The sequence below is a fragment of the Peromyscus leucopus genome, chromosome 3 (assembly GCF_004664715.2).
Source record: "Peromyscus leucopus breed LL Stock chromosome 3, UCI_PerLeu_2.1, whole genome shotgun sequence".
Taxonomy (NCBI): Eukaryota; Metazoa; Chordata; class Mammalia; order Rodentia; family Cricetidae; genus Peromyscus; species Peromyscus leucopus.
In genome coordinates this window covers 97,341,035-97,413,123 of record NC_051065.1, presented here as the reverse complement: position 1 = coordinate 97,413,123, position 72,089 = coordinate 97,341,035, and the positions used below count along the sequence as shown (strand labels likewise).

Genomic DNA, 72,089 nt, shown 5'->3' with positions numbered 1-72,089 from the left:
ATTGGATAACCAGTTAGGGGGCTTCAACCCTGGGAAAGGCTAGGTCTTCCCTTCTTAGAAGTCACCATTTACCTATAGCTCACTGATTAGGCATGGAGCTCCTTGAAATTTCCTCCTTCTCCATCATCATATCTATTGCTAATGCCAGTATTCTAGTCTTGTTTGCCCAGCCGTTTCTAGAAGAGACTGTTCCACAGCTGACTTCCTGGTATTATGGCTCTTACAGTCTCTCTGGATCTTCTTCTGAGATGTTCCATGAGCCATAAGCGAGAGCTGTGATGTAGATTTGTCCATTGGAGCTGGGCTCCCCATAATCTGCTGATCTCTGCATTGTGTCCAGTTATGGTTTTCTGTGATGGTCTCCACTTGCTGTAAAGAGAGGTTTCTTTGATGAAGGATAGTAGTTTCACTTACCTGTGGGTATAAGGATAAGATTCAGAGTGTAGTTAGGAACTATATTGTCTAAGCAAGGTGACTGTAATAGATTCTCTTCTCAGATCCATGACCTTACTAACCTTGGGGAGTTGGTGAGGTTTCCAGTATAAGGCCTGGTTTCCTTGCTATTGAGTGGACCTTTAAGTCTAATTAAACAGATGTTGGTTACCAAATGTGAGTATCATTCATTGTCACTTTATGGGTATATCAATATGCTGGACATTGTTGTGGTTTATATGTATTAAAGCTGGGCTGGACTATTTAATTGTTTTCCTCCCTTGGAAATTTGCATAGTATCTTTTGGTACGATGGAAGCTAGACCACAAGAAGGAGGCACTTAGTCAGGTTAGATTCAGCTCAAATAATCAATGTACTGAGTGTGCAGCATCTTCAGCAATAGGAGCTTACCTTCAACCTCTGAGGCAACCACAGGCAGCAGTAGCAGTCTAGTGCTTTGCACTACCCTGACCAAACATTGGACAAGTGGGTTCTTGAGCCTGGTCCTGGAATTTTTGCTAGTCTATGGTTCTTGTGTGGAGCACTGTCAGCCCAAATGGCATACCTTATTTAAACTATGTGTGTGTGTACATATATGTATGTATATGTATATACAGTTATATGTACTGTGTATAATTTTAGGTAAATATAAAGCAATATGATTCCTTGAGAATTTATCAAATAATCTTGGTGTTATTTGTCACTCCTCACCCCCTTTTCCTTCTGTACTGACCTCCCTTCCCCCTCCCCAATTGAAGCTTCCTTCCTAAAAATAATAAAAAAAGAGGGGAGGGGATACAACTCAGTGATAGAGTGTTTACCTATCATGTATGAGGTCCAGGGTTCAACACCTGGCACCATCTCTACCTTCTAAGAAATAGAGCTGCTGAGTTGGGGCAGATTTGAAGACATATATACATGACAAACCAGATATTTATATTATATTTGATTGGCTGGAGACTGGTTCTTCAAAATAAAGAAACAGTATAATGGAAACACAGTCTGAAGAATACTGATCCACAAATGGGTGTTTATAGATGGAGTAATGGGAGGGTGGAACTTCTTTTGAGGTAGGCTAGTGAGATGCCTGGTGACCCCATTGTGTAGAGTCAGGGACAGTACAGAGATATGGCCTTGGATCAGTGCCTGGCAACCACCTCTTTGTCAAGATGGTTTTCCTGGGCACAGCCATGTGCATTCATTTGTATACTGTCTGGTAACTGTCATGCTACAGTACAGAGCAGAGCATTGCAGCAGAGACCAAATAGCCTTCCAGGTAAAACAAAACAACAAACAAATGAACAAACAAAATCCTCCACAAAGCCCCCTCACTTCTGGATCTTTGTTTTAGATTTAGCATGAAGAGGAGCCATTGTGGGCAGGGAAGGGAGGGAGCAATCAACATAGAAGTAATTGTGAATAAATATCTTACAGAAATCCTTAGGAGAAAATCTGTTTTTTGATTTATAGAATATGTGATTTGGACACTTGTACTTTGTCTCTTTCAGAGGTGACTTGAAATGTTCAAGCCTGGATGACTCAGAAGATTGTGGTGTCATTGGCAGACCTGGCATGATGTAGAGCAAAGCTAGTCTAGGGGACTCAGCCTTTTACATATTGATTTCATGGTGACAGGTTAATCCCCCAGCCCCCACATAGAAAGAAAGCTAATGAGATGCTGGAACTATTGCCTTGTAACTTGATTGTAAGATGATAGTGGAAGATTTAGATTCCAGAATCATCAAGAGGAAATACAGCTAGAGTCATTCCATCTGACAGAACAGTCAATATACTTCATGACCAAAAGGGGGTCGGGACACAATGCCACAGGGCAGATGACAAGATTCATCACCGAACATGATAACAGGAGGAATAAATGCCTGCATGTATTGAGATAGCCTGTAGCGTGCCATTAGTTTCTTCTAGTTGTCCCCTGAGTCTCTGTTAATTAAATATAAACATAAAATGCTCATCTCTTGAAAACTGTTTTGGGAAAAGGTAGAATAATGGAGTTAAGACATTTTCAAAGCTCTGGAAGGAGAAGAAGAGTTATATGGGCAGATTTTAGAGACTATGATTATTATGTATGAGAACACACAAAGGCCAGAAACTGCCCCTCTTGTGACCTCAGTCAGCTGTCTCATACACAGCTATAAAACTATAGATGAATCCAGTGCCAGAGGTGATATTCTAGATTTCCTTGGAGAACATGGAGGGAGTGACTATTAGGAAGGCTGATAACTTGTTATATTTCCTCAGACTTTATTTTAGTTCAGTAGTTAAGGCATCTATCATAACATGTGATAAATATATTAAATATTTCCCCTCTAGTACTATAGGGATATATAAATGAATACTTATATATTTTAAAATGTAGAATTGGTGAAGTCACAATGGACTAAATTAATATCAATTTATTATGGAAAACCTCATATCTATGCTGGGCTATGATATAAGCAACACTCACACCAGGTTCCGCACTCACTGGCTAGTAACTGGACTCTTCACACAACAGCGACTTTATATTCAGTTGCCCAGAACAAGACAGAAGGGTAGATAGAGCGAAGACCTCTGTTCTGACTTCCATTTACTTCCTCCCTCCCTCCTTCTTCTTCTCCCCCATCTCTTTCTCTCTGTAGACAGGGTCTCTTTATGCAGCCCCAACCAGCCTGGAACTTAACTATATGGACCAGGCTAGCTAACTGCCTCTGCCTCTCAAGCATGACTTTCTTATTAATTATTATGATTAAGACTCATTGAGGTAAAAATATTTTCTATATTTTTTTTCCTCTGAGGAAACAAATAAGCAAACAAATCCATCCACTCTGCCTGGCTGGCTGTCATTCCTGAACTTGCACAGTTCTGAAGTTCTGCTACAGAACTTCATTATGTTCTTTAGAGTAAGCCTTTGGTCACTTGTACTTTCCTTGTCATGTGATTAAAACAGAGGTAAAGGTATAGAAATAGGAGGGAAAAAAGGAGAAAAGAAACAGGTGCAGCTTAGGAAGAGCTTTAGGAAAGAAAGTCTTGTTATTTACCTGCAAAGACGACTTTGAAGAGAAACAGCTCCAAAAGCGCAGCTGTGGGTGATTAATATTTACTCTGATTTTCTTCCCTAGCCATTCAGAACAAAAATAGATTAACAGAATAAAAAAAAAATCAACCTCAAGTATAATTACACACTGTGACCATGCTCCTGAGTTGTTACCGAAGATCTCCATTCCCAGCAAAGGAGCTTCAATGATGAGAGAGAGAGAGAGAGAGAGAGAGAGAGAGAGAGAGAGAGAGAGAGAGAGAGAGAGAGAGAGAGAAAGACAGAGAGAGAGAGACAGAGAGACAGAGAGACAGACACACACACATACACAGAGAGAGACAGACAGAGAGACAGAGAGACAAACAGACAGAAAGAGAGAGATAGAGAAAGACAGAGACAGAGACAGACAGACAGAAAAACAGAGAGAGACAGAGAGATGGAGACAGAGAGAGAGATGGAGACAGAGAGAGAGAGAGAGAGAGAGAGAGAGAGAGAGAGCGAGAGAGAGAGAGAGAGAGAGAGAGAGAGAGAGAGAGAGAGAGAGAGAGAGAGAGAGAGAGAGCGCGCAAACATGGGACATTCTCAGATATCAAGCTTAAAATCTTTCTATCTAGTCATGGGGAAAGAAAGGATATTGCTCCATTGGGACCTGTTTTAGCAGTGTGCATAGAAACAGTAACTTGCTCAGAATCTTGTCTGCTTCTGTAACTAGAAATTCAAGATTGTTTTTCCAAACTGATGTCTGGCCTCGTCATATTAGAGGATGCAGGTCATGCTGTCTCTTTAGCCACTGTGTCTACAGCTGCTCTCTCAGAGACTCAGAGCTCCTCTGATAGTTCTAGTCTCCTTCCCCACTCTGCCTGGCCTCAGCAGCATGTTCTAGGCAGAAAAAGAAAAAAACCAGTGTTGAAGATGTGGCTAGGGCTGGCTCAGTGAGACTATTCCTTACGGTGATTGTTGTGAGACAATCGTGAGCTGCCTTGGGGACTTGAGGGTGGTTTTGGACCAGGTTTGGGGCCACCCAGGATAAAATAACAAGTCTAGAGAAAGGAAGAGAGAGGGAACAGACCTTGAATGGCAGCTGAAAGTCTTTCAAAGTTGCAAGTTTAACGTCTCCAACACTCTTTGAAGACGACACTGGCTTGTGCTGAGCTGCTCAGGGCTGACTTTCATTCTTCTAGGTAGAGTCTGAAGGGAAAGAACTTGGTAGATTGTGAGTTCATTTAAAGGATTTCTTTTACTCTCTTTTAAAATCCATATAAAAAGGAAGTATAATGAGTTCTGACGTGGAGAAGGAAAATTGAAAGAGAAATGATGCAGTCAGGCATTGGTACACTCTTCCCCCTGATTCATTCCTTCAGGTTTTCCTCATTAGAAGAATTTGGGGATAAAAAATGGAATAAAGTAGAAGTCAGTAAGACACCTGCTTACATCTCAAATATGGGATATTCTAGGAAGCCTTAAGCCCTTCTATTATTGAAAAGCAATCCTATATACTGTAATATACTTCTGCTTCAAGGCACTGTCAAAGTGTCTGGTATTAAATGAGGTTGCTACTTCTGTTGGGATAGGGCGATTATGTTTCATATTTTTAAAATGAATTTTAATATTTATGCTCTGCCTCCTTGAGGGTGCAGGAGCATCTACACAGTGGAGCTTGGAATTTTTCTGCATTGAAAATGTGTCAGGTCTCCCTCCCTACTTCTCTCTATCAGTACAACCTCAGAAAGACTTACTTTATACTTTTAATTCTCATCCAATCATGTTGCTCAAATTGTATTTCCACCAGGTGCTCTCAGTTTGAAGTTTGTTCTCCCTCTCTTTACAAATGCCCCCATTTTCTTCCTCTTTCAGGATATTTTATTTTATATTTCTTTGTATTGCCTCACCTTTCTTGTAGGCTCATCTTGTACATTTCCAATCCATGTCTTAGAATCAGCTATTTCTCCAGTGGATCTTGTTTTCTTACTGTTGGATAATGATATCAGAAATTTATATATATATATATATATATATATATATATATATGTATATATATATATATATGTTATTAATTAGTGTTATACACACTCATTGCTGCTGGAAGGTAATTGTTCTTCCTCTAGAGATCAAGGACCTGTGTGAATATATAATAACTCATCTGCATACAGAAATCTTAAAAAACAAAAACAAAAATTCTTTCTGTGTTTATGATGTGCCTGAGGTATGTGTGCATGTATGTTCATGAATGTGGATGTGAATGAGCATGGATGAAGAGACAGAGGGCAGTCTCCAGCATCATCCCCCACCTTCCATTTTATTTAAGGCAAGGTCTTTTGTTGTTAGCTGTTGTATATGTTGGGTTAGTGGGCCTGCAAGCTTCAGAATTCTTTTGCCACATATTGTATCTTACTGCAGAAGGCTGAAGGCTGAAGTTACAGATACACACTACCATTTCCAGGTTCATGCAATTCCCCTAGAAACTGAACTTAAGTCCTTACACTTACAAGTCGAGGGCTTTTATACATTGAACCATCACCCCAGCCCGCATATATAATGTTCCTTTTGTAACCATCTTTATCTTCAAAAAGGTAAACATGAGTTCACCCTGACCTTCCAACTATAATCCACTGACACATGAATCACGTTAGTCTCTTCCCCTCTTTTATCCATAAACATTCACTGCATAGTGTGAAAATCTCTCTCCCTGTGTCTTTCATCCATTTGTTTGATTGTTCATTTCTTCTAGAAGTAGCTGAACTTCTGTGAACCTGCATCCTACTGGAGACCACCTTACTTACAGGAGCACAGTTCTTGGGTACAGTATCTTTTCCTTTAGATTGACAGTCTGAACTATTTTCTCCTTAAAAAGGTTTCATCAGCACCCACAGGAGAGATCACCCCAGCACATGATTACTCAAAGAGAGATACCATGGAACACATTTGGGAGTCTACCCATCATTAACACTGTTTTTGGTAATCAATTGCCTCATTTATTCATTTGTTTATCTATTTATAAACTATTTATTGTACACATTCCATGTGACATGACTTTTAACAGATGCTGGGACTGTCACATGGATTCTGCTACTGTTGACCTTACAAACCTTTGGGTTCATAGATTGTTTTTTTCCCCATGCATTTCTTGCAGTCACTTTCTATATTCTGTTTGAGACACACAGTGAGGAGAAGTTAGCTAAAGGAAGCCTCACAGAGACGAGAGATATCTCCTTCACTCAGTTTGACATTTGAAATACTTTTCAAGTCTGGACTATTCGTAAATCGTGTTAGTAATTACAAAATTCTTCTTTATTGATCTCAAAAATATATAAGAAGAAAAAGTGTATAAATTCAGTATTGTTTAAAATATATTTAATTTCTTAAGTTATTTAAAATAATGTGTGTATATTTTTGGAAAACAACAGTACCTTTTGGTAAGAGGAATGGATGCTCATTTTATAAGGAATGTTTGCAATACTTATGGCTTTGTGGAGACTTCTTGTCATAATTCTGTTGACGTACATCTGAAACATTATTTAACACAGAAACAATTTCCTTAGTGGGGCATACATACTCTTTGAGCAAAATTAACTCTGAAAAGTAAACATTTCGAATTTGAACTATGTCCTAGCTTCATTTCTGTTACTGTGATCAAATATCCAGAGAAAAAAGCAGCCTAGGAGAGAACGAGTTTATTTCAGCTCACCATTCCAGGTGACAGCCTATTACAGCAGAGACAGCAAGACAGGAACTGGAAGTGGCTGATCATAGCCACAGTCAAGTGCAGACAGAGAATCGATACATCCATGTCTACTTGTACTTAATGCCCTCTTTACATTTAAACAGTCTGGGACTCAGAGCAGGGAATTGGTGAAACTCATAATGGGCAGGCTTTCCTACTTCACTTAGTGTAATAAATACAATCCCCAGAGACTTGGCAGTGGGCCAAGCTGATGTAGACAATCCCTCACAGATGCTCTCTTCCAGGTGGGTCTACATTCTGTCAAGCTGACAATTAAAAGCAACCATGCCAGGCTATAACAAACACAATATAACACAAACAGCAGGAAGATAAAATTTCCTTGGATGACTGCAGACAACGAAAAAAGTGAGTGCAAAAATTATAACACAGTGCGCAGTTGTTCCCCAATTGTAATGTCTCATGCCATAGGCAGTATGCAACCTGGGGGCTGAATGGTGCAGAAAGCAATCACCAAAATGATGTTGTGTGTGGATATTCCTAGCCAGAATTACTCTTGTGATTAGCTGGTACTTATACCTGATCATTACTTGCTGCTACTTAAGTACCTAAGGATTCGAAGCAATAAACAAAGCAGCAGCGAACCAGGAAAACTAAAGAAATCCACTTCAAATGGATTAGCATAATTACTCTAGCCGGAAAGTGACATCAAAGTGACAAAACACACTTGAAACATAGATGTTGTTGTAACCCACCTTCTGCTTGTACACACCTGTGCACTTTGTTAATGGCTCCATATGCTTAATCAAAAGAAATCTAATTGCCTTAATTTACTTCATCCAAAAGTAGAAGAGTAAATTATATGTTTAATTATAAACTTTCCACTTTGGGCAGCTATAATTAATGACTCAAGGAATTGTGCAATAAGCCAAGAGCAACCTTTTATTACTCTTGAGGTACCCGAACAACACGAGTGTTTCAGAGCCAGTCAGATTCTATTAGGACAAGAATCAAAATGCCTACCTGAGACATTAATCATGGAGCACCTCCAAGCAGAGAGGCTTTTAATTACATGTGAGGTATACTCTCCACACAGACTGTCTGCACCCTGGGCTGGTAAGAAATGTTCTATTCTAAGTAATGATGACAAGACGATTTTTCTTTTTATTTCGTATGTGTATGTGTGAGTGACACCTCAAATTTCTTTTATTTTTTTAAAGGGAAATTTAAATTATTTTTTAGTATGGGTGAGAGTGTCTGGGTGTGGATATATGGAGTGAATCCAAGTGGCCAGAGGTGCCAAATTCTCCCCTAGATCTGGAGATCTGAGTAATACAAACAGCTTAGTGGAGATGCTGGGAACTAGACTCAGATCCTCTGCAAGAGCACTATCCACTCTACCATGTTTAATTTTTGTCAATTTGACTCAAACCTAGACATACCCAGGAAGAGAAAATCTCAAGTGAGGAGTTATCTCTACTGTATTGGCCTATGAGTTTATCTGTCAGTCATTGTCTTGATTTGATTGATGTGGGAGAGTCCAGACCTCTGTGGGTGGGTGGGTATGGGCTGTATAAGACAGGTAGCTGAGTAAGCTAGAGGAAGCAAGCTGGTAAGCACTGTCCCTCTGTGATCTCTGCTTCAGTTTCTGACCTGGTTTTCCCCAATGATGGATTGTAACCTATAAGTATGAATAAACCATTTTCTCCCCATGTTGCTTTTGGTCATGGTGTTTATAACAGTAATAGAAAATTACTAGAACACACTCTTAACCACTGAGCTATCTCTCCAGTCCCAACACCTCAAATTTCTACAGCCTCATTAGCATATGGTTTTAAGCCTGGAGCATGGGAGATCCCCTCTAAAATACTTCTTGGGAAGTCAGTTTCTTTTTACCCTGCAATCTAATATGTGTTTTCTAGAACTGACAAATGCATTGAGGATATTCTCCTCCTGGAGACCAAGCTGCTGCTACTCTATATGTCCAGGATTATATTCCCAGGAAGAACACCTGTGCCTCCTATGTTGAGAATGACCACAGAGTTTCTTTTAAAATCCTGGACCCTCTTAACTCTTCTGGGACAGTGTGCATAAATTTGGACCCTGCTATAAAAATTGGGGTATTTTATGAAGGGTTGAGAGATTTCAGTCTAACCCCTGAACACATAGTATGGATTGATTATGTATAGCATGGCTTATTTATTTTGGTGTAACTACTATGATTGTGTCATGGACATAATATTGGCTGCTGAGTAAACATGGTCTAGATTTGTATCCCAACTCTATCACTGATGTAGGCTGGGGGACTGTGAGCAAATTTCTTCAACATCCTGAATATTAATTTCTTCCTTTACCTGCAAGATGAGAGTCTTAAAAGGCCTTCTGTAATTATTAACACCAATGTAGTAATGAAAAATGAAACTTCAGATGCATATCATGTATGGGGTTCTCAACAATTGCTATGTATGTAAACATGTGCATGCCATGGCTTCCATGTAGAGTACAAAGGACTATTCTCTGAAATACATTCTCTTCAGCCTTCCTGTGGGATCTGGGTTTGAATTCAGGTCATTAGGCTTGTGAGCAAGTGTCTCTGCTGACTGAGTCATGCCATCAGACTAAGAATACTAACCTTGGCTCAGAGAATGATAATATTTAAAAGTCCAGCTTCCATTGAATGACAAGTCTGTAGTTGTATCTCCAATCTCATCTCTCATCCCTCCATACTGTCCCCCTCACTGCTCTGGGAAGCTGTCATTTACATCTCAAAACCTGGGATCTTTTCCAGTTCATGGTTCTCATTTCCTTTGGCTAGTGAAAAACACCCAGAAGGTGACATGATATTTGTAAGAGAAAGATGTCAGGGCTTTTATTATTTATCTCTGTCTCTCCTGCCTCACTGTAGGCCTGGATGTGACTGCGTTCTTAAACTATGGTTCTTGTGATGGGTTAAATAAGAAGGACCCACATACGCTCATATATTTGAATGCATAGTCACCAGGGAGTGGCAGTATTTAAAAGGATTAGAAGGATTATCAGGTGTGGCTTGTGAGAGGAAGTGTGTTAGTGGGGGTGGGCTTTGAGTTTTCAAAAGCCCATGACCAGCCCAGTGTTTCTCTCTCTGCAGATGAGGATGTAGCTCTCAGCTACTCTTCCAGCACCATCATTGCCACCATGATCTCTGCCACGATGATAATGGACCAACTCTCTGAAACTTTAAGAAGGCTCCAGTTAAATGCTTTCTTTTATAAGAGTTGCCATGGTCATAGTGTCTCTTCACAGCAATAGAACACTATACTTTTCAGACTTGAACATACCTGAGAATTACCCAAACATTTTCTTCTTTCTTTTAAACAAATTTCTGAATTCTATTCTCCAATTTTCTGTTTCCCTGTGTGTGGAGTGAAGACCAAGACATTGCATTTCAAGTAAGTTCTATCAGGTGATGGTGACTCTGGTCTGGAAGCATCTCCCAGAAGTATGCTGTACAGCCCTTCTTGCTTAGATACTGCTTTGCTTCCAGTAATGGTTCACCCTGGGCCTAGTTTCAGTTCTGTTGCTGTGCTAAAATATCCTGACAAAAGCATCTCGGGGCGGGGGGGGGGGGGAAGAGATTTATTTCAGCTCACAGTTTCAGGTTGCAGTCCATCATGGTGGGGAAGCCAAGATAGAGACTTCAAAGAGTTGGTCACGTGAGATCCACAGTCAACAGCAGAGAGAAGTGAATGCATGCATGTCTCCTTGCATGCTTGCTTGTGTTCAGTTCACTTTGCCCATTCTTCTTGTATAGTTCAGAATCCCCAGCCTAGGGAATGGTGCTACCCACAGCTGGCTGGACCTTCCTATGTCAGTTAACAAAAGACAGTCACCCACAGGTATGCCCATAAGCCTACCCAATGGGGATAGCCCCTTATTGAGACTGTCTTCACAGGTTACAAATTCTAGATTGTGTTGAGTTGACAATAAAAGCTATCACAGTTCTCTTCAGCTCTTGAATGAATATAAGCACTCCTGTGTGGATCCACATATTGTGCTATAATACTCTTTAGTTTCCTCATGAGGGACTTGTCTATTCTTCCAGACATAAATCTTCCATTAAATTGTTTACCACCAAGCTCTTGCAGTGTGCCATTTTTCTCCTTTTCGAACCCAAACTGACACAGTAGCTTAAAAATAATTCAGAAAAGATACTTTAAAATATATTATTAAAAAGCTTTGCATTTTAACTGTTTTTAAAATTTTACAATTTAATGTCTGTCAGTCACTCAACTTTACATATTCAGATTGAGAATATTGGATTAGAAGCCCTAGCATATACCCAGCTTTGCTGTAAATAGCATTTTAATTTCTTTTCACAAATAAGACAAAACAACAGCAAATTTTGTATTGCTCCAGATGTCTTTCATATCACATTTAGTGTCTGACTATGACTGGAAATCTGAATTGGACTGTGACTTTGCACAATGGGTTTCTGAAATAGAAGTGTCTCTGTTGTTACTGTATGTTAACGTATCATGTTTCCAATATGCTTTTATACCACTTTGGTAATTTCAAAATTACTCAGCATAAATACTTCTATTACTGTCAAAAGGCTTACTGTGTTTTCTGGAATATTGCCTGGATTTACTAAACAATTAGGATTAAAAGCCTTTGAGGGCCTGAAGGAATGCTCAGGGCTTAAGAATACTTGCTCTTCTTCAAAAGGACCAGAGTTATGTTCCCAGCATCCACATCAGGCAGCTCACACCTGTCTGTGGTGATATATTGTGTTCCCCAATACATTTTGTCCCCCAGTGTATTGTGTACCCTAATAAAACTTATCTAGGGTCAGAGAACAGAACAGCCACTATATTAAAAATAGAAATCAGGCAATGGTAGCACATGCCTTTAATCCTATCACTCTGGAGGCAGAGATCTGTCTGGATCTCTGTGAGTTCAAGACCACACTGGAAACAGAGCCAGGCAGTGGTGGCTCTGTTTAATCCCAGGACTTAAGAACTCATTTCGTGCTTGGGAAAGACACACTCCTTTAATCCCAGGAGGTAATGGCAGGAAGCAGAAAGGTATATAAGGTTTGAGGACCAGGAACTAGGGCTTTTAAGCTTTTAGGCTTTTTAGCATCAGTTCAACTAAGATCCATTCAGGTGAGGACTCAGAGGCATTCAGTCTGAAGAAAAAGGATCAGCTGAGGAGTTGGCAAGGTGAGGTTGGCTGTGGCTTGTTCTATTTCTCTGATCTTTCAGTGTTCACCCCTGAACTGGCTCCAGATTTTTTTTTTTATTAATAAGACCATTTAAGATTCATCTTACACCTGCCTGTAACTCCAGCACCAGGGGATCTAGCACCCACTTCTGACCTCCATGGACATTGCACTCATATGCCCATAACTGCCCTCCCACGATGCCACACACATGTAAGTATAACTACAAATAAAATAAATCATTAAAAAAAGTTTTGGAAACTTCAAGACTGGTTTCTAAGTCTCTTTAAAAACGAAAAGTCTTTAAATTCCCCTGCTGTTACTCTTGTTTCTGCATTACGAGGGTATTTTACCTCTGATAAACATGTCCTTTTTTCTTCCTAGGAAGCAAGCCTGCTTACCGTTAAAGGTTATTCTTAACTAGTCTCCTGTGGACTGTTCTAGGCAAAAATTGAGTAGCACACAAAGGGAGAAAAAACTTCAGATAGAGCTGGTGATGAGAACAGCAGAGGTCAGCTGTTATGCCTGTGGGGCATGAGGAGTCAGGATGCTCCACAGATACCAGGTCAACTATCACCACAGCAGGAGCCTAACATCTCCGACACCTAAGACTCTTCTGTCTTGTGGGGTCACTTTGTGGAACTTTGAAGGATGAAATCCCTACCATCAATACAAAATTTGAAGAAAGGCAAGTCACATTGTTTTTCAAAGTAAGTGAAAAAAACTGCAACAACAATGGAAAAAAAAAAAAAACTTTCATCTCCCAAGTCCTAGATGCAAAGAGTTCACTCTTTCCAGGTTCTGGTATCAGTGTCAGCTCAGCCGATTGGTGGTATTGTACAAGCAAAAGAGGGGGGGGGGATGTGTAGAAATTTTTGAGGTAACAGGGCTGCCTACTATGACAAGGTAGAAGCTTGGAACTTGTGATGAAAGACAATGAAGGATGAACAAGAATGAGAAGGAGAACCACGTGCATAGACTTTGGATTTCAGAATACCAGTTTGCTTCACTTAGAGAGTGAAATTTAAGATTTTTGTTTTATAGTTGGTACTACAACTAAAATTTTATGAGTCTTGGAAAAATAGCAACAAACGCATGCCATAGTCAGGTTTCTAATGCTGTATTTTAAAAACCATGACAGGAGAAGCTTGAGGAAGAAAGGGTCCTTCTCACAGCTTATAGTCTGTCATGAAGGGAAGTGGAGGCAAGAACTGGAAGCAAGAAGCTAGATGTAGAAGATGAATCAGAGACCATAGAGGAACGTTGATTACTGGCTTGCTCTCCATGGTTTTTTCAGCCTTCTTTCTTATACACCCCAGGACCACCTGTCCAGTGGTGGTACTACCCACAGTGGGATGGGCCCTCTCATATCAATCATCAGTAAGAAAATACCCATAGATATGCCCAGGGACAAATCCGATGGAGGCACTTTCTCAACTGACATTCCCTCTTCCTAGATGACTCTAGCTTGTGTCAAGTTGACAACTAACCAGCACAGTGTGCCATAAAAATCTGATCCCTAGGGTTCTGAGAGATGGGTTGGTGTTTAAGAGTGCATACTGCAGTTGGAGAGAACCTCTGCAACTAAACTGCAGTTTACTGCCCAGTTTCCATATTCTGCAACTCAAAACCACCTGTCACCAGATCCAGGAGATCCGATGCTTTTGATCTCCATAGGTATACATGTGTACATTCCATACCCACATATTTGTTACTGTAATTAAAAAAATAACTAAAAATATGGCTTCTAAAACACACATCAGATCTCCATGATTAAATTTTTTAAATTGTAAGAATCTGAAAGTGAAATTCCTGTGTGAGCACACTACCATTTTAACTATTTTTTTTGTTATGAGTCATGCCAGTGCATGTCTTGTAGAAATGAAAATTGAAGAAATACTGCATGCAGTTTTCTAGAAATTTATTTTTTCCTTAAACTTTTTAACATTTCTCATGTTGTGTGAGTATGTGTGTACAGGTGTGGACATGTGCATGCCATAGCATGTAAATGCGTATCTGAGGACAACTTAAAGGAATTGATGATTTTTATTTCAATATATGGGTCCTGGAGATGGGACTCAGGTCAGCAGGCTTAGTGACAAGTGACTTTAACCACTGCGACATCTTGCTGGCCCATCTAGAAATTTTAATAAAAATGTTTCTCAGTACATGTGTCTCTGGGACATTCTGGATACTTTATTTTAAACTTTAAGTCAACATCTTTCTAATTTATTTGGCTATAGCAGGTTGTGTTATGTGCTATATGAGGTAAATATCTTTTAGCCAAGTGAATGATCAGGATTCCTGGGAATACACATCAGGAAATTCTTCCCTATATGTATAATGTATTTTCATTTTTTTCAGTTCAATACTGATATATGAACTGTTATGAGAAAAACTACTTTTGCAGAATGGTTTATAAATTACTACGATTTAAAAAGTAATTATTAGCTGGTCAAGTTGGCATTTTGATTTGTTCGAGACAGTCCCAATTTCTATTTCCTTCTTTTGCTAGAAAAAAAATCATACTGTGTATAATAAATAAGTTGATTCTTGCATTACCATCTCTAATATGATACTAGTAAACATGCCAGTTACTTACACTGTAAACTGGGTACTGGAACCAGCAAGATTGTTCAGCAATAAGGGAATTTGCTACCAGGTCTGGGTGCCGAGTTTGATTCCACATGGTAGAAGAAGAGAATCAACTTTAGTAAGTTCTCCTGTGATCTTCACATGTGCATCATGGCATATGACATCCTGTATTGGGCTCCATGCACCAGCATGCATATATACACACATAGTACACATGTGTACATCATAATTCATATACAGAATACTCTCTCACACACTCACACACAGACATAAATACACACAACACAAGAATTATAGGAATGGATCTTCTCCCTATAATGTGTAGGTGATGCATGTGTTTCATAACTCAAGGGAAAAATAAAAATTTGAAAATGTAATATCACTGAAAGAGTGTGCCTTTTCGTTGGGTGGTGGTGGCACACACCTTTAATCCCAGCACTTGGGAGGCAGAGGCAGGCAGATTTCTGTGAGTTCGAGGCCAGCCTGGGCTACCAAGTGAGTTCCAGGAGAGGCACAAAGCTACACAGAGAAACCCTGTCTCGAAAAACCAAAAAAAAAAAAAAAAAAAAAAAAAAAAAAAAAGAGTGTGCCTTTTCTCTATTAATGAGCAGCAGGACACAATTATTTTTTGTGCTATGTAACAGCCAAGTCCAAAGCTAAACTATGCAGAGTCAACGTTCTGTATCTGTAGGGAAAATGCCTGTGTGTGGGCCACACACCAGCTTTGCTCTTGCCATTCATTATTCGATCAACAACACACAACACAGTTTAACAGATATTTACATAGATTTGCATAACACTGGGAATTATAAGTGATCTAGAAGTAATTAAAAGCACATGGGAGGGCATGTGTAGGTTGCCTGCAAATACAGCATCAACTCAGAGAAGAATCTGAGTATCTTCACACTGCTACCTGCAGGATTCATGAACCTAGTCTCCTTTGCACACATGGGGATTCTCATCTTCAACTATTTTACTCTATTTCTGGATGGTAGGCTTTAATAATATAATATAATTATAATATTTATAATATAAAATAATAAATATATACTTTTCATTAATCCTTTAAGAATTTCATATACATATAGAATATATTTTGAACATATTCAGTCCCCATCCCAACACCTAACTTGCTGTAGATCCAATCCCTAATCTTCAACCCTCCCAACTTAACTTCACATATTATTTCTTTAAAAGATCTTTTTAAAATTATATGAATATGAGTACAGATGATCATGGAGTTGAGAAGAGGGTGTTTAATCACATTGGATCTTGAATTACAGGCTGTTGTGAGGCACCCAACCTAGGTACTTGGAATTGAACTGGGATCCTCTATACCCCAAGAGAAATACTTGCCTTTAACTGCTAAGCTATCTCTTCAGCAACTCCCCTCCCCCATATGCTGCTACTGTATCCAATTTATGCTGCCCAAATATGCAGGGATGTGGGACCACTGACTGGAGCATGGTTGACCTATCAAAGACTATGCTCCTGCAAACACTGGCTGCTCTTCCCCTAGCACATATTTGAATGTAATTGGATGATAATTTTAAGGATGAAAGTTTGTGATAATTTTGAAATGAGACATATGGGTTAATGTAACTAGAGTTTTTCTGGTACTCCCTGGCCCACAGTCAGGACAAATCTCTCTCACCCGCCAGTCCTGCAGCTGCTCAAACCCAACAGAGTAAACACACAGAGACTTATATTACTTATAAACTGTATGGCTGTGGCAGGCTTCTTGCTAACTGTTCTTATATCTTAAATTAACCCATTTCTATTAATCTATAAGTTGCCGCGTGGCTCATGGCTTACCAGAACCTTACATCTCTCTTTTCAAGGTGGCGGCTGGCAGCATCTCTCAGCCTCAGCCTTCCACTTCCCAGAATTCTCTTCTGTCCTTGTCCCACCTATACTTCCTGCTTGGCTACTGGCCAATCAGTGTTTTATTTATTAACCAATCAGAGCAACACATTTAACATACAGAACATCCCACAGCAGGTTAACAATGAAAAGAGATGTAAGGTAGGTGCCTTAGACCCTATTTTTTCTGTTTATAGGATGCTCTTGTCTTTTCTAGAGTTTGGGTTTAAGAAGAGAATGATGGTAAAGAGAATAAAAGAACTGCAAGAAAAGAAAATAAAAAAATTCAATTTAAATAGAAGGCAACTAAAATGAGGAAATATAAAAAGAATGCAAGCCTGCATTAAGACAGAAACTGTTGGTTCCCTTCACAACTTAACCAGTAGAGGATAGAGAATAAAGCATCAAAAGGAGCATGGAGAGTGTCCCTTACACTGAATAGGAGAGCCTGTTATTGTCATGAGTTAATTCCTACTGTTTCAGGGAGAAAGGCTCCTCGACTCTGAATGCTACTTATTTTTAAAAATATAATTTTTCTTTATTCACACATGTACACAAGGAAATATGATTATATCTAGCCCCATTTTCCTTGTAAAGCTCCTCTCTACCATATCCCTTCCAACATGCCCTACTTCCAACTTCACATTTTTTTTTAATTCTTCCAGTTGGTGTTGTCCATATGTGCATTAGTGTGCAGTTGTTCAGTAGTACTCAGCAACCCTACCAGTCGGAGCATTCTTGAAGAATGAGTCTCCCTCCTACAGCAAATATCACCTGCCAATAGCTCCTCAGTAAGGTGTGGAAGTAGAGAGTACATGCTCAATCTATGCCAGAATTCTGGCTGGATTGATCTCATGCATGTTTTGAGCAGGGAACCATATCAGTCATGACTTCATGAACACAATGACCTTATCATGTTCAGAAGACAATATTGCACAGTCTTCCTGCCCCATCCCCTGTCTCTAACATTGTTTGGACTTCTTCAATGATGTTCTCTGAGCTTTGGGGGCAGTCAAGGTAGGTTTGATAAAGACATCCTATTCAGGATTCAACACTCAATCACTTATGCTCAAAACTTTGACCAAGTATGCATCTCCACATTGATTTCTGCTTGGCTGCTACTTACATCTTGGTAGAGCTCCTATATTGTCAAAAGAGAAGGGAACCACTGTACAAGATTAGGGTTTTTAGCCCAGTTGCCTCTTCCATTGCTTGTCATTATCCTGTGCTCTTCTGTCATCATCAAATTTCTACTGAGCTCTTCAAAAGCTGCAAGGACTTCAGCACAAAAGCATGACCTTGCCTTACTTGCAATGAACTCACAAGGCTTTGGAACATCTATCTATCTATCTATCTATCTATCTATCTATCTATCTATCTATCTATCTATCTGTCTGTCTGTCTGTCTGTCTATCTATCTATCTATCTATCTATCTATCTATCTATCTATCTGTCTGTCTGTCATCTGTAATCTATCTGTTGATATAACATGTATATTCCAACATATAACAGTACAGACAGACAAAGGAATCCATAAAGAATAAAAAACAATTTGAAATGGCAAAGATAGCTATGATGACAGAGATTTACTTCTTCTGTAGCTTAATGAATGTATGTGTTCTAGGTGAGGATTGGGGTGGAATAGAGGAGGAGGTGGGAAAGAGATCAGCAGGAGGTAAGTTCAGCATATCTTCCTAGTGTGATAAATGTCAAAGCTCAAGTAAAAGGAATTCCCTCTCAACAAAGAGAAGTTTCATAGACTAAATCAACCAAGGCAAGGTTAATTTATGTTATTAAGAGTTCTTTGGAACTATCCATTTTCACACCTTAATCATATAAAGAGACATTAGCAAGAGTAAAAAAAAAATCAAAGAAAGGAAAGGAAACTGTATCTAGGGGGAGGCTGTTTTGTATCCAGTTACTTTCTTGGTTAGCCCAGAAAAGAAATGATAATTGTGGTATGATAGTATTTTCCCCTTCTTGTTTACTTAGCACATGGATAGTTGAGTGCTTATGAATTTCATCATCCAGATAGCTTGTTTGTGGTTTACAGAGAACAGAACCACAGGAATATAGGCTCACATACCTGATGCTGCTTTTGTGCTCATAGAAATGAGGCTTGCAAGGCTGCTTCATCTTAACTACATGCTCTGCTAGACTAGCAAAGACACTATGGAAATCTTGCCAGAATCACTCTTCTCCTTAGGAGATGTATCATAGCTGTATATTGCTCATTTTGGAGCCAACAGGAAATGAGAGGTTTCCAGAAGCATTATTCCATCTGATGTAATCTCTTTCAATCAGGTTGTTTAAGAGTATGGTTTACAAAGTTAGTTTTTGAGGACAAAGCATGGCTGAACTTTAACCCCTCAGACTGGTACTCATTTTTCTGCAAGTGCACATGATTGTCACTAATACACATTTCCACATTGATTTCTTACACACACACACACACACACACACACACACACACATTCTTTGAGAATTTTGTGCATGTATACAATGCAATGCATGAGAATCACACCCATTCTATCCCCCTCTCAACTACCACAGATTCCTCCCAACATATTCCTTCCCAATTTCACTTTCATGTCTGTCGTCTGTCTGTCTATCTATCTATCTAAAATCTATATATCCTTGGTTCTAATTGGTGCTGCCCATACGCACATGGTCATCGGGCTACCCAGTGAAGTATAGGCAACCCACCAGTGACCACAACCTCTGAGAGAAGTGACTTTTCCTCCACCACATGCTGTTGACTGAAAATAACCTCTTAGCTAGTGGTGGGACCTTATGAGCTACTCACCCATCCATGTTGGAAGTTCGATTGGCTTGATTTTGCGCAGGTAACCATAGCTGCTATGAGTTCATGACAGTGGTGTCCAGGTTGCATGACAGCATTCTGCTGCATTCCTCCCATCTTCTGGCTTGTATGTTCTTCCATTCCCTTATCCCATATTGTACTCTGAGCTTTAGAGAGATGGTATTCATTTTTTTTGTGTGTGTAGTGTATGTGTGTAGAACTAAAACACAAACAAATTCTAAGTGTTGCCTAGAGTGTGACAGGCACAAGAGCCAACACTTCAGCACTGAAAAATATCCTTTCAATTCCAGAAGTATCTAAAAATAAGGACAATTAATGTTCCATATTTATACAAAACAGATCATAAGCATGACACTGGGAAGGTGGAAAGCTAGGCTTGCTGCTCAGACAAGTTGTGTACTAGTCAAGGTTCAAGCCAGTGAGAAAATCTGCCTTAAAAAATCAAGGTGGCAGGTACCTGAGGAAGGAAACCTGAGGAAGACCTCTGACCTCTACAGTTGAATTAACACACATTTACACTCACTGTCCTAGGTTGCTCTTTGTTGCTGTGATACAACATTGACCAAAATGATCTTGAAAAAGAGAAGGTTTATTTGGCCTACAGTTCCACACTGTACTTCACCATTGAGGTCAGCTAAGGCAGGAACTCCAGCAGGAGCCTGGAACCCGGAACTGAAATGGAGACTGTGAGAGAATGCTTTTTACTGGGTTGTTTCCAAAGGCTTGGTCAGCCTGCCTCTTTTTATACAAGACCACCTATGGTGGGCTGGACCCTCCCCACATGAATCATTAATCAAGAAAGTGCTCCATAGACTTGTCAACAGGTCATTCTGATGGAGACAATTCTTCAATTGGGGTTTTCTTTCCAGGCAAGTTGACAAAAAGTAACAGGTACACATGTGTACACACACAAACACACACACAAAAACATACAAATAAAATCATACTCTCAAGGTTATTTTGTTATTTTCTCATATGATTTAGTAATAATTTCCATTAATTTAAATGTAAACTCAAAACGTCACTTGTCAGTCTTGAAATGGATAGGTGTGCGGCTCAGCAAAGTTTTGTGTAAGATTTCTGGAATCTCATGCACCCTACTCTGCTTCATTGATTGCAGCTTAAGGTACCTTGACTACACACATTGTTTTTACTTTGTTTGAACACAGAGTAGACATTTCCCAAGGTTTCTCTACCCCATTTCCTCCGACTCCCAAGCATTTTATAACACTGGTCTTTTCTCAAAGAGAACAACCTTTGAGTGCGCTGAATCCCCTTCTTGTTTTCTGATGGAGTCGATTTAGATGGACACATCACTTCAGGGACTGTATCTATTGGCTGGTTAGGAATCATTTTCTTCCTCCCTCCTTCTTTTCTGCCTTTTCTCTCTTAGTCTTCTTCTTTTCTCACCCTTGACTTCCCTTTTCTCTTCCATCCCTGCCCCTCCCTTTCATCTGACCCTTCTCTCTAGTCCTTTATCTGATTTTTAAAAAGAATTATTTATTTAATGTATCTGGGTGCTCTGCTGGCTTATCTGTATGTTCACCACATGCATGTAGGTACCCATGGTGTTCAGAGGAAGAAGCTGGATTCCCTGGAACTAGTTACAAATGGCTGTAAGCTGCCTGAGATGGGTTCTGGGAGCCAAACCCAGGTCCTCTGTGAGAGCAGCAAATGCTCTTAACCACTGAAACATCTCTCTAGCTCCATTTGAATTTTTATATAAAAGATTTTATATCTTATTTGCTTTATTTCTGAAATAGATAATCATAGACATGATGATTTAAACATGAGGATCAAAAATATGTAAAGTTTGTGTTTAATTACTGTAACATTTATATATTTGCTAGTTTATTTTTCTTGCTTAATCTTGGTGTTCCTGTGAGTGTATGTGTGTTCGGTGCAAGACAAGTCTTAATTATGAAACTTTTTTGTGTTCTGGAAAATGTCATCCAAAATTGACTTATTTTTGCTTTGGGCACACAGTGTAGAATGAAATCATTGTCTATTTCCATCAATTCTGAATTGATTTGTTTCAAATTGAATTAGTACCCTCTTAGATCCAATTGTAATTCTAGAGTCTTAAGAAGAATGTTTCCTAATCATCAGATCATGATATACAATTTTGGGGTCAACAGAACCATGTTTTTCTCCAACTCTTCTTTGGTCTTCAACTCTTCAGTGTTACTTTCTGTTGACTTAGTTACTATGACCTGTACAGCCGTGATTCAGCAGATGATCCAAGCTGAGCTAGGGGTCAAAATGTTTGATCTTTGCTCCTTAGTTGTTTCTGAGACCTTGACAGTCTGAGCCCTGGATGTAGCATGAGCTCCACTTACTGTCTTTCTGCATCTGAAGGCTTTGCAGAGTTCTGATGTTTTTCTTTGCTTCTTGGTGGCCTCTGTGTGTGCTCAACTTTTGAACACACGGACCTCTATCTTCTTCAAGATAATCAAAGACCTTCAGGGAAAAGAGCAGCAGGGAATGTCAAATTCACATAAATATATTTTTTCTTGGATCTTGGGTCCTGAAATACCGGCTACAGAGGTGACTTCATGTAGCTGGTTAATTTTTAGCCAGATTTCATTGGTAAGGTTTTCCTAGACACTTATTTGGTACAGTTGGAATAGGAAGTTTAATATATTTTATGTCCTTTAAGAGTTATCAATATTATTTATCTATATATGTGGTATCTATGGCGGCCAAAGGAGAGAATTAAATCTCCTGGACCTAAATTATAGGCAGTTGTACACCACCTGCTGGGAACAAAACTCTGGTCCTCCACAAGGACAACAAGAGCCTTTAAGCACTGAGCCAGCTTAAATATGATTAATTTAAGCTGAGATGCAGATTAAATATAAGTTTATGGCTGTATATTTTATTATTATGTAATAAAGATATTTAATAACATTAATCATTTTTGAAATGAAAATTTAACACCTGTGCTATATTTCATACATGGACAATTCATGACTTAGCTGTTTCTTCTATATTGTGGCTTTCTTTTTCCATTTTTGTGTATGTGGTATGCATATAAGTGTATGTATTCACATTTTTGTGTGTATGGGTGAAATGGTGGGTACATGCATGTAGAGTCCCAAGGTCAATGTTTTTCATTTTATTCATTGGGGGAGCATCTCTCAGTCAAACCCAGAGCTTGCTTGTATGGCTAGTCTTGCTAGCCAGTTTGCTGTGTGTGTCTTTTGTTTCCTTATTTGGAGGCTGGGATTCCAGTTGGGCTGCCACACCCACCAGGCATTTATATGGGTTCTGGGGATCCTAGCTCCGGTCCTTATGCTTGTGTGACAAGTGTTTTAACCACTGAGCCATCATTCGAGCTCTTGTTGCTTGAGTCCCAAAGTTTTGTTATCAAAAACAAACAAAAAACAACAACAACAAAAACCCTTCAAGAATAGCAGTATTAGATTACTCTGGCTGCTCATAAAATGTTAAATTTAAAGAAGAGTAAAACAGTAACACTTGCATGCTTATTCTGAGTGTGGGTCACTGTGATGGTTATTACAGCAGAAATCAAATCTGTAAAAAGGTGGTTCTTGTTCTCCAGATGAGTTTCTTGAAGACTTGAAGCAGAGATGCAGAAAACTGATATAGAACAGCTTTTCATCTAAGCTTTATGGATGGGGTGTGTATAACAATGGGAACACCAGGAGGATAAAGATTATCAGTCACTGAAATAGCAATCTAGACTTTGTGAAGTCAGGATGATCTGGGCTGTGCTAGGTTTTATCAGAGTAAGAGCAAAAGATACACTCAATTATTTTCTAATCCTTTTCCTTATTTTTCCTAAAGTTGCTTTGAAAGTATTATTTTGAAGACATCTATGCTTGCATTTTCCTCTGCCTGAAAAAAAACCTCATCATTGATGGATTTTCCATGGTCTATAAATCTGTTTCAGTTGAATAAACACATTTAACCCAAGCTACTGGATCACAGGAAGTTTGCTGACAAATTGCCGAGCTGACAACCCTCTATATGCAAATGTGAGGACAGGGCTGTATTGCTTTGCCAACTTGAAATAGGAAAAGTTTATGATCCTTATTTTCTCACCTACTCAGAAATCCAGCCAGCCTGTGCATCTACGCCATTGCCTAACTGTGCATTACAGAAGAGACAGAGCCCCAAGAGAGAATATCCCCAAAGCCACCAGCAAGGAAACACGTGTCAAACACTTGTACACATTATTTTATCTATTATATTACATTGCCACAGTATGTGTTACTATTCTACTGTAAGGACTGTTCAAACTCCTAGAAAATGATGAGTCTTCATTTGGTGTCTGCTGAAATTGTAAGCATGTTTTTCCTACTAAATCTAACGAAGAGCTTCTTTTAACAAAGACCACAAAGTCATACCTCCAATAAAACCAGGTGTATCATGTCAGGATATGTCTGTAAATTCAGTAAAAGTGATCCCCATTTGAAGAAGCCATTTGAAAGAGAATAATTTATCCATGCACATTTGGCTATACTGTCACTGAGTTGTGAACTTCTAGCTGAATTAGCTTTCTAAAAGTCCTTTCTAGAAGAGGTTATCCAGATCCTTCAAAGGTCCTATCAGGACAGCCCTGTTTCTGAGACAGATAACTCTCCTTTGCTCTGTGACTCTGAGAGTGGCCACAGTTTACAGCTTCATCACAAGGCACAATAAATGCATGATAAATACTTTCTTCTAAGTCATAACCAGCACAGGTAAGATTGTTGAAGCACATACATACACTTTGCTGACAGCAATGTGGATTGGTTCAGCACTTACAAAAAACATACATAAATATTCTGTCAAGAAACATTAAAATGTTTATTCTTATTGACCCAGCCATTACACTTCTGGGAACATATCCTAACTAAGCAATTTAACAAGTGGAAAGCTAGACACTATTAAGCTATTTTCTATAGCAAGGGAAGAGAAAACTCAGGAGAGCTAAGATGGTGAGGGCTGTTTCAGAGATGGAAGACAGGGAGACTGAGGAGACTTTCATTGTGGGTAGACATCAGAGAGGGGGGGGGCTTAGTCACACTCCATGTTTTCATCGCCACTTTCAGTGGTCCCAATGAAGTCTAACCGGCTTCTTTTTCAGAAGGTCACATCAATTTCTACCCATTCACTGCTGAAGCTTCTGTCTGGAGCATCACATCTGTCCTGATGTGTAACATGGCCTTTGCTAAACTGCTTTTTTTTTTAACATCATAAAATAACTTTTATGCAGGATTAGTAGATCTGTTACATATATAAAAAAACAAAGGACCTCATTACAGTTAGATTTCACATAAATTACACAGATTAACTTTTTAAAACTACTATTCAATTTTTTTATTTTTGAAGTTTTTATTGATGTATATATTGCATGAAGAACATATCCTTACTCATTGCTCCTGTGTTATCATTAGTCACTTCCTGTTCGTTCCTTCTGAGCCCTAAATAGTTTGACCTCCATTTTCATGTCATATACATATATATGCATATATATGTGACTTCGTATATCTACATGAAATCCAGGAAAATTAGAAATGAGAGAAAACATATTTCTTTCTGAGACTATCTTAATTACAGTAATTATCTCCAGTTACATCCACTTTCTTGCAAATTTCATAACTTTGTTCTTTAAGACTAGATAATACTTCCATTGTGTACATGCACTGCATTTTCTCATCCACTACTCTTATTGGGTACCTGGCTTGATTCCATCATTTAGCTATTTAATTGGTAAAAATGATAAGAATAATAAGCCTATAATAATAGAGAACTCTTTCTAATAGCTTTCTATGTACCAGTCATAAATTGGAAAAATGAATCACTAAGAATTTTACCAATATATGTGAATAAGTCGTCTCTACAAAATCATGGTATTAGGTTTCAAATTTAGGCCAGTATTCATGACACTGGATGAGTGCTCAAAGGAGAATGTGCCTGAGAGGAAGACACATACATCTGAGAAACATTGGTAGCAGTGTAGGATGAAAACCTGCTGGGAGAAATAAGTCCTCTCAAGAAGAGAATGTAAAGAGAAATAAGTGACATGGAATCGAGGAAGATCACATATACAGTATAGGTGAAGAGACCCAGAAGGGAAATAGACTCCAGGGCTAGAGCAAGAAAGGAAGAAGAAACACTGGGGTAAGGGGTTTCCTAGAAATTAAAAGACAAGAACATTTCCAAGAGGAGAAAATAAACAATGGTTTTCTTCTTTTATTTTTTAACTTAGTTTAATTTTATTTTATGTATATGTGTGTTATATAAGTGCACCATACATATGTATGTCTGTAGAGACAAGAAGAAGGCATCAGATCCCTGTAACTGGAGTTAGACAGTTGTGAGTCAATGTGTAGTTGCTAGGAATTGAACCCATGTCCTTTGGAAAAGCAGCAGTACTCTTAACCACTGAGCCATCTATAGTCCTGACAATGGCTTTCAATGCCATCAAACCAGATTGAAGGACAAAGTGAAGCCATTGTTTTTCTCAACAAAGACTAATACCTGGTGGCTAGATATTCTTTGGGGTGATGGAGAGAAGCCATAGATTGAAGTGGTAATAAAAGAATGGAGCTAACACATGCAGAAACTCTGTAGGAATTTGTTTAATGAGCAAGGACTTGGGAAAGATGCTGGAGGCAAAAGTAATAGTCAAAGAAGATGTATTAGGCAGAGTACTATAGTAGGGCAGAACCCTAGAGGGTTTATGTGTTATAAAGGGGGCTTACTAGATTGGCTTAAAGCATAAAGTTGGGTAGTCCTGGAGGGGCTGTTTGAATGCTGAGAGGCAGAGTTCGGCAGGCCATGAAGCTGGATGCTTTGTTGCTGAAAGCTTGGAATTTCCCAGAGAGTTGTCTCTTTTGAGTCTAGATCGGAAAGCTGAATAAGCTGGAGATGATGTCAGAAGAGGATAGAAGCAATAATGACACACACCTGTTCATTAAGAAATGGAAAAGGCCACATTATTCTTTCCTAGGACCTCTTCTATGTTGGGTGCACATTGGAAGGTATCACCCACTTTTAGGGTGTCTTCTCAGCTGAGTAAATCACTGTAAATGCTTCACAGACACACCCAGAGTTGTGTATCTGTTGTCTGGAAGTTTCTGATGAACTGAAACTGTGACCAGTGAGATGCCTAGAGAAGACCCTTGGGCCTGTTGAACCATTGGCAAGTTCTGCAGATAGCTCCAGGGATGTAGTTTTTGTTTGTGGTCACCTGTACTGGAGTGGGTTTTCAACAATATAGCTGCTTTCATGTTATCCCTTTACCCATAGTCCTGCGCATAACCCCAATATAAGCTCATTGGTTCATTGAATTGGACTTTGGTACTATCATTACTTTGATCTATTGTGGGTTCCCTTTCTGGAGTGAGCAGACTTGTAAGCCTGTGTGTGTGTTCAGTTCCCCAGGAAAATCCTGTCAGACAACAGTCTCCTAGGTTGATTCTGAGTTCCGCCAAGTGGGCCATCAAAAGCCACCATCATATAAAAGTGTATTTTATAATATGCACAGGATACACTGAAGTAAGTTTGTATTATCTTGGAGTGACCTTGTAATAAAGAAGTACAGGAAAGAAAAGGCATATGGGGGAAAGGCGATGGCTAGGAATTTACATCTTTGGAGGGCAAGGGAAGATGAGCCTCTTAGGTGGAGTCAAACACTATTAGAACAGAGGTGAATGAAGATGAATGTAGAAAGAGGTGTAGGAAGGTGAGGACTGTGGTCTTTCGATTTAATAATGCATGAAGTGAGGTCATCCATTAAGGATGGAAAGAGACACTTTGAGAGGATGGGGTCAAAGAATCATAGTGCTGAGGGTAATTAGAATGGAAATACTAATAGGAGTTTGCTTTCAGGGAGGGTGATGTCTGAAACCATTGTTTCACTTATGATGTGTATTCTACTTCTGATGAGATTAGTGATATGTTCTAATATTTGGTCTTCAAAACTTCATTGGGCAAGGACATAGTGTAAGCAGGAAGAGTGCGAATTTAGAAAGATTGTGGAGGTGAGGATAACTCACTGACTGAACTTCTTCAGAAGTTAGAATGGAGCACCTACACACACCACTTTGGTCATCTTTATGGATGGATATATTAATTGCCTGAAGATCACCTACTTTTGGATCTTTCTTAAAATGATTTTTTTCTCTTAATAAATCACAAGAAGATTCTGTGGAGAAATTGTGAAATCCAATTCCTTAATTTATGGGCAGCAAAGTAACAGAACCACATGCCAAAAGAAGTCAAATGCCGAAGAACTCATGTCCTGGTGTCAAAACTTGATGGCAAAGCTTAACAGCAGATAAGGAGACCAATGGATGACGCTGAATAATGAGGAATAAGCTCATGTAGTTATAAGTACACTGATTTTGACAAAGGGGAAACGAATACAGGGGTAAAATAGTACAGTTGTTCGTCTGTGTTCATGAGTTCTGGCTTTGTGGCTTGAATGAACGATCCACTGAAAACTTTTGAAGAAATGCTTCTATACTGAACATGTACAGATTTTTAAAAGAATCACTATTCCCTAAACAGTACTGTGTGACACCTGTTTGTGCATCATTTACATTGTGTTAGATGTTGTAACCTAGAGATGATCTTCAGTTTACAGGAGCATTTTCCTAGTTATGTGCAAATACTATGCCAGTTTCTATAACAGACTTGAGCAATCATAGGTCTTGATATCTATAGGGATCTGGAACAAATCCCCCACACATACTGAGGAACAACTATATTTTCAGCTTATGTCCCCAAGGCATTGAAAAGAGTGATGCTAGATTTCTATTGCACATCACCTAGAAAACTCAATGTGGGAGAAGATAGTTTCAGATAATATATCTGGAGAGGACTGTGTGTCTAGAATATATAAATAAATGTAATGTAGAAAGAAAAATAACCTACTTGACATTGAAAGAAAGCTCTGGATAAACAGTTGTCTGGAGAAGGTATACAGATGGTGAATGAGCATTTGCAAAATACACAGTATCACTGCTCACATGGAAGGTTCAAATCACACCCACCAGGAGAAAAGCACATGGGTATAATGTTGGCAATGATTGTATACTGACAGTAGGGATTTAAAATAGTATAATGTCCTTGGAAACTAGTCTGGCAGTTCTGAATGGTTAAGTCAACCATGTGATCTGTGATCTGGGAATTACACTCTAACTAGATACACAGAGATAATGAACAGGTGTATGAAACAGGGTTTCCCAGAGAAACAGAACCAATAATATGTGTGTGCATTTCACACACACATACACACACAAACACAGACAGACACACATAGACACACACTCATTCTATCAATTCTGTTCCTTTAAAAAAAATCCTAGCATGTGTGTGTGTGTGTGTGTGTGTGTGTGTGTGGTTTCTTAGAGTGACTTACACACTGTGGTCTCAGTAGTCCAACAATGGCTGTCCCCAGACAGAAAGGTCAAGGACCAGATAGTTGTTCAGTTTGTGAGACTGGATATTTCAGCAGTCCCCATCAGGAGTTAGAGTCCCAGGGAAGTTCTAGAGAGCTGCTGGTCTTCATTTTGCTTTGGAATCCCAAGGAAGTAGGCTCTAACACCATTGAAGGGATGCTTGAGCAACAAGATAAAGGAACTTGTCAGTGAGAGGTGTGGTCTAGATTTGGGGTGGGTCTTCCCTGCCTCAAATGATCCAGTCAAGAAATTCCTTCGCAGGTGTGCCTCCCCTACCCAGGCACTTGAGTTTTAGTTGTTTCCAGATGTACTCAAGCTGTCATCCATTATTGACCAACACTGACTAAAGTGACTTACAACCAAAAGGGACCAAGTCGCCAAACGAATAGCCATCTGTACACTGGAAAGGTTGAGAAACCTTGCTGCTAAATACACAAAGGTGGATTCATTAGCTGTCTCACTCAGTGAGAAAGTCAAAAGGATATTGTTGGAAAGTCACTGGTCTTTAGTCCACGTTCAATTGCCAAAGAAGGTGGATTTTGATGTTAGGTGCCAAATGCACCAGCACCAGCTGCAGGAGCAGCAGCAGCAGCAGCACCACCACCACCACCACCACCATCATCATCACTAGTAGTAGCAGCAGCAGTGGTGATACACTTCATTACAAGGAGCAAATGAAGGGTTGTAGTGTGTCATCATTCTCAATACCCAAAATAGTTGAACTTTGCAAGAAACAAATGTGTACATTTGTTGTCTGGCAATATTCTCAGTAACTGGAAAGTAGAAATAGTACAAATGTTTACCAACAGAAGAAAGAATAAATTAAGCATAGTGCATCTTCATGTTGTTTTACTACTTGGTATTAAAAATAATAAATAATATACTGGGTATGGACCATGATGTTGCTATGTTAAGTGAAAGAAGCCAATCTCAGTCAACCACAAATTGCACAATGTCATCTACATTAAAACCTAGAGTAGGCAAGTCTGTATTAATGGTTAGTGGGAGCTAGAGATCTGAAGAGAAGAGGTTGTTGGGGGGAGGGGTTACACCCTTTTTGTGAAAATGAAATTTTTGTGTAGTTGACTGTGGAGGTAGGTTACAGTTCTTGATATTTAAAGAGGTAATGGATGAACTACAAAATATGTGAATTAAATATCAGGAAACTATCATAAAAGAGCTAAAGGTTATGCCCATGTGGTCTGCACTAGGGTAGTAGGAAGAGAAACTGTTGAGTTATTTGTGGCTAAATGCAGATTTAGGGCAGGGGGACGGAATTAAAACAAGATGTAAATATTTTTCAAAGCAACTCCTGAGTAGCATGAAAGAAAGGGAGATCCAGAGAACCATACATTCACATGATTGCATGTTGTTATTTGTCATTAAATATTTCACATGAATGAATGAAGTAGCTAAAAATTATGTACTCTTGGCTTCATTTTTGGGGCAAGACTAATATAGATGTTTATAACTTAAACATCTTTTTTACCCTATTTTTCTTTCTAATCACCCCTAAGTTGCTTCTCATTTTTTCTAGACTTCATGGATTACATTTTTTGCTTCTATTTTTTTCTTGACTTTCCCCGCAGTCCTGTCCACTCTATTCATCCACTATGCCATGTAAGCTCCATCCTTAGAGGTTAATGTCCCTTAATGGGCTTTCATCTCTCTCACCACCTCGGTTCCTGAGGCTGGTAAAAATTTTATTCTTCATAAACCTTAGCATTTGATACAAGTCTACAAGCAGTCAGTGTTAGCTTAATCCACATTTCTATTCATATTTGCCTGTTTTTAAAGTTAGCAAATATAACTCCTTCTGAAAATTCCACATGAATTTAATCTTTCCCTTCTGCTTCCTTCTCGTGCCTGATTTTGTTTGTATCTGATTTTTCATCTTGACGTAAATCAAGGCTGACTCGGAGGTGTGAATTTATTACTGAAGCTCCTGTAGTTTATGTCTCGATTCTAGTAGGCTTTCTTGACATTTATAATCTCCACACCTCACATCTGGTATCTTCAGTAATGACTGATAAATTGCATAGTCGTTTGACATCACATTTGTCTAATACCACTAAGCATACAAGGTCAGAAAGGGGTAGGGGAGTATCCTAAGCCGTCCCAATCTGAGTAAGCAACACCCTCCCTCTGATTGGCTCCACAAAGAAATTTGTTCCGGAAGCCCAAGACACTTGAGTACAAACAGATTCTGTTCTTGCCACTGAAAGTTCAATGTGGGATCCTCAGAGTACAAGTGAGGGGCTAGCAAGATGACTATGTAAAAGTGGTTCCCATACAAGCTTGACTGCCTGGGTACTGGATGCCAGGAACCCATGGTGGAAGGAGAGCACTGATTCCTGCAGGTTCCTCTCTGACCTCCATGTGCATACACTGTAGTGTGTGCTCTCCCCTTCTCTACATCACACACACACACACACACACACACACACACACACACACACACACACACACACACCAAAGAGCTCAAGTGTGGTACCATAATAAGGAAGACCAGCTCACATTCAGGTCTCACAGCAGAGCACCAGCAAAAATGGAAGGCCAAGGCTGTATATACTGTCCTTAGGCCAGGCTCACAACAAAACAACGGACAAGCAGGACCTCACCAGAGATCCAGGACTTGAATTTGTGATCCACAGATGTGTGAGGAGCCCACAGTCTTCATTTGTGTACAAGGTTGTCAGCAAAGGATCCTGCTCCAGCACTGACATGAAAGAAAACTGGGTCCTTAAAAGAAAGGAGCAGACCCAGAAGGTGCAGGCCTGAAGGTGTTCTTACATCTGCTGCTCAACTGTTCATATCAGTCCTTAGCAGGGCGAAAGGCAAGCTGACATATATGTAGGGCTGTGAGGAGCCAGTGAGACCATGAATTGGGAAGTAGTTTACTACCCTCTCACTCCTCTCTTGACATCTGAGAGTTACAGAGACGATGGCACAGGCTCTGTCTTTCCATTTCTTCTTTCTCTTTCCCCTTTGAAATGTACAGCTGTTTGTAACCATGCTTTAAACTCTGAAGCTGCGGCTCTACACAGCAGCTTACTCCTGAGGAACTGTAAGTGCTGCATTAGGCTCTGATCTTCTTCCACCTTCCACTAGCTCCTGGATAGCTCTCAGAAAATGAGACCCCATACTTATCACATTCTTCAACATCTATAACCATTTCCAATGTGTGTTAGAATCAAATATAACTCTTGGACTGAATTCAAGGCCATCCATAATCTGGTTCTCAACTGCCAATCCGGCCTCCTTTCCTAATTTTGTATGTGACATTCTCGAAGTGAAGCAGCTCTTGGGGGCTGGCCAGATCCATGTCTAATTTCTTTACTTCCTTGGACCATGAGCCATGTACCTACTGTCTATAGAGGGGTTCAATTCTTTGTCTCTTGTGATATTTGCACACTTTGGAGAGTGGTTTTGAATATCAGTGATGATATCTCTAGATATTAATCTAGTACGAATTTCCAGGTATTAGGTTTTCTCAAGGAATGGGAAATATTGATCATTCAAGTTACTATTTTATATAACATTTAAATCCTTTATTGTTCATGGGTACATTTTCTTATTCCTACATCATTTTATGATTTTTATGAGCAAACTATTGACTTTTATGTCAGTAGTTAGCATTTTGAAGTTTGGGAGCTGACTTCTACCTCCACATATTTTCCAAAAAGCTTGAGAACTTGATCTGGATTTTATTTTAGAGTTTTCCATTACATCAACACTTAAATTGAAATCCATTTCTTTAAAACCTCTGAAGATAAATTTGGATATTGGAAGTTTCATGCCGTGTATTACTTCATCCACTCCCTTTAAAAATTAATTTACTTATTAAGTCTGGACTTAAAGACGGTTGCCTAAGCACTAGAAACGGTACAGGAAGAAGGACAAACTGAGGTAACTCACTAACCCTCAATACCTGCCATTCCATTTTCTATAGAAGTGGAATTTCATCCTGGAAAATGTAAATAAAGACTACCAGTACCTCTTTCATCTGGATGTGCTTTGTGACTATGTCTGCATAGTACAGAGTGCAGTGAGATGGCAGGTAATAGATTTCAAGAAACATGTTTCAGAGAACAAAAGTGTTTCTGTAGTCCTAGCAGTGGGGAGGCAGAGATACTGACTCCTGGAGCTCATTGTCCAGTTGGTACAGCCAAATCAGAGAGCTCTATGCTGAATGAGAGAGCCTGTCTCAAAATGTAAGTTGGAGATAGATTAAGGAAGACAAGCAACATTAGCTCTTTACACATGTGCGTGTGTGTGTGTGTGTGTGTGTGTGTGTGTGTGTGTGTGTGTGTGTGTGAGAGAGAGAGAGAGAGAGAGAGAGAGAGAGAGAGAGAGAGAGAGAGAGAGAGAGAGAGAGAGATTGATTGATTCAGGATATTTTTGCCTTAATGAGCAAGTCCCCCCAATATGGATAAGCAACAGCTAATCTCTGACTTGCTCAGCAAATAATTTGTTTGAGAACTATTTCAAAATAATGTTTGCTTCATGGAGTGTGTGTTGGTCTCCATTTTGGGTCAAGCTAGTAAAGGCCACTCACTAGGGATGAGAGATCAAAATTGGTAGCCGTTTGGCTTCAGAATCATGTAGCCCTCATACCTGCCATTGATTGCTTATATATGGGTGTGATTTGTGGCAGAAATGGTCCTATTTAACTGGAGACCAATTTTGTAGGCATCTGTTACTTACACCTAATCTTCATCTTAACCATTGCACATTCTCAGCCTTCCTTCCAAGCAAGAACTTACAGCATCATAGAACAGGTATTTTTATGTATGAATAGTTACTTACACAGAGAGACTTTAGAGTACTTAAATAACATTGCCTAATGTACACATGGGCTTTAACATTTAAAATATTTTTTTATTAAATCCTATGAAGAAGATTTTAAATTTAAATATTTCTAGCAACAACAAGAACAATGAAACAATATAAATAGCTGGAGAAAAAAGATATTTAAATGCAAGATAAACCTAAAGTTCGATAATGGCATGATTAGAATGAGGGTCACCAATCCCTCTCTGGATTTGAGGCCCATCCCACAAGAGGGAATTCATATCTTGCTTAAAAACTTGGCCCAGATCCCATATTTGGGGAGGTCATAGGCCCCATGTGGCACCTTCCTACTGTTGTTTTACTAAATTGACTTGGTGTCAAAAACTTCCTTCTAAATATTTATGTTCATACCCATAGATTAATGTAGCTCTCAGCCTCGGCCAGAAAAGCTTTTCTTTGTAGTGAACAATGATGCATGTGGAGACCCATAGCTGTACAAGGTGCTCAGACCAGCTGACTGTGAAGAGCCCACCCCTAAAGAGGACATTTATACTATCCCCTTGGGGGCTCGGAGAACACCCCAGAACAAGGGACAAGAAAAAAGTGTTGGAGCTCGAAGACAGGGAGAAGGGCTGTAAAATCTTGTCCTTTGAGTACAGGACAGTTACTGCAATCACGAACTTGCAGCAGCTGGGGTTGCCTGCACTGGGCCTGTCAACCGTCAGTCATAGATGAGAGAGAGGCCTGGCCCCTCCATGGCGAACTCTCAGCTATGGAAAGATGCTAGAGAAGAGGGAGTCATTATCTTTAGTTGGGTATCCACTGGTGAGTCTCCAACCTCCATTGGATAGTTCTACCCTCAGGATCACATGGGCATCCCTGCTTAAACTCAGTGGGTCATAAGACAGAAGAAAAAGACAATGCCATGGGAAAGGGAGTTGTGGGAAAGGAGTTTTGGCAAGGTGGGAGGGAGATAAAGTATGGTAGAGAGCACTCTGAACTATATGTGCATAAAATGGTCAAAGAACAAACTTAATTAAAATCTAACAGTCGTACAGTCATTTAAAAAAGATGACATTAATTTCAATATTTCTTGAACATACCTCTAGAGAAAGAATTTAGGTATTTTGGTTTAATTTATCATTTAGTTTCTTTGATGGCTAATATTAAGTAGTTAATTGATATCCATAACTACATATAACTGTAGGTCTATAACTGTCACAATTCCAGCCTAAATAAAAAGTCATTTACAAATTCAAGCCTGTTGATGTTTAGCTTATACAAAAATTATAACAAAAATGAAATGGTTTTAGTGGTACTTTACTATCCTTGCTTGAACAAACACTATGTTATGCCATTTAATTTGAATGCCAGATGCTCAATTAGCATCTGTATAAATATTGCCACCCTATAGCATGGAGCTTTTTCATGTTCATCTAATTCTGTTCAAAGGTTAATTCCTCCTTTGCTGTTTGTTCAATGGTAACAGGTAATAAGTAGTGAATCATTTCTATAATTATTATTATCAGGAAAATTATTACAGTTATCAAAAGGAACACAGTCATGATTTTCATCTTGTCCTTAGGACTTATTGCAAAATTCCATTGTAAATCTCTTCATAACTTCAGATACACACTTTCTAGGTGTCAGAATCCAGCAGTAAATATGAATAATTTACCAAATCATCTTAAAATGGCTTCAAAATCAAGATAAAAGAGAAATACCCATTATTCAAAGGAATCCTTCTTGAAAGGTTATTTTTTTAAATTCAGGAACTTCAGAAGACTATTAACTGAAGATTTATCATAAACTCTCTCTAGCAAGTGTGTCAATAAAACCTGAAATCCAATTTCAAAAGACTGTAAAGATAAGGTTATCTATTATATGCCACGAGTTTGAAAGGTTATTTTTCAGAGGGAAACAAAGCTGCAATTTAACATGACGTACCCTACCCTGTTTCCCCCACTTCTATTTGGGGATAATCTTTTTTGAACCATGTAAAAATGAATTCCTATCTCATATGCATATCTAGTAAAACTTTGCAGGGAGAAGCCTTTTGATTAAGACATTCCATGTGCTAGGCTGTGACAGGTTGCTGTGGCAGTATCTTGTTATCTTCTAATATTGGTTATCAGTTGGTCTATGTGACTTCTTTGCCAGTATGTAACAAGGACAGAAACTTTTGACAGGTATCTGTCCTTCATGCCTTGCTCTTTATTAATGTCTCAAGTAGGCGTAGATGTGAGACTGAGCTAGTCTTTCAAAACAAGGAAACTCACACATATTTGTGAGGCATCTTACCATATCCTCTTAAAACATAATATTCAGCAGATCATTTCCACATGAGTGATACCATGAAAAACCAATGCAGTTATTTACTTAATCATGGAACTGCAATATCATGATCATTTTTTGCTATAATCCAAAATTGGTATTGATTTTTGTCCTGGATTGCTGTAACTGTCAACTTTATACAGTCCAGAGTCACCCAACAGAGAAGCTTCAATTGAGAATTGCTCAGATCAAATTGGCCAGTGGACATGTATGTCTGTGGGATTTGTCTTGGATGTTAATTGATGGAGAAGAACCCAGCCCACTGAGGGCATCATCATTCCCTTGGCAGTTGATATAAGCCTGAGTTAAGCATGACCCCCTAAGTAAGACAGCAAGCAATGTTCCTTCCTTGGCTGTGCATTCCTTAGTCAGAGGTAATGATGCATGGAACAGTAAACAGGCCTGCCTTCAAGTTCCTTCTTGAGTTTCTGCCCTGACTTCCTTCAATGGTAGACTATAAACAGAAACTGAAATAAACTCTTTCCTTTCCTAAGTTGCTTTTGGTCATGGAATTTGCCATAGCAACAGGGTGAAACTAGAACAATTTTTTTTTAAGGCAGCAGTGAATATGGATATAGAACTTGTCTTTCATTTAACTAATATTTAGCACTTCTATCAGGCTAATTATTTTTCAGGTTAAGTAGTATTTGGTAACAACAATGGATTCAGGATTCAGCGACAAGGTCATTACAACCCCTTTTCACCACAGAATGAGTTCCTTATGTGGACACCATGTTGACAAACTATGGGGTGCAGATAATTTTGTATGGTCAGTTTGGTCAAAATATTCCCAGTAAGAGAGCACATTGAGTTTTTCTTTCTCTGTAAAAGGAATATGATGCAATCACCATGGGTCTCAATTTACCATTGTAAATGAATTTTGTGCCCATAACATTAAGTCACCTCTTTGATTAAATGATCTAAATAATCAGCTAATTAAAGGGAATTCTGAATTAATGGTAAAAAGAATGCTCTCTCTCTCTCTCTCTCTCTCTCTGTAACTGAGAGTAAGGGTTGACTTTATGCTCTCTGCTGTGTATAATGAACAACTGAGTTCAAAATATCATTTTATGCCTACCACGTGCAAAGCTGTCAAGTCTGAAGTGAGGCACAGATGACCATGGGAGCAGGCATGGACTGATATAGTGAACTTCACTTAGTGCAAAGATTGTTTTCATGGTGGGGGAATACTTTACAACAGACTCCTAACTTAGTTCACTCTTCCGGTTAGGCAGGGGTAAAGATCTAGTTGTCCTTGGGTTGCTATAGACTTGATGTAAATATTTTAGCACATTGGAGACATTCCCTGATATTTCCGAGTCTACTCGCTGTCTCAGCAACTTTCGAATATGGCAATGAGGATCACATTCAATGAGTCCCAGGATGCTGTCCTAGGGATCAATAGAAGACATGCCCAATAGAAGACAACAGCTCAGTCACTCACATTGATGAGATTTCCCCAGGTGAAAAGACCAACTTATGAGAAGAAGAAGGTTTTAGAGAAATTCTTTTCAAATTCTTACAGATCAGGGAAGATAGCATATCAAATGTAAAACTCTAACAGATGTGATGCACCTCTCTCTTCCTGGTCTCATTCTCTTCTTCTGTCTCTCCAATCTTACTCTCCTTTGTGGAGGGTGTCTCTGGTCCATACAGAGCAGGCTTTAGAGTACACCATGGACAATTTGCCTTTCCCTGCTGTGATGTTCCTATTTTCTCCCGTTTTTCTGCCCTTGTACTTATATCTACGCTGTTAGACCACAGATGCTTAGGAAAGCACTTTAGGCTCCCTTTTCCTTAGCAATTTTCCTGTATTGTTTATTTGGGTGTGAAATTTTCTTCTTTGGAAAATAGTCATCTTTGTTTTTTTAATTTATGATTTTTTATTCATTTACATGCCAACCACAGATCCCCCACTTCCTCTCCACCCCACATCCCCATCCCCCTTTCCAAAAGGGTAAGGGCTCCCATGGAGGGTCAGCAAAGCCTGGTACATTTAGTTGCGGCAGGACCAAGCCCCTCCTCCTACACCTAGGCTGAGCAAGGCATCTGACGATAGGTAATGGACTCCAAAAAGGGAACTCATGCACCAGTGATAAATTCTGATGCCAGTGCCAGGGGCCCCTCAAACAGACCAAGCTACACAACTGTCTCCCATATGCAGAGGGCCTAGTCTGGTCCCGTGCAGGTTCCACAGCTGTTGGTCTAAAGTTCATGAGTTCCTACAAGGTTGGTTCATTTGTCTCTGTAGATTCCCCCGTTATGATCTTGGCCCCTCTTGCTTGCATAATCCCTCTCCCCTCTCTTCGACTGGACTCTGGGAGCTCTGCTTGGTGCTTGGCTGTGGATCTCTGCATCTATTTCCATCGGTTACTGGATGAGAGCTCTATGATGACAGTTAGAGTAGTCATTCACCAATCTGATTACAGGTAGACCACTTCAGGCACGCTCTCCACTATTGCTAGGAGTCTTAGGTGGGGTCATCCTTGTGGATTCCTGGGAATTTCCCTAGTACCAGGTTTCTCCCTAACCCCATAGTGGCTCCCTCTATCAAGATATCCCTTTCATTGCTCTCCCACTCTATCCCTCCCCCAGCTGGACTATCCTGGAATGAAAATATATCATGTAATCAGGCTTTATCTTCCTTTTCTATTTGAGTGTGTGGGTTAACTTCAGAGTGTCTCATTAGTCATGAAGAAAATGAGAAAAGGTTAAATGTAACAAAAAACTTCATATTAAAATACATGAGAGTGACTTCATATTTATATTTGTGATTTTATTTATCATCTCTCTGTTTAGCAATCACCAGATCCCCCAGTTATCTATCAATCTTCTACTTATGTATGTATCATCTGCATATAATCTATATATTAATCAGCTAGCTATCTACCTACCTATTATCTATCCTCTATATAGGCGTGAATCTATTTATCTATTACTTTTCATCTCTCTATCACCTATCTATCATCTATATACCAATTAGATTATCTATCTATACTTTATCCCTGTATCCTGTATTTATCTCTATATCACCTGTCCAGATATATATCAATGTTTCTATCATCTACCTATCTATCATCTTTAATTTATGTGGTATCTTTATGTTTGTCTTCCATCTACCCATGAATTATATTTTTAGTTCTTTATTTTATGTATATGAGTGTGATTGCCTGCATGTCTGTCTGTGTTCCATATGTGCACCTGGTACCCATGGAGGTTAGAGGAGGGTGTCAGATCCCCTGAAGCTGAAGTTTTGGATATAAATGCTGAAAAGTGAACCATTGAGATGTATCTACAGCCTCCATAGGTTATCTTAAAAACAAACAAACAAACAAACAAACAAACAAACCTGTTTTCCTGATTTTATGTACCCAGCTTTTGACTTGACAGGATCTGTGCACATGCAAGTGCATTTGTTAGTAGGGGTGTATGCATATGCACTTGTGTGGCTATGCATGGGGAGGCCAGAGGCTGACATCAGGACTTTGATGGACTACCTGAACCTTTGTTTTCTGAGCTAGGGTCTCTCACTTAACCTGAAGCTCATCATCTTGAGGCTGAGATAGCTCGTCAAATAGCTGTAGTGATCCATTTGTCTCTGCCCCCTGCCCCATTCTTGGGGTTACAGGCACACGATGCTACACTCAGCTTTTTATATGGAAGATAGGGATCCTAACACAGGTCCTCATGCTTGATTGGAAGGCACTTTGCCAACTGAGCCATCTCCCCAGCCAGTTTTGTGAGATTTAACATATGGCTGCTTTCGTTTAGAATGTCTTCTAAATATTAAAAGTAATTTGTGCATATACAACTAAGATGCTTTTACTGATTAACTTATTAGAACCTTTAGTATCCTATCTATCTATCTATCTATCTATCTATCTATCTATCTACCTATCTATCTATTATCTATCTATCTATCTATCTATCTATCTATCTATCTATCTACCATCTACCTAATCTTCTCTTTGTAAGTTAAATGAGTTACTGATGGTCACCACACTAGTGAAAAGATTGAGCCCTGGCTTCTTGTTTGCTCTATTGCCTTCAGTGTAGTGTGAAGTCTGGCATGTTATCTGATTATAAAACACTACACACATCAAAAATAAAACTCAAGGCTTAAAGTGACTTTTCCAAGTGAAGTCCTGAATGGAGCTAATCAGGACCAGAGTCTAGATTTCATCATGAAGAATTGGGAGTGTACAGGTATTTTTTTTAAGCAAAATCATCTGATTTACAGCCATGGTTTCCATATCTCTGTGTGACCCCATTCAGATGTGTGGTGGTATTGTGTTCCCCAAAATATTGTGCACCCTAATAAACTTATCTGGGGTCAGAAACAGAAAAGCCACTAGATACAAAGGCTAGGAAATGGTGGCACTCACACCTTTAATCCTAGCATTCCAGAGGTAGAAATCCCTCTCAATCTCTGTGAGTTCAAGGCCACATTGGAAACAGCCAGGTGTGGTGACACACACCTTTAATCCCAAGAAGTGAGCCTTTAATCCCAGGGAGTGATGGCAGAAAGCAGAAATATATATAAGGCGTGAGGACCAGAAACTTGAAGCATTTGGCTGGCTAAGGTTTCACGCTTTGGAGCAGCAGTTCAGCTAAGATTCATTATGGATGAGGACTCAGAGGCATCCAGTCTGAGGAAACAGAATCAGCCGAGGAATTGGCAAGGTGAGGTAGCTGTGGCTTGCTCTGCTTCTCTGACCTTCCAGCATTCACCCCAATAACTGGCCTCAGGTTTGATTTTATTAATAAGACCATTTAAGATTCCTGCTACACAGATGTGCCTCTGGAAAGCATTTGGAAAACTTCCTTGAGAGTAGGCGTGTGTTGTTTCTAATTATTAAGTAAGTACTTCATTTTTAGAAGGTTATTGGTGACTATACCCCTTTTGGGGAGTGAATGGATATATTTTCACGGTTCAGATGCTAATGCATATTCTTCTCGTGGCTCCTTAAGAAAGAAAAATTAATTTAACTAAGAGTGTACATGTTTCCATCCTGTTCTTGCTTAATTAAGTTGATTAGAGTCCTAGTTGGACCATTATGTCAAGGTTTGCCATGCTTAAGACAAAATGTGAGCAGGCAGGCAATTCATTTGAATGACTGTAATATGAGTTTAGAATACCTAGGACAATAGGTCCCTTTTAATCTTCGGTTAATAAGTCATCTTAATTACAACTCAGGCAAGGGCCTTGACAACATTTCATACTTTACACTGAGGGAACCATTATTTTTCATAGCCTCCCTTGACAAGTTGGAGAAACGTCACTTGTTGTGGGAAAAATTAGATTTTCAATGTTAAATTTTTATTTATGTATTCTTCTTTTAATTTTTATTAAATTTTTATTATGTGATTTTTTTATTACAGTGAAATACAGCTGCAGAAATAAGCATAGGTAGATGATTATAAATTTTCATAAACTTGAATATACATTTAAACTAGTGCTACAATCAAGAAGAATATCTAATACTTCCGATCTCTTTTCATTTTTTTGAGCTTTCCTGATTTCTTTTTTTAACTCTAGACAATTTTATTATGTTTTTCACTATCCAAAGCAAAAAAAAAATCTAAATATATCTTGATTACACTTTTCCCCTCCTCCATATCCTCTGTCCCTCTGGACCCAATCAATACCAAGCTCTCTCTCAAGAAACAAAAACCCAACTTAACAACAAAATCAAGAAAAGCACTCCCCCACAAAGCCCCACCAAACTGCAACCAAACAAAAGCATATAAAAGAACTGTGGAGTCTATCACATATTGGTCAACCTCTCCTGAAGATGAGGCCTGCCCTGGAATAATTGACATAACCAATGTTACTCCATTGGAGAAAACTGATTTTCTCTCTCCTAGAGGGTATAAATGGCAGTTCAGTTATTAACTCTCATTTTTAATTTTAATTTTTATTTATTCCTTGAAAATTTCATACTTGTATACATATCCATCCCCCTCTTCCCGTCCAATTATCCTGGGGCCATCCCGTCCCATCTCCCTCTCAGCGTTATGTTATCATTTTATACATTTTAATTAATGAATTTATTTTTTTAACTCACTGAGTCTAATTAATTAGTGCTTCACTTATGTGCATGGATATAGGATCAATGGGGTCATTCATTGGAGCATGGAGTCACTCACTGGGTTATGGGGTCATTCATTAGGGCATAGTATCATTCAATGAGGCCTGGGATCATCCCATGAGGCTATCCAATATGACTTAGTGGATATTTAACTGGATTTCTGTCTTCTTTCAGTTCCAGGGGCTTGCATATTTGTCTCACAGGACAAATACAGTCCATGGCTTATTTTTGTAAATAAAGTTTTATCAAAACTCATTTCCCTTGCTTATTTACCTATTATTGGTGGCTCTTTTTCTCCTAGAATGACAAAGCTGAGGAATCTTGGCCAAGACTCTAAGGCCTACAAACTCTAAGGTGCTTGCTCTCTGGAACTTTGCAGAACAAGGAAGTCATCAGTTACTTTAAATGATGTCTGAAAGGGTATGTGATCATACTTCCATGTAGGAAAAATTAAAATGTCTTTTTAAGATGACATTATTACCAATGACACTTTATGAGATTCAAAGTTTAATGGTTTTAAATTTCATTTTATTGACCTATTTTTTTGAGAATTTCATATGTGTATACAATGTACTTTGAGCATATCCATCCAACATTCCATCACTCTAAAATCTCCCAGAATCTCTAAATCTTAATCTCTCAATTTCCTATCATCTTTTTTTTCTTTGTAACTCAATTATCATTCTCCAAATGCATGTGGGTGTGGGTCCATCCTCTGGAACATGGGCAACTCACTAGAGATCACACTTCTAAAGGGAACTGACTCTCCCTCCTCAAGAAGCTACAGATTGCCATTCTCATGAGTTCCTCTCCCACCCTTGATTACTAGCTCAGTCTTATGCAGGTCTTTCATAGGCTGTGAGTTTATAAGTGGAATGAAACTGTCATGCTCAGAGGGTCTTATTTCAAAAGAGTTTTGTCTGAACTTCTGGCTCTTACAGTATTTTCTTTTCTTTCTTTCTTTTTTTTTGCCCCCCGAGACAGGGTTTCTCTGTGTAGCTTTGTGCCTTTCCTGGAACTCACTTGGTAGTCCAGGCTGGCCTCGAACTCACAGAGATCCGCCTGGCTCTGCCTTCCAAGTGCTGGGATTAAAGGCGTGCGCCACCACCGCCCAGCTTTCTTACAGTATTTTCATACTTCTTCAACAAAAATTCTCTGAGTCTCAGGGAGAGGGCCTGATATAGGTGTCCCATTTGGGGCTGAGCATGCCATGAGCATTTATGATTTGAACTTTGTTTAGTTGTTTAGTTTAGTTGAATAATAGAGTAATATCTCTATTAGCTGACATTCATTCTCTGCTATGAGAAGCTGTAGTAGTACTTTCTCCTCAGGACCATCAACCTGCAAATAATGACATGGAGACTCTTATTAATTATGAAGGTTTGGCCTCAGGTTAGGCTTGTTCTCAACTAGCTCTTACAACTTAAATTAACCTGTATTTTTAAATCTGCATTCTATCACTTGGCACATTACCACATCTCCATACTGCCCATCCTGCTTCCTCCCCATCTGGCTGGGGACTGTGACTTTCTTATTCCCAGAGTTCTCTCTCTGCCTGAATGTCCCACATATACCTCTTGCCCAGCTATTGGCCATTTGGCTTGTTATTACACCAGTCACAGCCATTTATCTTCATACAGTGTACAAATAACCCACAATGGGAAGCTTCTCTGATTAGAAGTGACAGCTGCACTAATCTGTTGATACAAAGACTGAAAAATCTCTTCATGCTATTAATCCATAGAAAGGATCCCAATTGCTTTGCATAGAGTTGAGTTATGTGGTAGAACTGCTTCTAAACCTTGAGTCTGTCAAAATGAACTTGCTAAGGTGCAAGTCTGTAAAAATGCAGAAATGCTCAGGAAGTCTACTCTGTGTGATTGACAGCACAGTGGATAGCTGTAGCTGGAACTCTTTTGTAAGAGATCACTGGGGCCCTGGTGTAAGCTATGGCAGCTTGCTAACTTGACTCTGGCAGAAATGCAGTAAAGTAGTTCTCCTCCAAGCTACTCATGCTTGTAAAGTTGCATACTAGTCTCTAAATCACCTCATTATGCTATATTGCTCTTAGAATTTTCTGATTTCTTACTTCCTTTCATTTTTTTTATTTATTTATTTTTTATTTTACAATACTATTCAGTCCTTTCATTACTCACACATATTAGAATGGTGATTTTCATAGTCATCATTTTTAGTGGGGGCTCTTTCTTGAAGTGATGTCTTTTATGAAAAGACTTTCCATAAGAACCATAAAATGGAGATGATCTGCTCAGAGAAATGAACAGAGGCAGAAACCTAGGATACTCTCAACTTCTTTCTTTCCTTTCTTGGTGTTCTCTGTTCCCCTCTTCAGATACCTAGCATTTTAAGAAGCATGCTTTGAAAATTCATTGATTACAAGAAAATAACTCAGGTGACACTGCATATCTCTTAAGTGTCACTAATGATTTTTAATGATTAGAACATTCCGATGGCTCTCATAAGAAGGGGGCTGTCAAGACATTCTGTGATGAGATGTGTCATGGAAAAGTTCTACAGATATGACTCAATATCCTCATAATATTCTCATAATTTGCCCTTCTCTGGTGCCCTGAAAATAGTTCTGAAAAACCAGAGCCTTTGTGGAAGAGCTGTCAAAAAGAAAGAAAGAAAGGAAGGAAGGAAAGAAGGGTTGAAGGAAGGAAGGAAGGAAAAAGGAAGGAAGGAAGGAAGAAAGAAAGAAAGAAAGAAAAAGGAAAGGAAAGGAAAGGAAAGGGAAAGAAAGGAAAAAGGGGGTTGGTAGCTAGGCCACTGACCCGGACTAGTTTCACCCACACCTTCACAATCGGCAAGTCATTCATCATTCATTCAATTATTATTTCCCCTGTGTGCTAGTCTGAAAATTCCTTCTGATAGGTCCCTTCTAAAGAAAGAAAAGATAAACCAGTTCACCCTCAATTCATGCCTCATGAACTTGAGAAGTTTAGACATAAACTTCCTAGGATATTCCAGCAAATTCAAGCTCTACTGTATTCCTTTCAGACCTTGGAGTATCTTGAGTGTATAGTGTGGATGTTCACTGTCAAGGAATATATATATATATATATATATATATATATATATATATATATGTATGAACATCTCAATCTAAGGCCCTTAAAAACCCCATTCAGCCCTCAATATCCAGGGAGCCACATATGTGTTTGGTACATAAATTACCCTGGATCTGTGTAAGCAGCTTATGAACATATGGATCTCTTAGGAGTTGCTGTGGAATCTTTTAAGCTATGTTTTCAGTACTTTATATGTGACTGCATTTTCACAATGGACAGCATGAACCTTCTGTCATATGTATGTTGTTGAAACCTCAAGAAAGAATTCAACAAATCTCCAGCAACCTCCAGTGCCTTGAATAGCCTCTGAGTTTCAGGTTTCTCAACAGAAGTTTTCCTAGTGTATCTCCAAGACTCTAATTTGGATATCAGTTATTTATGGGAATTAACATGGAGAGATGGAACAGCAGGTCTGTGTGGGATGCTGGCAAGTCAGAGACTAAAAATGAGTGACGTGTGTTGTAATGAGGTGCATACATCTGAGACAGAGGGTGGTAGAGGCAGAGGGGGAGACAAGAAGAACATAATATGATCTGGTTTATTTAAAGGCATTGAGAGAAAAATACATCACTCAAATGCGCTCAGGTGAAGGTCTCCTTTTTATTTTTATCCAGTGCTTTTATAGTCAGAAAGACACAATGAAGGCAATGAGGCAACACACCATATTTAAAGGAAGAAAGCCACTATATCCCTTTCACTGTAACTGTGTGTTTCCATTTCTGTAAATCAATTCATCTGTGCCTTCCTTGCTTAGATGGGTCTGGAGAACATAGCAGTTCACAGCCAGGGTTGTTTCTCAGTGAGTCAAGCATTACTCATGAGATCCTGGGTTCAATCCTCAGCACACCATAAAGGCAGGCTCAGTGGTGCATACATGGAAACTCAGGACTTTGTGGATGAAGGCAGGAATATTTGAAATTCAAAGTCATCATTGGCTACATAATGAATTTGATACCAGCCTTGACTACATGAGATGGCATTTCAAAAACAAACCAACAAACAAACAGACAGACAAACATAAACAGACAATGAATATCTCACCACTGTGCTTCAGGAGTAAGGAAGCTCAACATTATAGATTTTATTTTGCTGTAAACCCAGACACCCTGCTATGGTGTACTTTTTACTTTTGGGCAATTTACAAGAGAAATTAAGTTCTAATCAGTTGAAAAATTAGAAGCAAATGGCAGGTCTTTATAAATAGCATACCATGGTAACTATGCTGGGATTATCTAATTCATTAAGTGTGATACATAAAAGAGGACAAATCTGTTCTTTAATTAGCTAACAACATGAAGCTCTCAAGTGGGTGGCCAATAAACCTCTCAGGTTGATTACCTCATGTTGTGTGTGTAACAACTGGCCAGTTGGTGGAGCTCTTGCTGGGCTGAACTGGGGGTTCTCTTTTCTTCTGAGCAAACTGCCTATTTTTACCCATTGAAATGAGTTGCTCTCAGCCCTGGTCAGAGAAGATTATTTTGCAGTGGATCATCATCTTTGCATAGATATCTACAACTAGTTAATAGGCTTAGTATGAGTGACTGCGAGTGTTGAGCCCAAATGTGACCTCTTTGTCAACCTCTTCCTCTGGTTTCTTTAATGCCCACCAAGGTCCAGAGAACAGTGCTAAAGAGGAAAAAGAAAGAATGTGAGAGCCCATGGGTGGAGAGGAGTGCTAAGGATGGTGTCCTCTAGCCATGGTATGGCTGTTGCTTTTGTGAACTCACAGCAGCTGTGATTTCCTGCCCAAGATCAAGGAGCTATAATTCAAGTGTGTAGGGTGTGTGCTCTCCAGGCGCCATCTCTTAATGAGGAGTGACTGATGGTTGCCACCTCCCTGGAAAGGGCAAATCATCCTTTGGGTTTGTGGCAACTGGTAGGTTTCCTGTGTTCTGGTGGATGGTGTCACACCCATGCACATAATGGCAGCAGTAAATTGTCTTGGTGGACTATTCAAAAGCAAAAGAAGAGGCATGAAGCACAGAGGTGGATAGGTGGAGGAAGATCCAGGGGAAGTTGGAGGGGAAGAATGGAGTGGATGTGATCATATTTAATTGTCCACATGTATGAAATTCTCAAATAATAAAAATTAAATAAAGAAAAGACTGATGCATTTGCCAGGGACTTTCCCTTAAGTGTAGCTCTAAAGAAGAAGTGACCAAGGCAACATGAGAGTGACACACTTTAATAGGTGGTTGCACACTGGACCGTTCACCTTAGTGATGCTAGAATGGTACTCCAGACAGAAAACTTCTGAATTGAGAAGGCTGAAGTGAACAGCCATCCTTCTCTAGCTCCGGTTTTGGTGGCTTTGGAATGCAGAAAGACTTCTTTGCCTGGGGACGTGGCTCAGCTGGTAAAATGTTTGTAGCACAAGCTGGTAAAGCATTTCTAGCTCCATCACCAGAAACCAGGTTGAAAAAAAAATACAAGACAGGCCGCGAAGCACACATTTGTAATCTTAGTGCATGAGAAGGAAGATGGAGACAGGAAGGTCTCTGAGGTTCACTTACCAACCAGTCTAGGTAAACTGGAGAGTTTTAGGCCAAAGTGGACACTCTGACTCAAGAAACAAAGTGAATGGACCCTGGGGATGATACCCAATGTTAACTTCTGGCCTTGAAGTGCCTGTGCATATGGATACAAATACATACCAGCACCCACATGCGCAGAGGGAAAGAGAACATGTTCAAGTATGAGCACTTTCGTGCGCGCGCGCGCGCGCGCGCACGCGCACACACACACACACACACACACACACACACACACACACACTATACAAAGATTTCTGTCCTGATGCCTGCCATGGCCATGGTGTTTACTTATAAGCACCTGAAATAAGTTCAGTTTTCCTAGCTGTCTTACAAACAAAGGAAGTGGAATGTGGATTGACTCACAATTGTTCCTAGTTTTATAATTGCAAAATGGCACAGCAGCATGTGAGCCCAGGCTGTTTGGAAGGTCTGCATGTTTTACTAATACATCAGAGTTCTTACACTTTAGTATATGTTAATTTCACATGAGGATTTCCCCTCCCTTCCCCCTCCATCTCTCCCTGTTTTCCTGTCTGTCTGTCTGTCTGTCTGTCTCTCTCTTTCTCTCTTTCTGTGGTATGTGTATGTGAGTGAATGCATATAGAGGTCAGATACAACCTTAGATATTCTTATTCATACATTATCAATTTTCTTTGAGACAAAGCCTCCCACTGTTCTGGAGCTCACAGATTCATCTGGACTGGCTACCTGTGAGCCCAAGAGATCTCTCTGTCTCCCCAGAGCTGGAATTGCAAGTGTGCCCACCACCATGCTTAGGTTTTTGTTTGTTTGTTTGTTTGTTTGTTTACATAGGTTCTGGTGACCGAACTCATGTTTATGTATCAAGCACACTAATGGCAGAGACATATGCCTGGCTAATGCAAAGATAAAAAGCTTTCTCTAACAAGCTTCTAGGTAGAGTAAATGCTTCTGGAACCTGAGTGTTCTAAGGCTGACCTACATTGAAAAGCCGGTCCTGGAAGGAACAGAAGAAAGCTTTGGAGATGCTCACCCATCCTACTAGAATCATTAAGCTTAGATTGTTTTCTTATGTTGTGCTGGTCAAGTCCAGTGATCCCAACTCCTTAGCATTCAGTTTCCAACTCTTCCTCTCACCTCATGCTTGGGTGGGCAGAATCAGTGTAGACACCTGTGGGAACACTCCTTGTTCACTAGGGCATGTATTCAGGTTCAGTTCCTGACCCATGGTTTCATCTCAGATGATAAAACTGTATCATGAAGGGCTGTGGAGGGGTAGCTAATAAAAGCCGGAGAGCCTTTTCTCAGAATGCATGAGGTAGAACTGTCTGATGGTTTGCAGTAGTCTGTCTCTAGCAATTCTCCAGGACATTCCATGGCCTAACATTTTTCATACTTTTCTTGGGGAGAGGGACAGCTGGAAAGATGTTTAAAGAGACAGAGAAGGTTTTATGTTAGCATTGGGGAAGTCTCTACACACAGTCTCCATTTTGATGTGAATAACATCATGGACTTGGAAACAGAACCCAGGCTCTTGGTGCTGGAAACAGGTGCTGCCTGGTCCAGCAGGGCATGAGAAGATCTGTACTAATTTGATCATCAGAAATTCTCACAGGGATTCTCACAGAAGTTTCTCACAGAAATTCACAAGGTTTTCATGCAGAAGGTGCTGTGGTGTCAGTTTTATATGGCTTTAAAAGATAGTACTCAGGTCTGTCCTTTAAATATGAGGCATCTAAGGACCAGAGAGAAGCGCTTATGTGAGCAGCAGGGCCTTACTGTCAATCAAGGACATGAGGCTGAGCACATGTTCAAGGCAGTGTGCTTTCCTTTTTTGCTATAACTGTTATGTTCATGATGCCTAGAACAGAGTTTTTAAAAATTATTACTATTATTATCATCAAAATCACCATCACCATTATCATGATGGTTTTGTTTTTTGAGATAAAGTCTCATTCTGTGGCTCAGGATGACCTAAAGCTCATAACCTTTTTGTCTCAGCCTCCTGAGTTCTAGGATGACGGGTAACAGATAAAAGCCATCACACACAGCTCAGTTGTATGTGTGCTTGTGTGTGCACATATTCATGCATATATTATAATATATGGAGGCCAGTGGTTAATGTCAGGTTAATGTTAGTTCATTTCCACATTAATTTTAAAGCAGGAACTCTGATTGAATGTGGAGCCTACTGATTTATTACAATGGCTGTCCAGTAAGCCACAAAGGTCCACTTGACTCTATCTTCCCAGGGACAGATTAACTGCACAGGCTATAGCACCGTCTTGTTTTTTTTTTTTTTAATGTGGATTATAGAACACCAAACTTTGGACTTCATATTTGCTCAGTGTTGCTGGAGGGCTTCTCTCCAGGTTCCACCAAGCCCCGCAGTCCCACAATCCATGTATAAAATAATCACTCAGACGCTTATATTACTTATAAACTGTATGGCTGTGGCAGGCTTCTTGACTGTTCTTTTATCTTAAATTAACCCATTTTTATAAATCTATACCTTGCCACATTGCTTGTGGCTTACCGGCGTCTTTACATGCTGCTTGTCCTGGCGGTGGCTGCAGTGTCTCTCCTCCTCCTTCCTGTTTCCCCAATTCTCCTCTCTCCTTGTCCTGCCTATACTTCCTGCCTGGTCACTGGCCACCAGTGTTTTATTTATATAGAGTGATATCCACAGCAGCTCAGTAAGTACTTTCCCAACTGAATCTTTTCTCCAGCCCTCATATTAAAAAAATACAGAGACACTGAACCCAGTCCTGAAAATTATGCTCCAAATTTCTGCGGTGTGATCCAGACTTCCACATTTCTTCAAAATATACTAACCATCCTTAGTTCTGATTGTCTCTTTCTGTGGTGAGGAGAGCTGAAGATACATGAAACAAAAATATTAACTAGACTGGGGATAGCAATAGAATATCTAGCGTATATGAGACACCAAATTAAGTCCTGGGCACTAGTCAGTCAATAATCAATCAATCAATCAAATGCTGTGTTCAGGAGGTTTCATCAGCATGGCCAGGATACTTGTCTTTCACCCTGTGGAAATGGCATCAGGAAAGTGCATTCTGGAACATAAATCATTCATGAATTATAAGTGGCTTCTCTTCTTTCTTCATCAAGTAAATGGGCAGACTGTGACTCAGTGTGGTTGTCTTGGGACTCAGACAGACTAAAGGACAGGTACAAAGTGTTTTTCCAAGTTGTGATTCACTTTGCAAATACAAGACAACTAAGTAGACAAACCTTTGAATGGGGACTCTGGCAAGAGAGGAGCCATTGCTGTATCACCTGTTAATCTGAGTTCACATCAGCAGATAGCTAAGTGCAGAGAAATAATTCTTTTTGAGGCAGAATATTTTCACTCTTGTTTTTTTCCTGTATTTCTTTTTCTCTCTCAAATTTAACTGATACCCAAACAGCATGAAACTATACACATTAATGAAGGTGCTGTGTGACACCTCCCCACCCCACATATGAGAGAGAGAGAGAGAGAGAGAGAGAGAGAGAGAGAGAGAGAGAGAGAGATTTTTAAATCAGATTAAACATATCTAGAGCCTCAAATGTTTATTAATTTATTGTCTTTCTGACACAGGATCTTTCCATGTGCCCAGGATGGTCTCAAACTCACGGCAGTTCTCCTGCCTCAACATTCAAGGTTCTGGGATTACAAGAATACATATCATTTCTTTATGGTGAAAACATTGAGAAATCTTCCTAGCAGCTTTCAAAAATTTACATCCCGTTCTTGTCATTGACTACTGTGCAGACATACTGCCATGATTCCAGCTCCCGAGTGTAACAGCACCCACTGAGCCAGGTGTCTCTCTCTGCCTTCCACCCCGTTCTTCCCAGGCTCTTTTTTTTTCAAAGAACTAAGCAAATTTGTTGTTGGTAGGAGGGTGGGGAGGGGGCCATGTTCACCTTCCCTGTCACCTGCAGGATGGGCAGTTAGGGTCATAGAAAAGGCAGTAGTGGGCACAGGTCCTGTGCTGTACAATATAGAAGAATCTGATATAGATACTTAGTATAAGAGCCATTTGTCCTTGTCTGTCCTCTTGCTATCTGGCTGGGAGGCACTGGGAGATGAAGCTGGCACTCTCAACTATTGTCACATCAACTTTTTAGTTGATCATGTACTTGTCTGTCTGAGTCTGCCTCAGTTTACTTCATCTGACCATATCTAGTTCTCTCCCTGTTGTTACAAGATTCCCATTATAAAAAAATATCTTTCATGACCCAAACAAAGGTGATTTTCAGCTCTCCTGGAAGTATTTTTTTATGTGGCAAAAATGAAATCCGGGGGTTCAAGAAATGGGTTTTTATTTATTCTCTGTTATAAATAAATAAATAAATAAATAAATAAATAAATAAATAAATAAATAAATATTATTTATTCTTCTGCTCATGGAGGATACACAGACAAGGAACTTTCCTTAAGCATTCAGGAGGGAGGAACCCAGCAGGGAATTAGCATAGGGAGGATATCAAGGTCAAGGTTAGCAAGCAAGGCAACAGTTACCCATAATGGGCGTCAACAGCTTAGATGCAAGATTGTAAAACATCAGTAGTGAACTTCTGCTTTCCAGGGATCTCCCATTGTGCTGTAAGCCTGTATTTAAGACATCCTCCCTCCTTCAATAAATGACATTCGGCATAAAAATAAATAAATTTAAAAAAAGACTTCTTTGTTTACATACTACCCACCACATTTCTTCTGCCTCCTGCAGTCCACCTTCATTCATAAGAGCTTATCTCCTTGTTTCCAGTTTTGTTCAATTTCTTTCTACTCTGCATAGCACTCAATGTGATCTTTTGAAACCAAAACCTAATGTCAGATTCTGCAGTAGGTTTGTATCTCTGTCATAAAAACTCTGGATTATTTAAATGCACCTCCAAGATTTTCATAATGCAACATGTCATTGTCCTTGTGAGTCCATCTTCTTCTTTTTTATTATTTATTCTTCTCTCATATATTACATACAGACCAAAGTTTTCCCTCCAGACAGGCCCCTCCCTTCTCACTCAGATCCACTCCTCTGGTTTCCTTCAGAAAAGAGCAGACCTCTTAGGGATATTAACTGAATACGGCCTAACAAGACACAATAAGAGTAGGCACAAACCCTCATATCAAAACTACGTAAGGCAACCCGGGAGGAAAAGGGTCCCACAAGCAGGCAAAAGAGTCAGAAATACCCCCACTCCCACTGTTAAGAGTCCCACAAGAACACTAAGCTCATAACCACAACATACATGCAGAGGACCTAGCACAGATCCATGCAGGCTCCATGATTGTTAAGGCCCTCTAATTAGACTCAGCAATACAGCCCTCAAAGACAAGTTTGAATTTTTTCTTTATAACTTTCTACTCTATTACACCAGTATTTTACATTATAGGGACTGCTTTCTCGTGTCTTTCCTGAACTATTCTTGCTTGGTCTACCCTACCAGTGTTCTCTGTCCCTGACACACTCTCTCTTCCTCTTCCTGTTCTTGTCCCTGTCCTTTTTCATCCCCCTATCCCTGCCCCTGTTCCTCTCTCTCTTTGCAGCTGAAAGTTTTCCTGTGTCCTGGCCAGCCAGTAGTCAGGACAAATCTCTCCAACTCGTGTCCCCCAAGTAAACCCACAGAGGCTTATATTAACTGCTCGGCCATTAGCTCAAACTTATTACTGACTAGCTCTTACACTTAAATTAACTCATAATTCTTATCTATATTTAGCTACATGGCTTGGTACCTTTTCTCAGTTCTGCCTTGACATCTTGCTTCCTCTGTGTCTGGCTGGTGACTCCTGATTCAGTCTTCTTCTTCCCAGAATTCTCCTAGGCTGCTTGCCCTGCCTATACTTCCTGACTGGCTACTGGACAGTCAGCATTTTATTTATCAACCAATCAGAGCAACATACATTCACAGCATACAGAATGACATTCCACAGCATCTCTGCATGATTTTGAGTGCATGCATGCATGTGCATTGAGATCAGTAACAGCAATAACATCCTCATCATTTCTCCTATCTTGTTGAAAGCAGGGCCTCTTGATGACCACTGTGCATCCAGGCTAGCTGGCCTGAGAGTGTCTAGCAGTTCTTGTTTCTGCCTCTCCTTTCACCATAGCAGCACTGGAATCACAGACATGTAGTACAATGTCTGGCTTTATATAATTGGGGGATTCATTTCGAGATCTCATGCTTGCATGAACAAGCACTTACCCACAGGCCCATCTCTCCAGCCTTGGTATTCCCTTTTTGAGGTACATATTTTTTTCTTATCCAAATGTCTTTGACCTCTGTATCGGATGCTCTGTTTACAGATGTCACAGTAGCTTCTGGGGTAGATTATAAATGCCTGCTTACCTGCTTTATCTCTATTCTTGCCAGAATGTTCTTTGGGGCAGAACTCATCTCTTATCTCATGAATACTGCTAAGCATAGTGCCTGTCACACAGTGGGTGCCAATCCACTTGTGCTGAATGGAGTAATAAATGCATGCAGCTTCACTGAAGCACAGCTGCCTGGACAGAAGCGCAATTGTTTCCACTGGATTATTTTAATTAAACACCAGGTGGAAATTCCAGGTACTTAAGGTGGAAATAAAACTCAGAGTCAATGGAATGACTTTATTATCAAGAACTTATAAACTCTGAAAAAATCTTTAAAAGCCACAGCTAATAAAAATATTTTGGGATGATTGCCCACTCTCTATCAGCTTTGAGAACAGGTTATGAGATTTCATCCTTCTAGTCATTCTTTGCGTTTTCTCAGTGTAAAAAGGGATATTCTATTTTTATTAATGCTAGAAATACACGGTGCACAAATAAATTACATCCTTGCACTGGGGCTTGGGACTTTAGGTGGGTGAATTCACCATTCATGAAATAACAGGGTTTTAAATTGCATTTCTTCAAAGCATAGTATCTCATATAATTCAGCAAGAGAGAAAGAGGATTTGCAATTGTATCTAATTCTGAACATTTTCTGTTGTATTCCTATATATTCTGTTGTATTCTGTATATGTTTCTAGGGCATATATAAACAAAAGTTTCTTCAACTAGAGAGGATGGATAACAGACCAAAGTACAAGGTCGTCATAATCCAATTTGACTTACAGACATGGGTCGGGGTTACCTACCAGGGTGTGTGTGTGTGTGTGTGTGTGTGTGTGTGTGAGAGAGAGAGAGAGAGAGAGAGAGAGAGAGAGAGAGAGAGAGAGAGAGAGAGAGGAGAGGGAGAGAGGGGGGGGAGGGAGAGGGAGAGGGAGAGAGAGAGAGAGAGAGAGAGAGAGAGAGAGAGAGAGAGAGAGGAGAGGGAGAGAGAGGGGGGGAGGGAGAGGGAGAGAGAGATCATCATACAGCTTTATCATCTCAAAATCTCACTTCATTATGAATGAGAACAATAAATATTGCAATGTGGAATCTTCCTTTTAGCTAACCTTCTAATTCCTGCATGGTCTAACATTCCCTGTAATCCCTTATAGATTGGAGAACACAGGAATGGATGGACTCCCATATGAGAATATATGGCTTTCCATTATTTTGTGTGTTCATAGCTCCATTGCTATTAACATAAACTTAGTTACCTCTATGCTGTTCTACAGAATTAGTTGCCATGGCTATGAAGTAAACATGTATAAAAAAGCCACAATACACAAATTTCTTTAGCACATACAAGATTTGACATCTTCAGGATAGGATGCTTAATTTTTTTTTAGCAATTCAGTTTCCTTATTAATAAAATGTAACTACAGCCCCCTATCCATGTCACAGAATATAGTGGGGTGAGGAATGGAGATGATAAGAGTAGTGAAGAACAGAACATGTTTCTAGTCTCTTTAGATTGTATTCATTGCCAAAATAAAGAAAAACACTGAGCTTTCAAGAGCATAACATGCCCTTGGGCCAGCAATGCCTCATTTAAACTGTATGAGAATACTAATGAATGTATCCAATGTACATATAAAAATATATAACTTATTATTTCCACTCCTTTTATGCACATTTTACTGAAGTGTAATATCACATATATTGTGCAAAAAAGTAAATGCATAGATGAATGAATTATTTTAAAGTTATGATGGCTAATTTTTGTTGTTAAAGTGATGGGATTAAGAAGCATTTAAGGCTTTAGTGAGTCATAGCTTTGGGTATGTCTGTGAGGACATTTCTAAAGAGATGTAACTGTAAAGAAATGACTCACTCTGAATTTGGGTGACACCATGCTTAGTATGAGGTCTCAGACTAAGTAAAAATTGAAAAAGGATGAAATAAACTGAGCAAAGACATTTATCTATTTCTACTTCCTGACTGCAGGTACAATATGAACAGCCCACCAACATTATGCTTTTTCTTCCAAGGGACATTATCCCCTCAGAAATGTCACATGAAAGAAACTCTTCTTGTCTTAGTTCACTTTTTTTTTTGGTCAGTTATTTGGTCAAAGTAATGATAAAGGTAACTGATACAGAATTGGTATCAGGAGTGGGGTTGTTGTTATGTAGTTTGTAGGCTCATACATATGGTTTGTGGAGGAGTGTGGGAGGGCTTAAAGCTGTGAACTAAAAAGATCCTAAATGTTGTAAACTCCAATTAATGGGACATTATAGTGGAAGTTCAGAGGTACAAAATTGAGAGAAATATGGATAGTAGAGGCTTGACTCATGAGATTTTAGAGCAGAACGATTCTCTATTGGGAACTTGGGCTAGAGGCCATTCATGTTATATTCTGCCTAAGAATCTTTTTTTTTTTTTTGGATCCCTTTTGAAATATTTATTCTGAGAATAAGATTTTAGTCCAATATTTTAATAACAAGGGAAATGACAAAAATTGGATATGAAAAAAAATTTAACAGAGAACCTGGTAAATCCCCAAAAAAACAAAATAACAAAGACAAAACATACAACCATACAAACTGTTAAAAATATAAAACCCAAACACTGCACACGTATTTTTGAACTGTTGTTGTTATACTCCAATGTGGGCCGAATTATGTCCAAGCCAATAAATAACAAATAAACACACCTTCTTAAATTATCCTATTTTGTTATCAATAGTAACTTTTGTTACTTTGTTTTCTTGATACAGATTCTCATGTATCTCAGGCTGGTCTTGAACGATCCTACCTTGACGTCTCAAATACTGAGATTACAGGGATGCAGCACCATGCCTGGCTTATATACACAGTAATTTTAGAAAGAATACGAATCATGTGTGTAAACTGTCCACATTAAGCAACACATATTTTACATATAAACACATCACTTGTACTTAATGGAAGACAAAACAAAATGTAATTTAAACATCTTGATTTGAGAATAATAGTGGATCTGACTGTTTTGATAAATTGCAAGCTCAAAATCACCAAATGTACTATCAAAAGATAGTTACATCAAATGTTTTTAAAAATAATTTCTTTCCAAACCTTTTGTACTTTAGGGTAAAAGGAAATACAAGATTCTTTGCTCATAAATGATGGTACTATTTTCTATGGCTAACACAGAAAGCAGCCAAGAAGGATGAGTCCTACAGAAAAGTCCGTCTTTCCAGCAATTCCAAGTGGTGTTATTCAGCACTTCACGGAAACACTGGGTATCCCAGATCTGGCAGTTACTTCTGCTGAAATGTCCTTCTGCCCATGACACCCATCCAAGGCTTTCAAGCACACCTGACCTTGGCAGTCCACAGGAGACCACTATGTGAATGGATCTGCGGTGGATATGAGGGCTCTTGTTAAAAAGAAGTCACTCTGTGTTTCCAGGAAGAAACAAGGGTGGGACAGTTCACCCAGAACCAGAAAACCAGTTCCTACTTCGATCCCAGTTATACAGAGAACAGAAACTGAATGCCCAGACCTCAAGCACACTCTGGGTTTCTCTATATCCGCAGAGGACCGGGCGTTAGAAGCGCCTTCTGGGCAGGACTCTGGAAGGGCTCCGCTCGGCTTCAGTCCGAGAGGGACGGGGAGCGCACAGACCGGCCGCTGGCGGGGCTGGAGAAGGCAAAGGGCTCCTTGTCCTTGTCCTTGCTGTCGTGCTTGTGCTTATGCTTGTGCTTGTGCTTGTGCTTCTTCTTCTTCTTCTTGTGCTCGTGGTGATGGTGGTGATGGTGCTCGCTGTGCCGAGAGGACGTCGACTCCTTAGCAAACACTGAGAGTGGAGCCGCTACCATGGAGTGCACACCCATCTCCAAAGGCTGCTCTTTACCTGTTCCCTTTCGGGACAGTTCCATACTCCACTGGGGTTTTGTGGTTGGTATGATGTCACAGCCTAATGAATGCTGGGGCATCAAGGAAGATCTGGAGCTTGATGGTCGATATTTAGAAAGCCCTGGAGTAGACGGCCTTTCGAGCATGTTCAGATGATGGGAAATGAAGGCCTGACTATCATGAACAGTGTCCATATCCACCTCCTCCTCGTCTTGAGAACTTGAAAAAGGGTTCTGAAATCCAGCTAGCTGTGCATGACAGCCTGGGTTACTCAAAGATTCCTGGTTGCTTGCTCCAGCTTCTGGAATTATGGTAGGATTCAAGACAGCTTTTTTCTCCTTTAGATTAAGAACAAGCCCGAGCTCTGGCAAGGGTAAACAGGAAGGTCTACTGAGGCCAAACAGGGTGAAGTACAGGTCCACAGCACCACACCGTAACCTCCAGTCATGTGCAGTCCCAGAATTCATCAGTTTCCAGAGCTGATCTTCTAGGGCTTCATTGCATAAGGGAGACTCCATGTTCTTTGTAAATGGTGGATTCTTTGTCAACATGTTTAGAATCTTATGCCTTACATAAGGTACAGGATCAGTCTGAATCATATTGAGTAGCCACTGAAGTTCTTCATAACTCCGGTCCACTTTTGTGTAATCAACAACAGCTTCCAGAGCCGCGATCCTGATGTCCACAAAATGGCCGTACTCCGCATAGGATTTGAAAAGAGATGAATCACTTGGCACATGTCCATTCTTCTGAAGCACCCTTATGGCTCTTAAGCAACTGACAGTGATAGTGTGTCTGTAACTTGGGAGAAGTTTCTCCATATTCAAAAACCGGGTTATTTCTTCAAGAATTAGTCGAACATCAGGATTCAAGTTATCCAAAGTTCTGACTTCATTATTCACACTGACAGCAGGTGTAACAGAATTAGCAAGGGCATCGATCATTTCTGCACGATAATAGTTATCTTATTTTTCCTGTTGTCATTATACTTGATTAAATCTAAAATAAATGTCAAAACTTCTTTGGGACAAAGATTATGTACATCTCTTAACAAAGCCATGGCAACCGGCATAGTCTTCTGTAGAAAATAGCTCTGAAAGCTCATGAAGTTGTTTGTTTTCACGATGTTTGGACATGTTTTACAGCAGAACATTCTAGTGAAGAGTGACTTCATGGCTGGTGGTCCTGTCCATGTGCTCACCATTGAGTTTGCAATCTTTGCAAGACAGAAGCACGCCGACATTCGAACTCGGTAGAAACACTGCTCCTGCTCGAGAATATCAGTGAGTGCAAGACGAGATGCTGGCGTGGGGAATTTTTCCAAGGCCAGGATGGATTCCTGCTGAGCAACAACATCTCTCTCGTAGCGGAGTTCATACTGCCACATGAAATCAGCCTGCTCAAATTCCACCTTCCTCAGGACTGACATGTCTGGGTCTATCCTTATCCACAGCAAAGGGGAATCAGCGTCCATTGCAGAAAGATCCATGTCAACTTCTTCCCCATTCATCAGTGGGATTTTTTTCTTCTTATTCCTTCTGCTTTTAGAGTGGCAGGGTATATCATGTTTAAGCCTGTTTTCTTCAATTTGCAAGGTATGGTTGAAGGATCCGTCTAACTCTTGCACTGTCACTTTAAGTGGTCCCACATACTTCTGAGTTCCCGGAGATGTGTAATCTTGTTTTATTTCTAGTTCTAAAACGTTTCGTTTTCTATTAAACGCAAAACTTCCGTAAAATTTTACTACTCCACTCTGGTCTACCCACTGCTTTATTAAGGGCTGGATGTCTTTGCCGGAGACGTTGGAAATGGATTTCAAAAACCCATAGGTGGAAACCAGCATCTGGCTCCACATGTGTGACTGGAACTTCTGAGACGAGGCGGTGCTAGCCAGACTTAGTAGTTTATTGAAGACCTGTAGCATAAACTCCATGCTGATTCTGTTCTCAATCAGTCTCATCACAAGGTGAGCCTTACACTGAAACATAGTGTAGTATTCCCAGGACAGTGTGTGTGGATGCTTTATTGAAAAGTGAAGATGAGATGCAGGGTTATCCTTTTCTTTTCCACCACCAAATATGGTATGTAATAAAACTCCCCCGGTTTTCAATTCATACGCCACTATTTTATCTAGCTCCTCTTTAATCCAATGGCGGTACTCATTAACGCCAAAAGTTTTTTTCATCCAGAGTCCGTAAATATAGCCGGAAATTCCCTTCAGCACCCATTCATCAGACCACGACATTCTGGATATGAAGCATCCGAAGAACTGCTGTGCTAAGGCCTGCGCTAAGCACCGTCTGGTCAGCGGCGTCTCATCTATAATCATGGCACTGTGCAGGAGGTTTGTGCTAAAAATACTCATAGAAGCGTAAGCAGCCACTTCAACGTACGCCTCATCAATGAAGACAGTCTTAAAACAGGAGTAAGGATATCGACAAGTCAAAATTTCTTCATAAAATTCAAAAACTTCGTGAAGGTATGATGTGGTATGTTTAAGTAATGGAAGAAGTTGGGGTAAACAAAAATGTGTAACCTCATGCATATACGGATCTACAAGTATTTCAAAAGGCCCAATGGCCAAGGAGATATTGGATGCTGCTGTCGGAATAGTAAGCATATAATGGAAGGTCTTCTTCCTCATATCATGGGTATATACTGTCTCCACCAAATCTCCATTGGACACGGCTACCATTGCAGCATCTACTGTAAATTCTAATTTCCATGTACACAACTCAGAGTATGAATCAACACATGGGAACCAAAATCTTGTAGAATTCTGATACCCACAAGAGAAGACATGAGCACCTCTCTCTGCCATACTCCCCTCTACACTGGGTACCACAAAATGAAGACCTCCTTTCGGCTGATCCAAAGAAAAATTAATATGTATCTTCAGAACTTTCAACTCATCAACATGCTTCCAGAGCTCTGATGGGACCTTAATGCAGAGTTCTCCATTCCCGGCATCAGGATCCACAGCACTAACAGCAGCTGCATATGCATTGGAAAAATAATTGAGATTTCTCCTCAAGTTCAAGGCCAGCCTGGTCAACATAGTGAGTTCCAGAACAGCTGTTTTGATTCACTGTGACAAACTTCTAAGGTTGGATCATTATAAATAAAAGCAGCCTCCAGGTCATTGATCCTGACTCGGTATATTCTACACTGTTTACTGTTTAATTTGATTCTATTCAAGTTTGCAACTGTAGGAAATATAGTCAGCTCCACGAATCCCACAACAGATTTTCTCTGGAAGTTTATGTTGTTGATACAGACGACCTGATGGGTTAATTTGTACGGCCGTGGGCTTTCGAAGCCCTTGTCTCCTTTCTTCCTGTTCATCCTGGAGGGCTCTATGCCGGTGGGCGGCATGAAGAGCTCCGGCGGGGCTCGCCTTGCCGGCTGCTCGGGGGGCTGTGGCGCATTCCCGGCAGCGGCCCGTGCACCCTGGGCGCCCGGCCACCCGGCCTCGGCCTCGCCTCCCCTCCTCGGCCACTCTCAGCCGCCTCCGCCCGGCCCCTGTCACTCAGATGAGCCGCGCTACAGCCGCTCAGTGCCGCTGATGGCCGACATCTTGCCGGTCACCCCTGACCCGCTGCCCTGCCTAAGAATCTTATTGTAGTTTGCTGTCCTGGAAATGTGAATGAAATGGTAGAGGACAATGAAAGATGACATGGCATTTAGGCTGTAGCATTTTTATTGTTCATTTCTCTTATCTAAGTTGCAATCATAGACCAAGAATCATAGCACAAACTTAGGGGAGAGAAACATGCAGTTTGGTGAGGCTATAAGCAAATTCAAAGCTTTAGATAAGAATGTACAGATAAACAACTGTAATTAACAAGGTTGGTATAATTAAGGAGAGTTTTTAAACTGCACTAGGATAACAGGAAAGACTCCCTGAGGACTAAATACCACCCATTAAAGCCCTAGCTTCTATAAACAAAGATTCATTTGAAAGGAGTCGGAGAAGGTACCCTTAATATCAAGATGTCAACAGAACTTGTCAATGTCTCGTACATGATGCTGATTTCAAAGGCATGAAATACAGGAGTCATAGGGTCACAGGAGCTTACATCCAAGGTCCAAAAATGAGGCCATATAGTGTCTATATGGATTGGATTCTTTGCAGGTAGATGTTAAGAAGTTTTTGAAGTGGTGAAGCTAAAACTTACATTTCAGTGGAGGTTGCAAGATGTAGGAGGTCCTAGGACTAGTTGCAACTACTAAGTAGAACTTGCCTCAAAGGGAAGCTCCATGTGCCCAGATGATGCCACAAAGTGCCCCTGATATCTAGACATAAAGGTTTAATGTAGCATGAATTGTTAGAAGGTCTTATTAATAAAATCAAACCTGAGGCCAGTTATTGGGGTGAATGCTGGAAGATCAGAGAAGCAGAACAAGCCACAGCTACCTCACCTTGCCAGTTCCTCAGCTGATCCTCTTTCCTCAGACTCGAAGCCTCTGAGTCCTCATCCATAATGAATCTCAGCTGAACTGCTGCTCGAAAGCCTGAAAGCTTGACCAGCCAAATTGCTTCTAGTTCCTGGTCTTCACGCCTTATATACCTTTCTGCTATCTGCAATCACTCCCTAGGATTAAAGGCTCACTTCTTGGGATTAAAGGAGAGTATCACCATGCCTGGCTGTTTCCAATGTGGCCTTGAACTCACAGAGATCCAGAGGGATTTCTGCCTCTGGAATGCTAGGATTAAAGGTGTGTGCTACCACTGACTATCCTCCATGTTTAATATTGTAGTTGTCCTGTCTCCAACCCCAGATAAGTTTATTAGAGTGCACAATATTTCGGGGAACATAATGCCACCACAGTTTAATGTTTGCCTTGAACTTCAGTATTGCTTTGCCCCATTATTTTATTGCCATGCCCTATTCACTTTTGGAATAGGCCTCTTAATTCTGTAGCACTGTATAGTCAAAGTACGGTACTTATTTTTTTTTTAATTTGATAGGAGCTTACAATTAAGAGTTTGCCTTAAATCTCAGAAAAAACCTGAAACTTTGTAGAGTGTTGAGAATTTTTTTTAAACTGGGAACTTCTGAAGTTATACTAACACACTTTTCATTATGAAATGGCCATGAGTTTATGGAGAGCAGAGGTGGTACGTATGATTTAAAGCAATGTATTTGGATGTCAAGTTGACAAGGGGTAGGCTTGTGATCCTTTATTTTGACTCTTCAATTTTCTGGACTAACAAAAAAAGAAACATTTAGTGTACTTATGAACCATGCATTTAGGAATGTTTATGATTGCATTATAATTGAGGAGGAAAGACCCAGTCTGAATATGAGTGGTTCAATGCCATGCATGGTATGGAGAATAAAATAGAGAGAGTGGACAGAGCTATAACATTCATTTTCCTCTGCTTCCTGAATGTATTCATTGAGAGCATCTTGCCAAAATATCTTCTCCTCCATGGTAAATTGTATCCCTTAAAAATGTGAGCCAAAATAAACACTTCCTTCTTTAAATTGCTTTTGTTCAGATATTTGGTCACAGACATGAAAAAGAATACTGATACAAAGATGAATCCACTCACCCAATCCACTCTACTGCTACGAACCTTATGAACTGTAGCATTTCAGTCTTCTCTAGAGACAACGCTTAATCTAGAACTGATCCTATTATTCATATCACCTGTTTGAACTGTAAGGAGCGGTCATATCATTTATCTATATAAGTTTCACCATTGTTCAAATACACATGACACATTTTTGTGTTGTGTGTTGGCAGATGCTGTTGCATGTAGCACTAATCAATAAATGTTGTGTTTTTCATTTCTATTGCATGTGTTACTGACAGCCAATTTGACTTCTGGATTGGGGATGTTGTAAATAGTAGTTCTATGGCCATTATTAGAAACAATGTTTGATTTGTGCAACATGTATGTTTTATAGCATATGCTCTAGGGTAGAATTCCATAGTCAGAGGTTATATACATGTCTGACTTAAGAATGAACTGATTTTCTTGCCCCACAAACCATTTCTCTCAACACTTACAGAGTAATCCAAATGATTAAAATTTCCCAGCTCTTGTTGTTACGCCACTTTAAACTGCAGCTTTAATGTGGGGAGTAGCATCCTACAATAGCTTTCATGCTATCTTCTCTTAAGAATTAATGGCACAGGCCAACCTTTTCTATTTAGAGTGAACTTCTGCCAAGTTTTTCTATTGGCTTACTTCTTTCTTGTTGACTTGTAGAGATTCTTTATAAACTCCAACTTGTGGCCTTTGCCAACTGCATATATTATAAGTATCATCTTCCCTTTGGTGTTTATTTTTCTTAGTCATTAATGTATTCTAGTTGGCTGATCTTTTCCTTACTCCTTAGTGCTGTGTCTTTGTTTATCCAAAAAACTTATAAACAGTGTTCTTCTGAAGTCATTGTTTTTTAGTGAAATCCAATCCCAACAGCCTAGTATTAGTGGTATGCTTGGCTAGAGACAGGGGTCAAGCTGCTCTTTTCCACACAGCAAATGCAACACAATTGAATGGAAGATTGCTATTTTCGCTGTTTCACTTTGCCCTCTTTGTCACAGATCACATTACCATAAATGAGCAATACACACATTCTTCTTTATGCTTCATTGATTTGCTATTTGGATTTATTTATCTTTCCCTTTTATTCTACATTGTAGTATCTGAAATTCACTATAATGAAATATATGGATATACATTTAAACACACATATGTGGTCTCTCTCTCTCCCTTTGTGTGTGTGTGTGTGTGTGTGTGTGTGTGCATGTGTGTGTGCGCGCGCGTGCGTGCTATCTTTATACACAGGCGTAAGTGATGGGAGCTCATAGTTGACTGGCAGAAAATTGCTCTGGTTTCCTGTCTTGGATACTAAACATAGCACCTTAATGAATGTGGATGAGCAGAAGTTTCTGTGGGATGCTACATTAAATTCCTTTGGGTATCCACACTGGAGTAGTACAGCTAGATTGGCCCATAATATGAATAAATGTGGGAGAAGATATTCTCTCAGATCCCTCAGATAAAAATGTCTTACTGATGCTGTCATCTTAGCCTGCCAGACCCTCACCCAAGAATCCTGGCTAGTCTGCTTGAAACTTTCTGTGCATACAACTTTGAGTTACTAAATGGGTGCTATTTAAACCACACCCTTTGTTATGATTTGCCATACATCTATAGAAAATTAACATAAACAACCTCTTTCCACATATGTGTGAATTATTTCATTTGCACTTAATGTAATTTATATTATACTTTGAGTCTAGATCTCTTTTTTCCTAATTTCTTTTTAATTTTATCACTTATCATTGTATGCTCTTTTTTTATTTTTCCTGTCTACTTTAAAAATAATTTTAATTAGTGTGTATAAATATGTGTGCCCATGCACATGCAGAAAGGCTAAAAGTCTTTTTTTCACTGTCTTAGTTTTTGAGCCAGGTTCTCTCACTGAAATTCATTGTTAAAGTTATCCTCACTGGCCGAGAAGGCAGGGACTGAGCCCTCATGTCTGAGTTAGCATTAAAAGTTCATGTCCCATGCTTAGTTTAGAGACAGGTGCTGGAGACCTGAACAAAGGTCCTCAAGCTTGCTCAGCAAGCACTCCTCTCTCTGAGCCATCTGCTCAGCTCCCTTTCCCTCTCTACTTTGACAGTAGACATGTCTAGTATTTCTTCTTCTCTCACAGTTTTCTAGATAAACAGTCTTTTGCTCTCTTTTTAGCAGCTGAAAAATAGATTATCCATTCTTGACCTCATAGACTCCACTGTAAAGTATGTTCATATGCTACTTCCTACATAATGGGAAAAATAAGACAATTTGCTTTTTTTTGTGCTGCTATTGTTTTTACTTTTCAATAGTGTAGGATCAGGATCCATGCCTGGGGTATGAGCTGGCTTTTTGGAGCCCACTATCTATGGCAGGACACCTCCTACAGCCTTGATGCAAGGGGAGGGGCTTGGACCTGCCTCTACTGAATGTAAGAGGCTCTGCTGACTCCCCATGGGAGGGCTTACATTCTTGTAGGAGGGGTAGGAGGAGGGAAGAGGGGTATCTGCGATTGGTATGTAAAATGATTAATAAAATTTCTTAATAAAATAAATAAATATAATACATTGCTAATAGTATCTTGAAAGTTAAATTCATTTAGATATTTTAGGGCTGTGAAGATAGTTCAGTGGTTAAGAGCACTGCTGCTCTTTCAGAAGAGCTGAATTTGGGCCCCAGGACCCATATCAGTAGCTAACAGCTATTTGTAGATACAACTCCAGTGAGTCCAACACCTTCTTCTGGCATCAGTGACACCAGGAATACATTTGATGCACATATAAACAAACAGTCAAACACAAACATATATTACAAAAAACCCAGATATTATAAATATATTTTCTTTTTCATTACATACTTTTCATTTCCACATGCTCCTCTTTTACATTTTTCAACTTACCTAAAGACAGTCTCTTTAAAACTTCATTTAGAAAATAACTCTAGCAGTGCTAGAGAGATGGCTAAATGGCTAAGAGCACTGGCTACTCTTCCAGAGGACCTGGGTTCAGTCCCAGCATCCATATGAGAGCTCACAACAGTCCATAACTCAAGTCCCAGAGGATGCTATACACTCTTATGGCCATTGTGGGCTGTGTATCCACATGGTGAGCATACTTGTATGCAGGCAACACTCATATACATAAAGTAAAAATAAATCTCTAAAAGTGAAAAGAAAATGTCTTCTAACCATTATCTCTCTTTGTTTTATATAAATGAAACATTTTTATTCTTATGTTACTGAAGAGTGTTTTTGGTGAGTTGTAAATAACACTTTGGCAGATATTTTCATTATTGAAGGGCTCTAACAGGACCAAGAATAGCAAACATGGCACCACACAGGAAGGTCTTGTCCCTCCCCCTTCCCTCTCCCTCGCTAAACCCTTGGATTCCCTTATTTAGGCACTTCCACGTTCCTAAAGCTAGCCACCAGTGTCTATTACCTTATCTGGCCACTTTCTTATTCCTGATTCATTCCTGAGGCTGATCACCAAGGTCCAACTATCAGAACATCAAGGTCCAGCAATCAAAAATCCCCATTTGGCTACCTTGATTAACATGACCAATCAGAACTTATAAAGTATCCAAGCTCATTCGAACATAGACCCCTCCTATTTCTTCTTAAAATCATACCTGCAAAGCTATTTGTTGCTGTTTCTTCAGATTCAGCCACCTCGTTTCTTTGCATTGTTTAATAAAGGATTTCTTTGTATTGCAAATTGGTGTTTAGATGTGGTCTGTACCTAATCTGGGGTCCAGAAGGGAGCACACTATGGTGTGTGGGCCCCTTCAATAATTTTATTATTTTTGTGTTCTTTTATGTGTGTGTTTTCTTTCTATTGTTTTGAGTTCCTATTTGTTGTTTTCAGAAAGCTATGAAAATATTACCAATCTCTAGAAAAAAAAAACCTTTACTCTGGCTTTTATCATTTCTTTTCTTATTTCTTTGGTTTCAGTCATTTTGCCTCTGTCATTTAAGATGACAGACCCACTACATCACTCCCAGCTTCATTTACCCTTAAAACAAACAAACAAACAAACAAACAAACAAACAAACAAAAGAAAATAACAAATCTGAGTAGTACTGCCCATCTATGTGTGTTCTAGTATCATTTACTGGGGTGTAGGTGGTGTACCGGGGGCGCTGCCCATCTGTGTGGGTGTTAGGGCGATCCACTGGGTGTAGGCAGTGTAGCAGGGGGGTTGCCCATCTGTGTGGGTGTTAGGGTGATCCACTGGGTGTAGGCAGTGTACGGGCTGGGGGGGGGAGGGCTGCCCATCTGTGTGGGTATTAGGGCCATCCACTGGGTGTAGGCAGTGTAGCAGGGACTGCATCCCAAGAAACCCGATTCTCCCTCCCCTTGTAGTTTTGTATATTTCAAACTACATTGTTAATCTTGCTTCCTTTCATTACTGATTGATTTTACTTCAGTTTTCCATTCTTTCTAGAATCTTTGTGGTGGGTATTTAACTTCAGTCACATTTGATTTTCCAGGAGTCCTGTATTCATGTCATATGGAACAACTCACCAGACTTAGATCATTTCTTGACCATAGTTATTGAACATGCCATCTAATCACTGTCTTATAACTCAGTATCTACACTTTCTCTTAATTTCTTTATTTCAATGCTCTTCTCTTTCTTTACATTTTAATCAGTGGCCCTTTCTCTGTGTCTGATTCTTTTAACTGAAGTCCTGGGAATGGCACATGATCACTTTTGATGACACCCAAGGTTCAGATGGAATCTGTGATTTTTATCTACAGGGCAATTTGACTTTTGTTAGCATTAGGCACAGTGATAGCTCACCTCTGTTCAGGTGTACTGGCTGTGCCAATCTGGGCTTTAAAGTCTTAATTACTATTATTGTTAAAGCTTACCTCTGAATCCCCCTCCCCAATAAAACCCTCTGGTGGATGCTGGCAAAACTTGCTACTCTTTAGCAGCCCAAATTGAATTTCAGTTTTCTTCCTGTGAGCTCTCAAAAGACATGTCTAGCCTCTCAGTCTCTCAGCTATTGCTTTCTACTCATACCCTTAGCCTGCTGTCTACAGAAAGAAGGGGAAATCCATGGTGTATGGTGCCCATGGTGCTCTGCATCTTCATGGGACATATGTTATGGATTATTTCATTCTGTTCTGTATTGACACCAGGAGAGAATTCAACCCAGGTAAATAAAGGTGTCTGGGCAGTTGAGTGGAATCCATGGAAATACTATACCTCACATGCTGTGGCTCGTCTTCCAAAAGACATTCTAATCTCATGCCATAATAGCTGTATGAGATCCCAATGTAGCTGGTGGGAAAGACATCCTAATCTAATTAGGTTTATGGAGAAACTGAACTCCAGAAAGATTAAATCACTTGATGAAGGTCTTACAGAGAATCTGAGACAGCACTTTTAACAGAACATTAATCCATATATGGAATTGTCCTTAAATAGGATCTTAAAATAGGATTATTTAAATTTCATTATTGTCATTCTGGTACATGTTCATTTAAATTAGAGATATCTTATTTTTTTATTACTACTCTGAAGTCTTTTTTTTTCCCCTAAGGATACTTTATTCTGTACATTTTCATGGATGGTTCAGCTCCTGCAGGGAGAAAAAAGGGTCCTTCCTCATGATCCAGAAGTATAAAGTTTGGATCAACTTCATGCTTTTTAAAATAACTTTTTTATTTAATAAAATTTTTCTTTCCTTTTACATACCAATCCCTGCTCCTCCTTCTTCTTCTTCTCTCACTCCCCCCACCTTTCCCCATCCTACCCCTATCCCCTCCCCATAGAGGGTAAGGCCTCCCTTGGGTAATCAACACAGGCTGGCATACAAGTTGGGGCCAGACCTAGCCCCTCCCCGCTGCATCAAGGCTAAGTAAGGCATCACACCATAGGGAATGGACTCTAAAATGCCAGTTCACAACATCACGCTTTTTAAAGGCTTCCTGGATGGCACCTGTTCCCATAAAGAGTGCCCCATTTATCCATGTTTCCATGCATCTAAACACCCTGTGGGTCTGTATGCCATCGGCAAGAAGTAGGCTTCCTGAATAATCAGGTTTCTAGTGGGGAGCAGATGGCTCATATTCACACCATCATAGGCCAATCCCCGACAGCTGTTGAATATGATGAGATAGCTGTAGATGCCATTTGGAGTATCTTCGAGTTGTGTGGTAAACAGGAAGCACGATGTTGAGAAACAACTGCTTGTCTCATCTTTGTATCTGCAGTTAGCATGTTTTGGTGGGAATAGTCCAAGCAGGGGTGCCAACACTGACCGTGTCAGGCTCACTCACTTTGCTTCCAAAATCTTCTTTGCCAGACTCTATGTGTGCATGTGCGTGCATGCGTGTCTCCAGTTTGTCATGGTACATTCATAGCAGAAAGTTATAAACAGGCTACAACACTTTGCTTTGCAAGCTCTTACCTCAGAATTTCAGACATAATTGAAAAAACACAGTCATATTTACAGTAATCTAAACAACATGTACAGTTTCTCTGTTATGTTCTGTTTCTGTATATTTGTGTTAGCTCCTCAAGTCGTAAATTGAATATTGATGCCTGAAGTGATGGTTTCAAGAGGAGGGACCTCTGGGAGTGGATTAAATCATATAGATTTATGTAGAACCTTCATGGCGAGCTTAATGCTTGTGATGCTCAGCTTCATTGCCAAGCTGACACTGCCTAGAGTCACCTGGGAAGAGGGTCTCAATGAGGAATGGTTTAGACTGGGCTGGGCTCTGGGCATGCCTGTGGGGGGTTGTCTTAGGTTAATTGATGTGGGAAGACCCTGTCTACTGTGGCCTGCTGTATTCCCTAGGCTAGAGGTCCTGAACTGTATAAGAGTGATGAATGCAAGCAAAGGAAGCACACATGCATTCATTTTTCTCTGCTCTTGACTGAGGGGATGATGGACTAGTTGTTTGAAGTTCCTGTCTTGATGCCACTGCAGTAATAGATTATGATATGGAATTATTAGTGAGTATAACCCTTCTCTCTTAAGTTATACTTTGGGCAGGGTGTGTTTTATCATAGCAACAGAAATGCTTGAAGAGTGTGCTGATAAAAGAGATCCCAGAAGGAACAAGAGAGATGGCCCTATAGCTGAGAGGGTCTGTTGCACTCAAAAAGGATGAGAGTTTGGTTACCAGTCCCCAAATCAGGAATCTCACAACTCCTTGCCACTCTAGTTCCAGTGGATCCAACACCTCTGGCCTTCACAGATACCTAAATTCACATGTGATTGTACACACACACACACACACACACACACACACACACACACACACACACAGACACACCCTTAAAATAATAATAAACACACCTGTTGAAAAGGGTCCTAGAGAGAGCTGTCTTGCCTCTTCTATCACATGAGGATGGAGCAATAAATCTTTTTTTTTTAATGAGAAATGGGGCTTTCCTAGACCTTGAATATTGCATGACCTAGATTTTGGACTCCCCAGTCTTCAAAATTACAAAAAACAAATAAATTTCAGTTGTGTTATTGTAGTCCAAACAAGACAAAGAAACTCCAAACAGAACTTTCCTACACATGTGGTAGGGTATAAGTGAAAATACTCATTGATATTGCAAATGTATACATTTGTTTACATGCAAACGTCTGTATGTGGCTATACACAATGATATTTAACATATATTCAACACAAAGTTGATTAACTTAAATTAAAAATAATTTGTATATATGTATATGTTGGGCTTTGTGCATATCTGAATGCAGGTGCCTCTGGAGTTCCAAATAGGGTATCAGTTCCCCTAGAGCTGAAGTTACAGACTGTGAGCCACTTGTCACGGCTTGGGAATCAATCACAGGCACTCTACAAGAGCAGTATATACTCCACTCTTAACCTCTGAGCCATTTCTCTAGTCCCAAGATGATTAACTTTTGTCCTGAGATATTTTTCCTCTAATAAAGTATATAGGCAAATTATGCACTGGTAACAGACACCTTAATGCTGCTTTAAGCACAGATGACTTTTATCACTACTCATTTATTGAATATTGACTGAGTTTTCTACTCTGAACCGTGGTGAGATTCCTCAAGCAACATGCAGTAACGTGTTTGTTGAAAGTTGTATGTTTCTGAACTGGAGTTTTATCAATCAGAGAAAAACACATGAACATATCTGAATTCCACTGGGCAGAGCAGCACATTATGAAGGACACTTAAACCACCACATCCCCTTCCTCAAGTCACCAATTATTTGTTCCAGTCTCCATTGTACACAGAAAATGTATTCCATCAACCACAATGGGTATTATTCTCTCCCTAAGGTATGAGGCAGAGAAGCAAGGTCCAAGTTCAGGTTCTGGGAGTGATGGCTGGCATTCTTCTTATCTGGTCTGGAGGTATCTCTCTTTGTTCAGAACAGTGAATTAAAAGAATCAGTTATCTTCCTTGTCACAGACTCAGCATTCACTGGAGGAATGGGGAAGGACAATAGCTATAAACAT

General features: G+C 39.7%; 1 protein-coding gene across 1 annotated transcript; it reads right to left on the bottom strand.

The window, feature by feature from the left end:
* Nucleotides 1-56,628: 56,628 nt before the first annotated feature.
* LOC114694437 (transcription initiation factor TFIID subunit 2-like) lies at nucleotides 56,629-61,638 on the bottom strand. Its single transcript, XM_028871384.2, is given in 3 exon segments — nucleotides 56,629-59,045; nucleotides 59,048-61,107; nucleotides 61,155-61,638. Coding segments are annotated over 3 exon segments (3,588 nt in total). The 5' UTR covers nucleotides 61,454-61,638; the 3' UTR covers nucleotides 56,629-57,816.
* Nucleotides 61,639-72,089: the final 10,451 nt, after the last annotated feature.